The 72,089-nt window shown below is 51.4% G+C and overlaps 3 protein-coding genes and 1 long non-coding RNA gene across 11 annotated transcripts in view; 3 read left to right on the top strand and 1 right to left on the bottom strand.

The window, feature by feature from the left end:
* Positions 1 to 21,715, top strand: part of LOC116952307 (plasma membrane calcium-transporting ATPase 1-like) — a 76,547-nt gene extending 54,832 nt beyond the window's left edge. For 3 of the 6 annotated variants that reach the window (XM_032971532.2, XM_032971531.2, XM_076074214.1), the window contains 14 exons: positions 213 to 335; positions 912 to 1,031; positions 1,244 to 1,563; positions 2,152 to 2,401; positions 2,678 to 2,857; positions 3,480 to 3,567; positions 4,181 to 4,284; positions 5,592 to 5,783; positions 6,399 to 6,612; positions 7,057 to 7,268; positions 7,614 to 7,721; positions 8,558 to 8,740; positions 9,664 to 9,759; positions 15,276 to 21,715. In XM_032971532.2, coding sequence (XP_032827423.1) covers positions 213 to 335; positions 912 to 1,031; positions 1,244 to 1,563; positions 2,152 to 2,401; positions 2,678 to 2,857; positions 3,480 to 3,567; positions 4,181 to 4,284; positions 5,592 to 5,783; positions 6,399 to 6,612; positions 7,057 to 7,268; positions 7,614 to 7,721; positions 8,558 to 8,740; positions 9,664 to 9,759; positions 15,276 to 15,683 — 2,598 coding nt within the window. In that variant the 3' untranslated portion in view covers positions 15,684 to 21,715. Of the gene's footprint in view, positions 1 to 212; positions 336 to 911; positions 1,032 to 1,243; positions 1,564 to 2,151; positions 2,402 to 2,677; positions 2,858 to 3,479; positions 3,568 to 4,180; positions 4,285 to 5,591; positions 5,784 to 6,398; positions 6,613 to 7,056; positions 7,269 to 7,613; positions 7,722 to 8,557; positions 8,741 to 9,663; positions 9,760 to 10,482; positions 12,569 to 15,275 lie in introns of those variants that run through there. The other 3 variants (XM_032971536.2, XM_032971534.2, XM_076074215.1) reach the window with 2 other exon arrangements.
* LOC142930999 (uncharacterized) lies at positions 13,539 to 15,256 on the bottom strand. 2 transcript variants are annotated; one of them, XR_012946997.1, is made up of 3 exons: positions 15,074 to 15,256; positions 13,646 to 15,038; positions 13,539 to 13,610 (listed from the first exon to the last, which is right to left on the bottom strand). It is a non-coding gene; the product is annotated as an uncharacterized LOC142930999 (long non-coding RNA). The 2 variants fall into 2 exon arrangements; XR_012946998.1 differs by lacking the exon at positions 13,539 to 13,610 and having other exon boundaries at positions 13,613 to 14,009; positions 14,108 to 15,038.
* A 27,332-nt stretch (positions 21,716 to 49,047) lies between the features above and the next one.
* Positions 49,048 to 55,674, top strand: LOC142930997 (uncharacterized). Its single transcript, XM_076074213.1, has 4 exons — positions 49,048 to 49,244; positions 50,003 to 50,113; positions 50,963 to 51,259; positions 52,016 to 55,674. The coding sequence occupies exon 4, from the start codon at positions 52,080 to 52,082 to the stop codon at positions 53,040 to 53,042; it is 963 nt and encodes a 320-aa protein (XP_075930328.1). The 5' UTR covers positions 49,048 to 49,244; positions 50,003 to 50,113; positions 50,963 to 51,259; positions 52,016 to 52,079; the 3' UTR covers positions 53,043 to 55,674.
* A 3,994-nt stretch (positions 55,675 to 59,668) lies between these two features.
* LOC116952351 (uncharacterized) lies at positions 59,669 to 69,327 on the top strand. Of its 2 annotated transcripts, XM_032971627.2 has the most exons (5): positions 59,669 to 60,471; positions 62,514 to 62,586; positions 64,343 to 64,531; positions 66,514 to 66,684; positions 67,741 to 69,327. In XM_032971627.2, exons 2-5 carry the CDS (start codon positions 62,523 to 62,525, stop codon positions 68,016 to 68,018), a joined length of 702 nt encoding a protein of 233 aa, XP_032827518.1. In that variant the 5' UTR covers positions 59,669 to 60,471; positions 62,514 to 62,522; the 3' UTR covers positions 68,019 to 69,327. The 2 variants fall into 2 exon arrangements, with proteins under 2 accessions (XP_032827518.1, XP_075930327.1); XM_076074212.1 differs by lacking the exon at positions 66,514 to 66,684.
* Positions 69,328 to 72,089: the final 2,762 nt, after the last annotated feature.

Here is a 72,089-nt window from a genome sequence, read left to right as displayed (position 1 = left end):
GGAGGGGTTTCACCCATCAGTGGATAGATCATAGCTGATGACGACGATGACGCTGATGATGATGACGTAATATTTGTGGCGAGGGTTAGGCAGAGCTTTAATGGCCGCGATGCTTTTCGCCAACGCGTGCGTCATCTTTAAAAGTTGGCGAGAGTTGTACCCGTTCGATGATGACGCCATCGTGACCTCATCACGTCCGCTCCGTGGCGCAGAAAATGATGAAGGACAACAACCTGGTGCGGCACCTGGACGCGTGCGAGACGATGGGCAATGCCACGGCCATCTGCTCCGACAAGACGGGCACGCTCACCACCAACCGCATGACGGTGGTGCAGGTGAACCTCGTGCACCACCAACCACCGACCACCGACCAATCACCACCAACCACAGCAGTCAGCCAATAAACACCAACTACAACTATCGACCAATCACCACCAAACACAGCTGTCAGCCAATAAACACCAACCACAACCACCGACCAATCACCACCAACCACAGGAGTCAGCCAATAAACACCAACCACAACCACCGACCAATCACCACCAACCACAGCAGTCAGCCAATAAACGCCAACCACCGACCAATCGCCACCAACCACAGCAGTCAGCCAATAAACGCAAACCACAACCACCGACCAATCGCCACCAACCATAGGAGTCAGCCAATTAACACCAACCACAACTACCGACCAATCACCACCAACCACAGCAGTCAGCCAACAAACACCAACCACAACCACCGACCAATCACTAAAACCACGAACCAATCACCGCCAACCACAACAACCACCGACCAATCACCTCCGTCCAATTACCACCAACCACAAGTACCGACCAATCACACCAGCAACCACAACCACCGAGCGATAACCGCTGGCGCTGGCGGTGCGTGGTGCTGGTGGTGCGGTGCAGGCGTTTGTGGGCGGGGTTCTGCACCGCACGGTGCCGGGCGCGGAGGCCCTGGCACCGGCCACGCTGGACACGCTCACCACCGGCATCGCCGTCAACTGCGCTTACACCACCAAGATCCTGGTGAGCACTCAACACCAACATCCTGTCAGACACTCACCACCAACATCCTGGTGGGCGCTCACCACCGAGATCCTGGTGAGCAACATCTAGACACTTGGAACTGCCCGCATGCCTGCCCTCTCACCTCCTCACCACCGCCCGCTCTCTCCGTCTCCCCCTCTCCTCCCTCCTGCCATCCTTCCCACCCCACCGCTCCTCCTCGTGGCCGCCAGGCCCCGGAGAAGCCCGGGGGGCTGCCGCGGCACGTGGGCAACAAGACGGAGTGCTCGCTGCTGGGGCTGGCGCTGGCGCTGGGGCGAGACGCGCAGGCGGTGCGGCGGATCGTGCCGGAGGAGTCGCTCTTCAAGGTGTTCACCTTCAACTCGAGCCGCAAGTCCATGAGCACCGTGCTGCGTGCCGAGCACGTGGCCGCCGCCGCCCCCGCCGCAGCCGCCGCCGCCGGGCTCGTGGGGAGCGGCGTCGGTGCCGCGGCGCCGCCGATCTCGGGCTTCCGCGTCTTCACCAAGGGCGCCTCCGAGATCGTCCTGAGAAAGTGAGGGGTGGCCAGTGTGTGACGACGCGGTGTGGCTCGATGCTGCGGTGTTGTGATGGCGCGGTTGTGCGGCGCGTGGTTTTGCTGTGTCTGGTGCGATGTGTGCTGTGTGATGTGATCTGCGCGGTGTGATGTGCGGTGCGTGCTGTGTTGTGCGGTGTGTGGTGTGCTTGTGTGATGAGATGTGCGCGTTGTGATGTGCGATGTGCTGTGTGTGGTGTGATGTGCGGTGTGTGGTGTGCTGTGTGTAGTGTGATGTGCGGTGTGCTGTGTGTGGTGTGATGTGCGGTGTGTGGTGTGCTGTGTGTAGTGTGATGTGCGGTGTGCTGTGTGTGGTGTGCTGCATGGTGTGTGATGTGATGTGCGTGATGATGTGGTGGGATGCTTAGCTGTCAATGGGGGCTAGACCACAAGGCAGCAGCAAAGCAACGCCCCAGGTCACTCCCTCACTCCCATTGCCAGCTAGCCCTAGCGAAGGCCTCGCCCGGTTAAAACCAAACCCGGGCGCAAGCGCTCGGAGTCGGAGTCCCGCTCGGCGGACACGATCGCCGGCTCCACCGCCCCCCCGCACCCCCACGCACTTCCCAGGTGCTCGTGGGTCCTGAACGCGGCGGGGGAGGCGGCGCCGCTGCGCGCCCGCGAGCGCGACGCGCTCGTGCGCTCCGTGGTGGAGCCCATGGCGAGCGAGGGCCTGCGCACCATCTGCCTGGCGTTCCGCGACCTGCCCTCGGGCGGCGGCGGCGGCGGCGCCGACCCCGACTGGGAGGACGAGAGCGCCATCGTCGCCGACCTCACCTGCATCGCCGTCGTCGGCATCGAGGACCCCGTGCGGCCGGAGGTGAGGCGTGGAGGGAGAGGGCGAGGAGATTTAGGGGCGGGGGGGGGGGGAGGATTTGAGACCGTCGGCTCGCAGCGAGACGGGCAGGTGACCGACGGAAGTGGGCGGTGTGGCCTGGACGGTGAGCGGTGCCGGGGGTCTGGTCTCGGCGGATCGGTTGGGGGATCAAAGCAGAGATGGCGAGCAAATTTCATCTCCCCCCCCCCCGCCGCCCGCACCTCGTGCTCCTTCTCTCCATGCCCCCCCCCCTCTCCCCCTGCCCCCCGTCCTCGCCAGGTGCCAGATGCGATCCGGAAGTGCCAGCGCGCAGGCATCACGGTGCGCATGGTGACGGGCGACAACATCAGCACGGCGCGCGCCATCGCCAGCAAGTGCGGCATCCTGATGCCCGGGGAGGATTTCCTGTGCATCGAGGGCAAGGAGTTCAACCGGCGAATCCGCAACGATAAGGGAGAGGCGAGCGCCCGCCCGCCCGCATCCGCTCACCCACTCACTCGCTCACCAGCAAGCCGTCCTCATTGCTTCCGAGCAGAAGGCGATGTCGTAGCTCGACGATCATGACGATGGAGGCGGCGCGCTGCTGCAATTATTCACTGACCCCACGTGATGACGCCGGGCTGGGGGATTTTCTGCACATCGACCGCCTCAACCACCACAGCGAATATCACCACCACCACTACCACCGCCACCACCGCCACCACCGCCACCACCGCCACCATCATCACCACCTCCACCCCCACCACCTCAACCGCCACAACCACCGCCACCACCGCCGCCACCGCCACCACCGCCGCCTCTGCCACCACCGCCACTACCGCTGCCACTGCCACCACCGCCACCACCACCACCGCCACCATCACCACCGCCACCACCGCCCCTACCACCGCCACCACCGCCGCCACCGCCACCACCGCCACCACCACCACCGCCCCTACCACCACCCTCACCACCACCACCGCCACCACCACCACCGCCACCGCGCGGCGTTGCGTCTAGTGACGGGAGCGTCGTGTGCTCCCCCACCCCCGCCCCCCCCCACTCCCCCCACCCCCTACCCTCCCGGTGTGCCATGGGACAGATAGAGCAGGAGAGAATCGACAAGATCTGGCCCAAGCTTCGAGTGCTTGCTCGCTCCTCCCCCACAGACAAACACACGCTCGTCAAAGGTGAGTGTCGCTCGCCCGCTCACCCACTCGCTCATTCACTCGCTCATTCACACGTGCATTCGGCGACATGCTGCGCGTGATCTCCGACCTACGACCTTTGGAGATATTTTGTTCGTCTTTTTTTCTGCTCAATTGAACCGAGCTGCGGATTCGGCGCCCGCATCGCGACGGAGAACCCCCGTCCGGGATCCTCGCTTGAGCGGCGCGCCACTCCCCGTGCGTCAGAGAACGGGCCCGCGGAAGCGGATGTCACAGAGCTACCTCCCGAGTTTCGGTCAGGTGCCCTCTGGTTCAGGCATTAGGGGGCAGCACTGCCCACCCTCGCCCCGCCGCCGAGAGTGGTGACCGTCGCGCGATGGTCGAGCCAACGTTCTCACTCTCACAGCTGGAATTTGGCCAAAGCGAGTGGCGGCACCGGGACGAATGAGACCGGCGATCGGTGGCTCCGGGCCCTCGACCCCACAGCGAACGCTCGACCCCCCGGGCACGCGCGAGGGCTGCGACCCCCCCCGTTAACCTTCGACCCTGCGTGCCCTGTGACCCGACCCCTCCGCGTGACCCCCCCGACGCCCCCCCCCCCACCCGTGCTGACCCCCGTGGCGGCGGGGAACAGGGATCATCGACAGCACGGTGGGGCAGCGCCAGGTGGTGGCGGTGACGGGCGACGGCACCAACGACGGGCCCGCGCTCAAGAAGGCCGACGTCGGCTTCGCCATGGTGATGCCCCGCAGCCGCGCTCACCCACGCTCACCCACGCTCACCCACAATCCCCCACGCTCACCCACGCTCACCCACGTTCAACCACGCTCGCACGTGTTCACCCGCGCTCACCCACACATGCTCGTGGCACAACATGCAAACAAAAATGCTCTGATAATGCGTGCATTGTCGTTGAAACTGATTGGCCTACAGTTTTCTTCATGGCCTCGTCTCACCAGTGTTAGACGAGAGAACGCCTTTTGGCGTCAAAGACAATGCATATATTATTACAGCATGTTTGTTTGCACGTTTTGCCACAAGTACGTGTGGTATCTATTTGGTGGTGTTTGAACATCGGTTTTATTGCCAGAAAGGGTAAAACCTCTTCTTATTTTTCATCATTTTTGATACTGACAAAAAAGAGGTCCCATAGATACCGCGCTCGCCCGCGCTCACCGCCACGTGACCGCGAGTAGCCACGTGGCGGTGACGCGGTGGCCCAGAGGCAGCGGCGATTTGCAGAGGTTCGCGAGGCTCGAATTCGGCGGCCGCCCTGGTTATCCCTGCGGCGGCGGTGGTGACGATTGACCGCGCCACTGCCGGTTCACACGCGCGCGTTAAAAGATGCCGTGAGGTCGTTCGCAAAGCACCCCGTTCGCGCGCCGGCGTCGCGGTCCAATGTTGCCACGATTTTGATAGCGACGCCCCAAGCCACTCAATTGGGATCGCGCACACAGCCGACGAGATCATCGGCGCCTTCCCTTACTGGCAGCAGACTTGTTCCCCCACTCTTGCGACCGAGACTGTATCCCTGGTCTCTTTTAAGTTCTCAGCCGGTCAAACAACGGTCAGCTCGACAGCTCGAACCCGCTACTTACCTGCGGTCGTACATGATGGACCTACCAGGGTCGCCCAGAAAGTAACGGGCCACTTTTTTCCCGTTTCTCTCGGCCAAAATGTTGAAGAGAAGCGACACCTAACCCAACGGAATTAGCAGACGCACTGTTGAACTTCTTTCGCACCGTACGTAGCCAACCGCGCCGTCGGCTTAACGCGCGCATTACTTTTCCACGATGATCCCCAATGGCTTAGCGCCATCGCTATGCATGAGGGTGCATTCCTTGCCACCCGGAATGTCAATGGGGCATTAACATTCCGGGCGGCCCTCGCACGCTCACCTGCACTCACCTGGAGTAAGCCGAGTGAGAGTCGTGGGGGGGGGGGCCAAACGCCGTCCAGAATGGCGCTCCCCGGAGCTCCGTCTACACCGCCGGGGCCTTTGCACCGATGGCCCTGATGCCCCGGTGTGCCCGTCACCCCCGCAGGGCATCGCGGGCACGGACGTGGCCAAGGAGGCGTCGGACATCATCCTGACGGACGACAACTTCAGCTCCATCGTGAAGGCGGTGATGTGGGGGCGCAACGTCTACGACAGCATCTCCAAGTTCCTGCAGTTCCAGCTCACGGTCAACGTGGTGGCCGTCGTCGTCGCCTTCACCGGCGCCTGCTTCACGCAGGTGGCGACGCGGGGCCGCACCTACGTCTCACCCGTGGCCTGGGACTCACCTGTTGCCTGTGACTCACCCGTGACCTGTGGCTCACCTGTTACCTGTGACTCACCTGTGACCTGGGACTCACCTGTTATCTGTATCTCACCTGTTACCTGTGACCCACCTGTTACCTGTGACTGACCCATGACCTGGGACTCACCTATTTTCTGTGACTCACCTGTATCTCACCTACGATTAACCTTTGACCTGTATCTCACCTGTGACCTGTGTCTCACCTGCGATGATCTGTAACTCACCTGGGACACGAATCGGTCCGTCCAGGACCTGCCAACTGCACGAAAAACATAAAACCCAAATTCCAGGCGGTGACGATGATGGCGACGATAACAATGATGACGATCACGAAGATAACGACAATGATGATGGCGACGATGATGACTTTGACGACGACGACGGGAAGTGACGCAACCGCTTGGGCGGGGGGCCACAAATTGCGAAACGCCACCGGAGGAACGCGACCCGGCCCCCGAAATTCACTGCGGCCCGCCCTCGCGTCTCTCCGGCCTCTACCCCCCCCCCCGCAACCTCCCGTCCACCGTCACCGCGGACCGTGCCGTGCAGGACTCCCCGCTCAAGGCCGTGCAGATGCTGTGGGTGAACCTCATCATGGACACGTTCGCGTCGCTTGCGCTCGCCACGGAGCCGCCCACCGAGGAGCTGCTGCTGCGCCGGCCGTACGGACGCAACAAGCCGCTCGTGTCGCTCACCATGACCAAGAACATCCTGGGCCACGCCATCTACCAGCTCACCGTCATCTTCACGCTGCTCTTCGCCGGTGGGCCTCGCGCAGGGAACCCGCGCGTGCGTCCGTGTGCGCGTGGCGTACCCGCCTGGACCGGTTAGCGCGCTGCGCTGCGAATCCGGCGACCCAAGCCACCAACACACGCACGGCAGCGCAGGCGCTGCCGTGCGTGTGTTGGTGGAGCGGACGGTCGCTCGAAGGGGTCTCGCAGCTAGTTCTTTGATGTCCGCTTCCGCGAGCCATTCTCCGAGAGCACGAAGGGCGACTGCCGCTCGAGCGGTTGCCCTGAAATGGACAAATGAGTGCCTGGTGCGACGTGTGAACATCGCCACTGGGGAGACAAAGGCGGCCGTGCGTGGTGCTGGCCACCCCGACCACCTCCTGCGACGTGTCGGCCTTCGTAGGTACCTGCTCGCTAACCGCGCTTGCCCCGACAGTCGGTTAAGGCTCCGCGGGGGATCTCCGTCTTCGGTGCAGGTGAGCGGATTTTCGACGTGGACAGTGGGCGCAACGCTCCGCTGCACGCGCCGCCCTCGGAGCACTACACCATCATCTTCAACGCCTTCGTCATGATGCAGCTCTTCAACGAGATCAACGCGCGCAAGATCCACGGGGAACGCAACGTCTTCGACGGAGTCTTCCGCAACCCCATCTTCTGCTCCATCGTCTTCGGAACCTTCGTCGTGCAGGTTCACTACCCCCCCCCCCCCTCCTCCTCCTCACCGCCTTCTCCTTCTCTTCATCGTCATACGTCGCCGTCTTCATCGGCCTGGTCATCTCCTCCTCCTCCTCCACCTCGCCAGGCCCCACACCGCCAGCCTGACTGACACCACTGGCCCACACCACCCCAAACCCCCCCCCCCACCACCTCCACCACTCCCCCCACCACTCCAACAGCCCCCACCTCAACCACTCCCCCCACCGCCCCCAGCGCCCCCACCTCCACAACTCTCCCCACCGCAAACCACGGCCCCTCGCTCGCCCCCCGCCCCCCCCCCCCCCCCGTAATGTGGGCGGCGCTGCCTGTGCCGCAGGTGGTGATCGTGCAGTTTGGGGGGAAGCCGTTCAGCTGCTCGGGCCTGAGCCCCGAGCACTGGCTGTGGTGCGTCTTCTTGGGCGCTGGCGAGCTCCTGTGGGGCCAGGTGAGAGGGGCCCCGCCGCTACAGCACCCACACACGGCGCCTCCGCACGCGCCCACCTCGCTCGGAGCGCCACGGGCAGCAACGCCACGGGCAGCAACGCGACATGCTCACTCACCGGTGACACACATTCGCTGGTGACACACACACAGGTGACACACACACAGGTGACACACAGTCGCTGGTGACACACACACAGGTGACACACACACAGGTGACACACACACACACAGGTGACACGCACACACAGGTGACACACACACGGGTGACACACACACACACAGGTGACACACACACACACAGGTGACACACACACGGGTGACACACACACACAGGTGACACACACACAGGTGACACACACACGGGTGACACACACACGGGTGACACACACACAGGTGACACACACACACAGGTGACACACACACACGGGTGACACACACACGGGTGACACACACACGGGTGACACACACACAGGTGACACACACACACAGGTGACACACACAGGTGACACACACACACGGGTGACACACACACAGGTGATACACACACACAGGTGACACACACACAGGTGACACACACACACACAGGTGACACACACACACGGGTGACACACACACGGGTGACACACACACACACAGGTGACACACACACAGGTGACACACACAGGTGACACACACACACACAGGTGACACACACACAGGTGACACACACACAGGTGAGGACCGCTGTCACCTGGCTCTAGGAGTGCCCCCCCCCCCTCTGCCCCACTCGCGTGAGGGCGTCCAGGCCCTTAATAGGCGCTCGCTAATGCTGGGGACCGCCATCGCCCTTGTGCTCAGCTGATCTCGGCGGTGCCGACAGCGCGACTGCGGTGCCTGCGGGACGCGGGGGGGGGCCGGGCCCCCCGCTCGCCCCCCCCGGACGAGGGCCCGGACGACGAGGAGGAGATCGACCATGCGGAGAGGGAGATGCGGCACGGGCAGATCCTGTGGTTCCGCGGCCTGCACCGCATCCAGACGCAGGTTTGACACCGTACCGCACACCACACCTTGCCCAAGCGCACCACACCACGGCACGCTGGGCCACCCGCGAAGTCACGCCACGTCCCACCAGCACGCCGCATCGCACCGCTCGCGCAGGCGAGCGCGACCACCCAGCGCCACGTCCACGCGGCATCAACCGCGGCCGCCGGCCACCACCGCCACCAACTTACTCACCGGGGACTACGCAGCAGCGCTCCCCATTGGCAGATTAACACCTCACAAATGAGTCTCATCCTGGTCCCTGGGTTCTCGAGTTCTCACCTGGTCATACGAGATACACCGCACACCACCACCACACACCACCATACACCACCACACACCACCAGACACCACCACACACCACCACCACACCACCACACACCACCACCACCACACACCACCATACACCACCACACACCACCAGACACCACCAGACACCACCACACACCACCACACACCACACCACCACACACCACCACCACCACACACCACCATACACCACCACACACCACCAGACACCACCAGACACCACCACCACACACCACCATACACCACACCACCACCACACACCACCATACACCACCACACACCACCAGACACCACCACAAACCACCACCACACACCACCACACACCACACCACCACACACCACCACCACCACACACCACCATACACCACCACACACCACCAGACACCACCAGACACCACCACCACACACCACCATACACCACACCACCACCACACACCACCATACACCACCACACACCACACCACCACCACACACCACCACACACCACACAACCACCACACCACCACCACACACCACACCACCACCGCACACCGCACCATGCCTCCCCCCGCAGGTGCCGCCCTCCCAATGACCCCTGCCCCCCCTTCCTCCTGACCCCCCCCCCCCGCCCACAGATAAACTCGCTCAACACGTTCCTGACGGGCGGCGCGGCTCCGCGGCGCCCCTCGCTCAAGAAGCAGGGCTCTCTCTCCAGCGCGCAGCCCGACGGAGTAACACCCCCCCCCCACCCCCCCTCCCCACGCACGCACCCCCTGAAGTCCCCGCGGCGCGTCGCGCGTTCCGCCCCCGTCCGCAGGGCGACGCGGAGTCGGCCGCGCCGCAGCGCACGAGGCTCCTCCCGTCGCCTCCTCCGGCGTCTCCTGCGGCTCAGATTCCCGGTCGGCTCTCGGCCCCATTTCCACCTCCCCTCCCCTTTTCCTCCGAGTCGTCGAGCGGGGTCCGTCAGGGTCGCCGCGTCGCGCGGATCGTCCTGCGTGGATGCGCGAGGGTAAAATTTCAACGGGTCGGCGGCGGGGGGCGGTGGCTGGACGCAACGGGTGGGGGGGGGGGGGGTGGCACCCAAGCTGCCGTGCGTGGAGCGGGCGGTCGCTCGAAGGGGTCTCGGAGCGAGTCCTTTGATATCCGCTTCCGTTCTCCGATAGCACGAAGGGTGACTGCCGCTCGAGCGGTTGCCATGAAATCGGGGGAGTAAATGACAAAAATAAACATGTAAATGGACGCGAAATTGCAATTTATGCGCTACTTCGGACCGGTGGCGTCACCTTGACATGCAAGGCATGCTGGGATACTCGGGTACGACGGCCTGTCTGTGTCACCTCCTCGCGGGGTATCTCGTCGCCGTTCAGTGTCGATAGTCCGTGGCGTGAGTGGTCCTCCCCCGATCTTAACCCCTCCGTCCACTCCCACACTGACCACCGTCTTTCTCTTAACAGACGTCTAACCACTCGTCCTGAGTGCCCTCACCACCCCGCTCCCCCCTCTTCCCCATGACGGCGTGAGTACCGTCGACGTTTGCAAGAAGCTCCTTCGCTTTGCCCCCCCCCCCCCCGCCGTGAGTCAGTCCCTACCTCGGTCGCATGGCTCACCGAACCGATTTTGATTCATGGCTCATTCCCACCGCAACAAAGCAGGCAGCTGTGGTATTGATGACGAGTTGTCGTCCAACTTAACCTTTGACCTGGGTCAAATAATACCTTTGAACTAAATCTATTGTTGCACCGTTTTAATTTAATGGGAATTTTGTTTTTATTTTTTAAATTTAATATAAATGCCCAACCTGACAATTTACTTTGGCAAACGAAGAGGCAAGTCCCAGTGATATGGGGGATCAAATGCAGTCTTTTGGGAGGCAGGGACTGAGACTGCGGAATTTCACGGCTGTACACTAATGCTGGTGGCTTGTGTGGCTCTCTCACACGCGTGCGGTGCCCCACGGGGCTCACCCAGCCACTCTCTGGGAGTGGCTGGGCTGGGCGAGGGCTAGGGTTAGGTCTAAGGTTAGGGCTAGGGTTAGGACTATAAGTAGGATGAGGGTTAGGGCTAGAGTTAGGGATAAAGCTAAGGTTAGGGCTAGGGTTAGCACTATCAGTAGGATGAGGGTCAGGGCTAGAGTTAGGGAGATAACTAAGGTTAGAGCTAGGGTTAGGATTATTATCAGTATTATGAGGGTTAGGATTATCAGTATGATGAGGGTTAGGACCAGAGTTAGGGCTAGATTTCGGGCTAAAGTTAAGGTTAGGGCTAGAGTTAGGACTATCAGTAGGATGAGAGCGAGGGTTAGGACTAAGATTATGATTCAGGTTATGACTAAGGTTAACATCGATATCTGGGCTTACGGTTAGGACTAATGTAATGTTTGAGGGCTACTTGGGCTCTGGCTAGGATTAGGGCTTTGGCCAGGTGTGAATTTCTGGCTAGGGTTAGGGTGAGGGCTCAGTCCAAGCGTAGCACGACTACACTGGTTTAACCTTGCCTTGGACTGCTGTTAGAAATCAAGGCTTCGACCAAGACAAACGAGGAGCTGCTGCTCCTGAGGCTCCACCAAGCCGGGTTTGGTTCCAGCTCCGTGGGGAACGTTGAACGCTTGCGGGTCGCCCGAGATGTCAACGCATTGATAGAGGCCTTCATCCACCAGTGGATTGACTGCATCTGATGATGATGATGACGACGATGATCATTTGGCCTCGTTTCAAGGACAGCGTCAGGGTTTACGCGGCCCTAAACCTCGCCGGAATGCTTGGACCTTGCTTTGGGGGGCGGGCAGTGCCAGATTAAGCTCGTGTGGGGCCTGTAGCATTTGTTATAAAGGGGCCCTAAATAAAAAAAAACGTTAATATTAAAACACAATTTTGTACTTGCATTGTAAAGTAATTTTATTTTTTGTCATTTGTAATTAAGCCAGATAACACGACAAATCGCTCACCTTAAACACGCGGTCGTTCATAAAAGTTGAAGGCGGTATAGTACTATAGTCATCGAGCAAGTGCAAAATCACTCAACCGGAATTGACAGCTTGAAAGCATTTAGCGCGGTGCCCTTGAAAGTGCGGGACCCGTAGCCTGTGTAGCTACTTGTGTAGCTACTTGTGCTACTACGATAATCCGGAACTGGGGGGGGGTTATCCTATTCTAGATTTGAAGCTTTCGTGACTGCAAGGATCCATACTCTTTGGTTCTATTCGGTAAAGTCACGTAGGTAAAAAAAATAAAAAACAAAAATCACGACGTTTCGGCCACAACACAAGCGGCCTTCATCAGGTGAAGGGACCAGACTGTCTCGAAGACTGCGCTGGAGTGAAAAAAACAGTATGGGGGTTATCTTAGTTTGCAGCTCAGACCTCGCCGTTCCCGGTTTGCAGTGCGAACCGTCGCGTGTTCTCCTCAGTGATGCCCCCCCTCCTCCCCCACTCCTCCTGTTGCAGCTCCTGCTGCCGTGGGTGCTGACGAGTGCTGCCGTGTCTAACTAACCCTCTTTGTTAAACTCACCCCCTTTGCCTCGCTCGTTTCATCTCCGCTCAGGCCCCCACCACCCCCACCTCGATCGCGCTGCTAACCCGGGCGCGCCCGCCAGCGGTTGCTCTGCTCTAACCCGTGCGTGTGCGTGGGTGTGTGCGTGGATGTGTGCGCGGGTGCGTGGGTGTGTGCGTGGGTGTGTGCGCGGGTGCGTGGGTGTGTGCGTGGGTGTGCGCGGGTGTGTGCGTGTGTGGGTGTGTGCGTGTGTGGGTGTGTGCATGTGCGTGGGTGGTTGTGTGCGTGGGTGTACGGGGGCGTGGGTGTGTGTGGGTGTGTGCGTGGGTGTGTGCGCTCACACGGAAGTGTAGCGGTTCGCGCTACGCTGCACTACGAACCTCGGCAACCCGGGTTCGATTCCTCTTCACGGCCACCAAAACCGGTGACGATTATCTGAACCGGTCCTGGGCCTCCCCTACGTCGGCCAGCCTCAAATGAGTACCTGGTGCGGTGTGTAAACATCGCCACTGGGGAGACAAAGGCGGCCGGGCGTAGTGCTGGCCACCCACCCCCTCGTGTACCGTTCCGGTCTTCATAGGTGCTCGCTAACAGCACTTGCCAGTCTGTCAAGGGATCTTTGTCTTGGGTTTTTTGTGCGCTCACATGAGAGGTTTACGTGGGCTACTGCCCACAAGTCACGCACCACCTACTCCAGTCTACTCGTCACTAGTCACGTGCCACCTACTCCAGTCAACTAGTCACTAGTCACGTGCCACCTACTCCAGTCAACTAGTCACGTGCCACCTACTCCAGTCTACTCTTCACTAGTCACGTGCCACCTACTCCAGTCTACTCGTCACTAGTCACGTGCCACCTACTCCAGTCAACTAGTCACGTGCCACCTACTCCAGTCTACTCGTCACTAGTTACGTGCCACCTACTCCAGTCAACTAGTCACTAGTCACGTGCCACCTACTCCAGTCAACTAGTCACTAGTCACGTGCCACCTACTCCAGTCAACTAGTCACTAGTCACGTGCCACCTACTCCAGTCAACTAGTCACTAGTCACGTGCCACCTACTCCAGTCAACTAGTCACTAGTCACGTGCCACCTACTCCAGTCTACTCGTCACTAATCACGTGCCACCTACTCCAGTCAACTAGTCACGTGCCACCTACTCCAGTCAACTAGTCACTAGTCACGTGCCACCTACTCCAGTCAACTAGTCACGTGCCACCTACTCCAGTCTACTCTTCACTAGTCACGTGCCACCTACTCCAGTCAACTAGTCACTAGTCACGTGCCACCTACTCCAGTCAACTAGTCACTAGTCACGTGCCACCTACTCCAGTCAACTAGTCACTAGTCACGTGCCACCTACTCCAGTCAACTAGTCACTAGTCACGTGCCACCTACTCCAGTCAACTAGTCACTAGTCACGTGCCACCTACTCCAGTCAACTAGTCACGTGCCACCTACTCCAGTCTACTCGTCACTAATCACGTGCCAGCTACTCCAGTCAGCTAGTCACGTGCCACCTACTCCAGTCAACTAGTCACTAGTCACGTGCCAGCTACTCCAGTCAACTAGTCACTAGTCACGTGCCACCTACTCCAGTCAACTAGTCACTAGTCACGTGCCACCTACTCCAGTCTACTCATCACTAATAACCTACTCCAGCTAACTAGTCACTAGTCACGTGCCACCTACTCCAGTCAACTACTCACTAGTCACGTGCCACCTACTCCAGTCAACTAGTCACTAGTCACGTGCCAGCTACTCCAGTCAGCTAGTCACGTGCCACCTACTCCAGTCTACTAGTCACTAGTCACGTGCCACCTACTCCAGTCAACTAGTCACTAGTCACGTGCCACCTACTCCAGTCAACTAGTCACGTGCCACCTACTCCAGTCAACTAGTCACGTGCCACCTACTCCAGTCAACTAGTCACTAGTCACGTGCCACCTACTCCAGTCAACTAGTCACGTGCCACCTACTCCAGTCAACTAGTCACTCGTCACGTGCCACCTACTCCAGTCAACTAGTCACGTGCCACCTACTCCAGTCTACTCGTCACGTGCCACCTACTCCAGTCTACTCGTCACTAGTCACGTGCCACCTACTCCAGTCAACTAGTCACTAGTCACGTGCCACCTACTCCAGTCTACTCATCACTAATCACCTACTCCAGCTAACTAGTCACTAGTCACGTGCCACCTACTCCAGTCAACTACTCACTAATCACGTGCCACCTACTCCAGTCAACTAGTCACGTGCCACCTACTCCAGTCAACTAGTCACGTGCCACCTACTCCAGTCAACTAGTCACTAGTCACGTGCCACCTACTCCAGTCAACTAGTCACGTGCCACCTACTCCAGTCAACTACTCACTAATCACGTGCCAGCTACTCCAGTCAACTAGTCACTAGTCACGTGCCACCTACTCCAGTCAACTAGTCACTAGTCACGTGCCACCTACTCCAGTCTACTCATCACTAATAACCTACTCCAGCTAACTAGTCACTCGTCACGTGCCACCTACTCCAGTCAACTAGTCACTAGTCACGTGCCACCTACTCCAGTCTACTAGCGCACACGCTTGATAGATGCCCACTCTCAGTAAACATTGCCAACGCTGGGCCAATGTTCGCATGTGGTTGAAACCGTCGGGCCAACGTAGGCCCGACTTTCCGCGTTTACCGGTGTAGACGCGGGGACCACTGCTGGCAAATGACGCCGTGTCGCGTTTTCACCTCCCCCCCGCCCTGGGCGCAGATCCGCGTGGTGAACGCGTTCCGGAGCTCGCTGTACGAGGGGCTGGAGAAACCGGACTCGCGAACGTCCATCCACAACTTCATGTCGCAGCCGGACTTCACGGAGGGCGAACACGCCACACCGCAGATCCCGCTCATCGATGACACGGACGCGGACGAGGACGAGGCGCCCACCAAGCGCAACGACGGACTGCGGCCCATCGCGGGCCTCGGCGGGCCTTCGCCCAACCGCAACAACAACCACAACCACCACGACCGCCACCAGCAGCTCAACTTGCAGCCGTACGGCCTCGAGCGCCGCGGCCTCGACAGCGGCATCAGCTTCCTGAGCACGGAGGACGCCAGCAAATCAGCCACCGCCTCCTCCAGCCCCGGCAGCCCCTTCCACAGCTTCGAGACTTCACTCTAGGGGGGGCCGCCGCAGCCGCCGTGTTTCTACCACCGAGTTCTCAGCGCCGCCGCCACGGCCAAATTTTTGTACGGCCGTCATCTTGGTGCCACCCCCTGACGCCGCCATCTTGGGTGTTGCCGCCATGCCGTTGCCGCCATTATTGGTGCTACTGCCATTTCGGGGCCTCCATTTTGTCGCGTACATCTTGGGATTTTCTGACCCTTTTCGTCGATCTGCTGCTGCTGCAGCCGCCGTCGTCCTGGTGTCGTCACCATTTTGTGGCTGCCATATTGGTGCTGCCATCCCGGTTTTGCTTCCCATTTTTGGGGCCGCTAACTTGGTTCTGCCGCCGTATTGGTTTTGACGCCGCCACCTCGGTGCCCGTTTTGCCACTTGGCCTCTTGGGAGAACCAACCGCCAAAATGGCGGCCAAAGGCATCGTCGTCGCGTGCGAACAGCCTTTAACTTTTGTTTCAACCAATGAGGTGTATGGGGGAGGGGTTCTTCTTCTAATTGTCAAACGGAGAGTCTGACGGAAGAAATGTGAGCGGTTAAATGGAAACCGAGGATGTGGATTTATTATTCAGGGCCTTTCCTCTCAGTTAAATCCTTCGTGAGATGCACAAGGCCCGAAGCCTGCCAGGCGACACGACGGAGTTGGGTGTGGGCCAAAAAACAAAAGGCCGATGTTGGGTGGGGAGGGCTGCACTTTGTCCCACTTTGCCACGTAACCTCCCGACCTCACCATGCCGAACTTCGCTCCCCTAGTTCAAGAAGCTCATGCCAAGAGAGGTCCCAAATCCAACCTACCACACCACGTTTTGCCCCCAAAGAAGTGAAATGAAGGTCCTGTTGCCGTTCATGGACTTCACGCGAAATTTAGGAGCTCGGGGCTCTGCAGGGAAACGAAAAAAAACGCGGGGTGGATTTTTTGTTGTGCTCAGGGATTGGATCCGGTCGTTTGTGTGAATTATCCCGAGCCCCGCGGGGCAGCGCTTGAGTAAAACCAGGGATCGACGCGAGAGAAGAGAGGACGTCGGAAATTACATTAATGACACTGGGGGGCCTCCGTTTTCCCTGGGAACGAACCACCTGGGCAGCTTGCGGCGGCACGCGGGTTCACCTCCCACTTACGGGGGCAGCTGTTGACCCATGACCCGTATTGACCTATTGACCTCACGAGGACCCACTTCGTTCCACGGTGTCAGCGATGCAACCGAAGAGCATGCCGTTTCTGGTCTTAAGTTGTCGTTATTTATTTATTGTTCGGACCGCTCACGGAGGCGGCAAAGGTCGGGGCAGAGATGGCGCGAGTCGCGAATCCCGCACGACGCAGGCCCAAGGTGGCGCGAGGAGTACACGCGCGTGTGGGACACTCGGGACGCGCACGCCAACGCACTTGAACACACACACGGACACTTAATGCACGTGTATCTGGTAAATGTGCCGACGTTGGATCGACGTTCCATGTTTACTGGGTAAACACGTACGGCCATGAGCACGCACACGCACACGCACGCACTTACAGTGACACGTGAACACCTGAATACACGCACGTACGCACGCGAACACAGAGGAACATGCGTGCACGGATGAACGTGTACACACGCACACACATTAATACACACTCACTTGTGCAGTGTGGAAACATCATGGACACGTACGCGCACACACATAAGCACTTGATCATGCGCACACATGAACACTGGATCGCACGCACACGAACACTCGAACGCACGCTTAAAGACACGTGAACACTCAATCACGCACACGTGAGCACGTGCACACTTGAGCACACACGTGAACATTTGCGCTTCCATTTTGTACGGTGTGTGGGACACTGAGAGCTGATGACTGTGGATGTTCGTCTCGTAGCACTGCTTCACTTTCACTCTCAACCAAAACGAAAACTGTCAGAGCGTCGATCATCTCCGCCGGCCTATCCCCCCACCCCCTCCACTCCCCACTCCGCCCCCGAGCCAGTGGTTTAAAATTCCACATTCCCATGGCAGGGGCCAGTCCATCCGTGAGACCTATCCCCTCCCACATGTTTCCAGCGGGAACCTTCAGAACGCGTCCAGGAATCTAGCCGGGTCGGGCAGCTACAATTCTTGCCGATTCCAGGCGCTTCCCAGTAGGATTGGTGGATCGCCAAAATGATTGTAGTGCCACTGTGGAGGGACGTGGCAGTACAGAAAGTTGGTTTGTGTTGTGCAACTGCACGCATGCGGGGAGGGGGAGGGGTTTCCAGGCACTCAAGTTTCCTTCCACGTGCGAAATGATCTCTCTGGTGTAACAAACTAAGCTTAATTTTATTGTACCAGGTAAGGCCTACTGAGCTACTATGCAGCTCTTTTTCAGAAGCGACCTGGCCACAAAAAAAGATAGCACAACGAAGTGGCTTATCATGTGAACATTTCTAACAGCCAAATACGCTAAACGCGTGATGTTGATTTTTAAATGTGGAGGGAATAACTGGAGGACCCGGAGAAAAACCCACACGACCACGTGGAGAGAGACATGAAAACTCCAGGTATACAGGCGTCAGGGTAAGAATCGAACCCACGACCTCCTGTATCTCAGGCGAGGGAGTTAACATCTCATAGCCACCGTGGCGCCCCATACATTTAGAGCTGGGACGATTAATCAGTTAGAAAGTCGGCTCCACGGGTGATCAATCAGTTGCATGCAACGTTGGTTGTGCGCAACTGAATCGCTTGCATGCGGAAGTCGCTGCGACGAACTCTTAACTCTCCAGCCTCGATCCGCTCAGAGATGTGTAAGCCACGTGTTTGATCACCTCGCGCTGCGCAATTCGCGAGCCGCGATCGGTCGGTCGTCACGATCCTCGCGGGGGTGGCGCTGACGAGAAGGGGGGGCGGGGCTCGGCTTATGGTGGGCGTGACCAGACACTGAGACCACGCCCTGACACGCCCCTCGTTGCGCAACTGCTTGCTGAGACGAGCGATCTGGTTGCTGCAAGCTCAGATGACCTGTAGAGCCGGCTTAACGTCCGGTGGATGGTCTCCCTCGCCTGACGACCATTAATGAACTCCCTGGCTCCAGCCGCCTCGGGACTCGGTGGTTGGTGGTGGTGGCGGTGGGGAGGTTTTGTCCCGTGGCGTCTAGAATGTAAACCTCGCTCACGATTGTAGAGACATTCTGACAGCAGTTGCTGGAGCGCCCCCCCCCCCCCCGCCGCCAATCTGCCGCTGACCCCGCCGCTACTGTTAGAAGGGCTTCCTCGCGTCTCAGGTGAAGCCGGACCTCCCCCACCCGCCTCCTTGCACACCTTGGGTAAAGGGGGAGGTGGGGGTGGCGCAGGTGGGGAGGGCGGGGTGCAGCCTGCACCGTGCAGGATGGGATGGGGTCAAGGGGGGTAGTAGTAGACTGAGGCTAGGAGATAGGGGTAGGATTCATCTGTAGGGTTAGGATTGTGGCTAGGGTGGGGGATTAGGCTAATGTTAGGCGCTAGGAACTCGGGCTAGGGTGAGGACTAGAGCTAGGGCTATAAGTAGAGGTTATATAATTAGGGGCAGGATTATGGGCACAATGTTAAGGCTGGGGTTTTTAGCTACAGCCAGGGATAGTGTTGGGGCTCGAGCTATGGTTAGGGATAGCGATCCAGGAGAGGGCTAGGGTTAGAGGTAGGATTAGGGGGTAGGGCTACAGGGAGTATATGATGAAGGCTAGAAACTAGAGCGATTATTAGGGCTTAGACTGCATCTTGGTCAGGAACTGGACGAGGGGTATTGTTAGGACTAGGAATAGGAGTACAGCTGTAAATAGGATGGTGTTTGGGGTTAGTCTGAGGATTAGAGCTGGGACTATAGTAAGGACTAGGGTTTGTGGCTTCGGCGAGTATCAGCTCTTGTGTTATGATAAGTTCAGCGTTACAGTCCAGAATAAAGGTTTTTTGGAGGGTTAGATCGTGCAAATATAAATGTGTCGTTAAACCCGCCACTACCCGACACAGCCAATTATTAAGGTTTGTCACGTAAACAGAACGCGCCAATTAGTTACTAGTTCATCACACCGGTGTGTCGGAGAGTATACCTAACCCCAAAAGAAATAACCTTTATGATGGATAATATTGGTTGCAAAAGCCTACGTGTTAAACATGTGTTAGAGGTCGGAGCTAGGGATGGGGATTGGGGGTTCAGGCGTTTGTATCTGGGGCTAATGATTGCGAGGGGGTGGGGGCTCGGGTTAAGATGTTAGAATGTCGGGCTGGGTTGGGGGCTCGAGTCAGAACCCCAACGACGTCCACCCTCACCGCTACGAGGAGGGCTCGGGGCTTGGGGCCAGCCATCAACCATTACCCTCCCTCCCATCTCCCCCCCTCGTTCCCTTCTCCCCCCCCCCGTCCTGCACCACCTCCGCGTGGCTCTGACAGTCTGCATGAGTTTGGCAATAGTTTATATAAGAGTAACTTAAGTATACACAACACGATATAATTTGTATTATTGTTGTTATTATCACTGTCGATATTATTACTGCCGCTGTTATTTGCCGAGTCGGTGCCACGAGGTTCCGTTTCTTCGCGCGTCTTCATTTCGTGACGCGCCCCTCCCCCCCCATGCCAAGGATGATGATGATTATCAATACAGTATTATAGTAATAATAATTATTATTACGAAAATTTGTATTCATTTTTTTGCATTATTCGGGTCCCCCTTCCTCTCTGTTCCTGACTTTGTGCTTTAAAAACGAAGGCGCCATCTCACCGCGCGCGAGGCTCGTGTTTCTTTGTGGTATTTGGCCCCGCTGGGTGCCACGTGACCTTGTGTCTCCCCCACACCCCCGCGTGCATGCCACCGTCTTTCTTCTGCGACCTCCTCGCTCGTCGCGTTCTCAACCCCTACCCCGCCCCGCCCCACGGTCGCTGACGTCATAAAGAACACCCCGCCCCTCGGTCGCTGACGTCATAAAGAAAAACACCGCCCCCTCCCCTACACTCCCTCCTCCTCCATTTTTTTTGTTCCCCCCCCCCCCACCCACGCTGGACGCCCGCGTGCTTCAGCTGGGCTGAATCTGATGGCGTGTGCCACGACTGGCGAGGAACAATTGAAACACAATGGAGGCGTGGGTGGTGGTGATGGTGGTGGCGGTCATGGTGCTGGTGGTGGTTTTCCGTAATCGTCTTTTTTTTGTTCATTTGGTGGGGGAGCGGTGGCGCAGTGGTTAGCGCCGCGCTACTCACCCGGTCACCCGAGTTCGATTCCAACTCACTGCCCACCCCGTCAAATAACGGTTATGAATTTTGGAACAGGTCCTGAGCCCTTCCCTAGGTCGACTCGGCCTTAACATCAGTACCGAGTGCAGCGTGTGAACAGCAACACTCATGGGGAGGCAAAGGCGGCCGGGCGTGGTGTTGGCCACCTAACCCCCTCGTGTGCCATCGGTGCTCGCTGGGAGTCATTTTCATTTTGACCGCACGCGTACGTGCGTGCGTGCGGATGGGACAGAGCCGGGCAGTATAGGTTCGACTGAGACACCGAGTCAAGCCACCGCTCAGCCCCGCCACCCACGATCGGTTTCTTCTTCCACTTCTACCGCCATGGCCCACGGAGGAAACGTTCAGCCGCGCCGAGTCCGTGCCTCGTGATCGTTGGGTGAAGCAAAAAAAACAACACGAAACGCCTCCCACGAAAATTTATTTTCGCGCGGATGGATAGTGAGCCCCCACCTCCGCCCCGCCCCCCTCCCACCTCCGCCCCCCCCGCCCCACGTCGTCGTCGTCCACGCGTGGCGCCCCCCTCTTGCAGTATCGGGGGGTTTGTTTGTTTGTTGCGGAACCGCGCGTTCTTGTGTCAGGGGGCACGAGCAAGCGTGCGGAGAGGGGGGTGTGGGGGGGGGCTCACAGCTGCTCTGCCATCATCGTCGTTGGGTTCTTTGCCGCTTTTTGAGCCCCCCCCCCTGGCTGGAGCGGCGGCGGCAGCGGTGGTCGGGCGCATTTATTTATTTATTTGTTTCTGTCAGGAATAATCGCGAGGTGATTTGCACCTTCGGAGCAATATTAACAAATAAACGTCGTCGTGGTGAAATTACACTGAGGCCCGCGATGCGCCTTGTGGTCGTCTATGGTGCTGGTAGTGGTGGTTGTGGTGGTGGTGCTGGTGATTGTGGTGGTGCTGGTAGTGGTGGTTGTGGTGGTGCTGGTAGTGGTGGTTATTGTGGTGCTGGTGATTGTGGTGCTGGTAGTGGTGGTGGTAGTGGTGATTGTGGTGCTGGTAGTGGTGGTTGTTGTGGTGCTGGTAGTGGTGGTTGTGGTGGTGCTGGTGATTGTGGTGCTGGTAGTGGTGGTTGTGGTGGTGGTAGTGGTGGTTGTGGTGCTGGTAGTGGTGGTTGTGGTGGTGCTGATGATTGTGGTGCTGGTAGTGGTGGTTGTGATAGTGCTGGTGATTGTGGTGTTGACCACCCACTCCCTCGTGTGCCTTGCCGGCCTTCATAGGTGCTCGCTAACAGCACTTGCCCCTACAGTCTGTTGCGGGCTCTACGGGGGAGCTTTGTCTTTTGGTGGTGCTGGTGGTGGTGCCGGTGGTGGTGGTGATGAGATTCACAGAGACACATAGACTCACAGATTCACATAGAGACACACAGACTCACAGATTCACATAGAGACACATAGACTCACAGATTCACATAGAGACACAGAGACTCACAGATTCACATAGAGACACATAGACTCACAGATTCACATAGAGACACAGACTCACAGACTCACATAGAGACACATAGACTCACAGATTCACATAGAGACACATAGACTCACAGACTCACATAGAGACACATAGACTCACAGATTCACGTAGAAACACACAGACTCACATAGAGACACATAGGCTCACAGATTCACATAGAGACACATAGACTCACAGATTCACATAGAGACACACAGACTCACAGATTCACATAGAGACACATAGACTCACAGATTCACATAGAGACACAGAGACTCACAGATTCACATAGAGACACATAGACTCACAGATTCACATAGAGACACAGACTCACAGACTCACATAGAGACACATAGACTCACAGATTCACATAGAGACACATAGACTCACAGACTCACATAGAGACACATAGACTCACAGATTCACGTAGAAACACACAGACTCACATAGAGACACATAGGCTCACAGATTCACATAGAGACACATAGACTCACAGATTCACATAGAGACACACAGACTCACAGATTCACATAGAGACACATAGACTCACAGATTCACATAGAGACACAGAGACTCACAGATTCACATAGAGACACATAGACTCACAGATTCACATAGAGACACAGACTCACAGATTCACATAGACACACATAGACTCACAGATTCACATAGAGACACATAGACTCACAGATTCACAGAGAGACACATAGACTCACAGATTCACATATAAACACATAGACTCACAGATTCACATAGACACACAGACTCACAGACTCACATAGAGACACATAGACTCACAGATTCACATAGAGACACATAGACTCACAGACTCACATAGAGACACATAGACTCACAGATTCAAGTAGAAACACACAGACTCACATAGAGACACATAGGCTCACAGATTCACATAGAGACACATAGACTCACAGATTCACATAGATACACAGACTCACAGACTCACATAGAGACACATAGACTCACAGATTCACATAGAGACACATAGACTCACAGATTCACATAGAGACACATAGACTCACAGATTCGCATAGAGACACATAGACTCACAGATTCACATAGAGACACATGGACTCACAGATTCACATAGAGACACATAGACTCAGATTCACATAAAGACACAGACTCACAGATTCACATAGAGACACAGATTCACATAGAGACACATAGACTCACAGATTCACATAGAGACACATAGACTCACAGATTCACAGAGAGACACATAGACTCACAGATTCACATAGAGACACATAGACTCACAGATTCACATAGAAACACACAGACTCACATAGAGACACATAGGCTCACAGATTCACATAGAGACACATAGACTCACAGATTCACATAGACACACAGACTCACAGACTCACATAGAGACACATAGACTCACAGATTCACATACAGACACATAGACTCACAGACTCACATAGAGACACATAGACTCACAGATTCACGTAGAAACACACAGACTCACATAGAGACACATAGGCTCACAGATTCACATAGAGACACATAGACTCACAGATTCACGTAGATACACAGACTCACAGACTCACATAGAGACACATAGACTCACAGATTCACATAGAGACACATAGACTCACAGATTCACATAGAGACACATAGACTCACAGATTCGCATAGAGACACATAGACTCACAGATTCACATAGAGACACATAGACTCACAGATTCACATAGAGACACATAGACTCAGATTCACGTAAAAACACATAGACTCACAGATTTACATAGAGACACATAGACTCACAGATTCACATGAAGACACATAAACTCACAGATTCACATAGAGACACATAGACTCACAGATTCACATAGAGACACATAGACTCACAGATTCACATAGAGACACATAGGCTCACAGATTCACATAAAGACACAGACTCACAGATTCACATAGAGACACATAGACTCACAGATTCACAGAGACACACAGATTCACATAGAGACACACAGACTCACAGACTCACATAGAGATACAAAGACTCACAGATTCACATAGAGACACATAGACTCACAGACTCACATAGAGATACATAGACTCACAGATTCACATAGAGACACGTAGACTCACAGACTCACATAGAGACACATAGACTCACAGATTCACATAGACACACATAGACTCACAGATTCGCATAGAGACACATAGACTCACAGATTCACATAGAGACACATAGACTCACAGATTCACATAGAGACACATAGACTCAGATTCACATAAAGACACAGACTCACAGATTCACATAGAGACACAGACTCACAGATTCACATAGAGACACATAGACTCACAGATTCACATAGAGACACATAGACTCACAGATTCACAGAGAGACACATAGACTCACAGATTCACATAGAGACACATAGACTCACAGATTCACATAGAAACACACAGACTCACAGACTCACATAGAGACACATAGGCTCACAGATTCACATAGAGACACATAGACTCACAGATTCACATAGACACACAGACTCACAGACTCACATAGAGACACATAGACTCACAGATTCACATAGAGACACATAGACTCACAGACTCACATAGAGACACATAGACTCACAGATTCACATAGAAACACACAGACTCACATAGAGACACATAGGCTCACAGATTCACATAGAGACACATAGGCTCACAGATTCACATAGACACACAGACTCACAGACTCACATAGAGACACATAGACTCACAGATTCACATAGAGACACATAGACTCACAGACTCACATAGAGACACATAGACTCACAGATTCACGTAGAAACACACAGACTCACATAGAGACACATAGGCTCACAGATTCACATAGAGACACATAGACTCACAGATTCACGTAGATACACAGACTCACAGACTCACATAGAGACACATAGACTCACAGATTCACATAGAGACACATAGACTCACAGATTCACATAGAGACACATAGACTCACAGATTCGCATAGAGACACATAGACTCACAGATTCACATAGAGACACATAGACTCACAGATTCACATAGAGACACATAGACTCAGATTCACATAAAAACACATAGACTCACAGATTTACATAGAGACACATAGACTCACAGATTCACATGAAGACACATAAACTCACAGATTCACATAGAGACACATAGACTCACAGATTCACATAGAGACACATAGACTCACAGATTCACATAGAGACACATAGGCTCACAGATTCACATAAAGACACAGACTCACAGATTCACATAGAGACACATAGACTCACAGATTCACAGAGACACACAGATTCACATAGAGACACACAGACTCACAGACTCACATAGAGATACAAAGACTCACAGATTCACATAGAGACACATAGACTCACAGACTCACATAGAGATACATAGACTCACAGATTCACATAGAGACACATAGACTCACAGACTCACATAGAGACACATAGACTCACAGATTCACATAGAGACACATAGACTCACAGATTCGCATAGAGACACACAGACTCACAGATTCGCATAGAGACACATAGACTCACAGATTCACATAGAGACACATAGACTCAGATTCACATAAAGACACAGACTCACAGATTCACATAGAGACACAGACTCACAGATTCAAATAGAGACACATAGACTCACAGATTCACATAGAGACACATAGACTCACAGATTCACAGAGAGACACATAGACTCACAGATTCACATAGAGACACATAGACTCACAGATTCACGTAGAAACACACAGACTCACAGACTCACATAGCGACACATAGGCTCACAGATTCACATAGAGACACATAGACTCACAGATTCACATAGACACACAGACTAACAGACTCACATAGAGACACATAGACTCACAGATTCACATAGAGACACATAGACTCACAGACTCACATAGAGACACATAGACTCACAGATTCACGTAGAAACACACAGACTCACATAGAGACACATAGGCTCACAGATTCACATAGAGACACATAAACTCACAGATTCGCATAGAGACACACAGACTCACAGATTCACATAGAGACACATAGACTCACAGATTCACAGAGACACACAGATTCACATAGAGACACACAGACTCACAGACTCACATAGAGATACAAAGACTCACAGATTCACATAGAGACACATAGACTCACAGACTCACATAGAGATACATAGACTCACAGATTCACATAGAGACACATAGACTCACAGACTCACATAGAGACACATAGACTCACAGATTCACGTAGAAACACACAGACTCACATAGAGACACATAGGCTCACAGATTCACATAGAGACACATAAACTCACAGATTCGCATAGAGACACACAGACTCACAGATTCGCATAGAGACACATAGACTCACAGATTCACATAGAGACACATAGACTCAGATTCACCTAAAGACACAGACTCACAGATTCACATAGAGACACAGACTCACAGATTCAAATAGAGACACATAGACTCACAGATTCACATAGAGACACATAGACTCACAGATTCACAGAGAGACACATAGACTCACAGATTCACATAGAGACACATAGACTCACAGATTCACGTAGAAACACACAGACTCACAGACTCACATAGCGACACATAGGCTCACAGATTCACATAGAGACACATAGACTCACAGATTCACATAGACACACAGACTCACAGACTCACATAGAGACACATAGACTCACAGATTCACATAGAGACACATAGACTCACAGACTCACATAGAGACACATAGACTCACAGATTCACGTAGAAACACACAGACTCACATAGAGACACATAGGCTCACAGATTCACATAGAGACACATAGACTCACAGATTCACGTAGATACACAGACTCACAGACTCACATAGAGACACATAGACTCACAGATTCACATAGAGACACATAGACTCACAGATTCACATAGAGACACATAGACTCACAGATTCGCATAGAGACACATAGACTCACAGATTCACATAGAGACACATAGACTCACAGATTCACATAGAGACACATAGACTCAGATTCACATAAAGACACATAGACTCACAGATTCACATAGAGACACATAGACTCACAGATTCACATAGAGACACATAGACTCACAGATTCACATAAAGACACATAAACTCACAGATTCACATAGAGACACATAGACTCACAGATTCACATAGAGACACATAGACTCACAGATTCACATAGAGACACATAGGCTCACAGATTCACATAAAGACACAGACTCACAGATTCACATAGAGACACATAGACTCACAGATTCACAGAGACACACAGATTCACATAGAGACACACAGACTCACAGACTCACATAGAGATACAAAGACTCACAGATTCACATAGAGACACATAGACTCACAGACTCACATAGAGATACATAGACTCACAGATTCACATAGAGACACGTAGACTCACAGACTCACATAGAGATACATAGACTCACAGATTCACATAGAGACACACAGACTCACAAATTCACATAGAGACACATAGACTCACAGATTCACAGAGACACACAGACTCACAGATTCACATAGAGACACACAAACTCACAGATTCACATAGAGACACACAGACTCACAGATTAACATAGAGACACATAGACTCACAGATTCACAATGAGACACATAGACTCACAGATTCGCATAGAGACACATAGATTCACAGATTCGCATAGAAACACACAGACTCACAGATTCATAGAGACACATAGACTCACAGATTCACACAGAGACACACAGAATCACATAGAGACACATAGGCTCACAGATTCACATAGAGACACATAGACTCAGATTCACATAAAGACACAGACTCACAGATTCACATAGAGACACAGACTCACAGATTCACATAGAGACACATGGACTCACAGATTCACATAGAGACACATAGACTCAGATTCACATAAAGACACAGACTCACAGATTCACATAGAGACACAGACTCACAGATTCACATAGAGACACATAGACTCACAGATTCACATAGAGACACATAGACTCACAGATTCACAGAGAGACACATAGACTCACAGATTCACATAGAGACACATAGACTCACAGATTCACATAGAAACACACAGACTCACATAGAGACACATAGGCTCACAGATTCACATAGAGACACATAGACTCACAGATTCACATAGACACACAGACTCACAGACTCACATAGAGACACATAGACTCACAGATTCACATAGAGACACATAGACTCACAGACTCACATAGAGACACATAGACTCACAGATTCACGTAGAAACACACAGACTCACATAGAGACACATAGGCTCACAGATTCACATAGAGACACATAGACTCACAGATTCACGTAGATACACAGACTCACAGACTCACATAGAGACACATAGACTCACAGATTCACATAGAGACACATAGACTCACAGATTCACATAGAGACACATAGACTCACAGATTCACATAGAGACACATAGACTCAGATTCACATAAAGACACATAGACTCACAGATTCACATAGAGACACATAGACTCACAGATTCACATAGAGACACATAGACTCACAGATTCACATAAAGACACATAAACTCACAGATTCACATAGAGACACATAGACTCACAGATTCACATAGAGACACATAGACTCACAGATTCACATAGAGACACATAGGCTCACAGATTCACATAAAGACACAGACTCACAGATTCACATAGAGACACATAGACTCACAGATTCACAGAGACACACAGATTCACATAGAGACACACAGACTCACAGACTCACATAGAGATACAAAGACTCACAGATTCACATAGAGACACATAGACTCACAGACTCACATAGAGATACATAGACTCACAGATTCACATAGAGACACGTAGACTCACAGATTCACATAGAGATACATAGACTCACAGATTCACATAGAGACACACAGACTCACAAATTCACATAGAGACACATAGACTCACAGATTCACAGAGACACACAGACTCACAGATTCACATAGAGACACACAAACTCACAGATTCACATAGAGACACACAGACTCACAGATTAACATAGAGACACATAGACTCACAGATTCACAATGAGACACATAGACTCACAGATTCGCATAGAGACACATAGATTCACAGATTCACATAGAGACACACAGAATCACATAGAGACACATAAGCTCACAGATTCACATAGAGACACATAGACTCACAGATTCACATAGATACACAGACTCACAGACTCACATAGAGACACATAGACTCACAGATTCACATAGAGACACATAGACTCACAGATTCACATAGAGACACATAGACCCACAGATTCGCATAGAGACACATAGACTCACAGATTCACATAGAGACACATAGACTCACAGATTCACATAGAGACACATAGACTCAGATTCACATAAAGACACAGACTCACAGATTCACATAGAGACACAGACTCACAGATTCACATAGAGACACATAGACTCACAGATTCACATAGAGACACATAGACTCACAGATTCACATAAAGACACATAAACTCACAGATTCACATAGAGACACATAGACTCACAGATTCACATAGAGACACATAGACTCACAGATTCACATAGAGACACATAGGCTCACAGATTCACATAAAGACACAGACTCACAGATTCACATAGAGACACATAGACTCACAGATTCACAGAGACACACAGATTCACATAGAGACACACAGACTCACAGACTCACATAGAGATACGAAGACTCACAGATTCACATAGAGACACATAGACTCACAGACTCACATAGAGATACATAGACTCACAGATTCACATAGAGACACGTAGACTCACAGACTCACATAGAGATACATAGACTCACAGATTCACATAGAGACACACAGACTCACAAATTCACATAGAGACACATAGACTCACAGATTCACAGAGACACACAGACTCACAGATTGACATAGAGACACACAAACTCACAGATTCACATAGAGACACACAGACTCACAGATTAACATAGAGACACATAGACTCACAGATTCACAATGAGACACATAGACTCACAGATTCGCATAGAGACACATAGATTCACAGATTCGCATAGAGACACACAGACTCACAGATTCATAGAGACACATAGACTCACAGATTCACACAGAGACACACAGAATCACATAGAGACACATAGGCTCACAGATTCACATAGAGACACATAGACTCACAGATTCACATAGATACACAGACTCACAGACTCACATAGAGACACATAGACTCACAGATTCACATAGAGACACATAGACTCACAGATTCACATAGAGACACATAGACCCACAGATTCGCATAGAGACACATAGACTCACAGATTCACATAGAGACACATAGACTCACAGATTCACATAGAGACACATAGACTCAGATTCACATAAAGACACAGACTCACAGATTCACATAGAGACACAGACTCACAGATTCACATAGAGACACATAGACTCACAGATTCACATAGAGACACATAGACTCACAGATTCACAGAGAGACACATAGACTCACAGATTCACATAGAGACACATAGACTCACAGATTCACATAGAAACACACAGACTCACAGACTCACATAGAGACACATAGGTTCACAGATTCACATAGAGACACATAGACTCACAGATTCACATAGACACACAGACTCACAGACTCACATAGAGACACATAGACTCACAGATTCACATAGAGACACATAGACTCACAGACTCACATAGAGACACATAGACTCACAGATTCACGTAGAAACACACAGACTCACATAGAGACACATAGACTCACAGATTCACGTAGATACACAGACTCACAGACTCACATAGAGACACATAGACTCACAGATTCACATAGAGACACATAGACTCACATATTCACATAGAGACACATAGACTCATAGATTCGCATAGAGACACATAGACTCACAGATTCACATAGAGACACATAGACTCACAGATTCACATAGAGACACATAGACTCAGATTCACATAAAGACACATAGACTCACAGATTCACATAGACTGACAGATTCACATAGAGACACATAGACTCACAGATTCACATAGAGACACATAGACTCACAGATTCACATAAAGACACATAGACTCACAGATTCACATAGAGACACATAGACTCACAGATTCACATAGAGACACATAGACTTACAGATTCACATAGAGACACATAGGCTCACAGATTCACATAAAGACACAGACTCACAGATTCACATAGAGACACATAGACTCACAGATTCACAGAGACACACAGACTCACAGATTCACATAGAGACACACAGACTCACAGACTCACATAGAGATACAAAGACTCACAGATTCACATAGAGACACATAGACTCACAGACTCACATAGAGATACATAGACTCACAGATTCACATAGAGACACGTAGACTCACAGACTCACATAGAGATACATAGACTCACAGATTCACATAGAGACACACAGACTCACAAATTCACATAGAGACACACAAACTCACAGATTCACATAGAGACACACAGACTCACAGATTAACATAGAGACACATAGACTCACAGATTCACAATGAGACACATAGACTCACAGATTCGCATAGAGACACATAGATTCACAGATTCGCATAGAGACACACAGACTCACAGATTCATAGAGACACACAGAATCACAGATTCACATAGAGACACACAGACTCACAGATTCACATAGAGACACATTGACTCACAGACTCACATAGAGACACGTAGACTCATAGATTAACATAGAGACACACAGACTCACAGATTCACATAGAGGCACACAGACTCAGATAGAGATAAAAAGACTCACATATGGACAAATAGACTCACAGAGTCGGAGACTCACACATAGACTTACATACAGACTCACAAACTCACATAGACTCACATAGACTCACATAGACTCACAGACTCACATACACTCCCATACACTCACATACACTCCCATACACTCACATAGACTCACATACAGACTCACATCGACTCACATAGACTCACACAGACTCACATAGACTCACACAGACTCACATAGACTCACACAGACTCACATACACTCACATACAGACTCACATACCGACTCACATAGACTCACATAGACTCACATACAGACTCACAGACTCACATGCAGACTCACAGACAGACTCACACAGACTCACATAGACTCACATACAGACTCACAGACTCACATAGACTCACACAGACTCACATACAGACTCGCAAACTCACATACAGACTCACAGACTCACATAGACTCACACAGACTCACATACAGACTCACATAGACTTACAAACAGACTCACACAGCCTCACATAGACTTACAGGCAGACTCACATACAGACTCACATAGACTCACATACAGATTCACATACAGACTCACATAGACTCACATAGACTTACATACAGATTCACATAGACTCACATAGACTCGCATACAGACTTACAAACAGACTCACACAGACTCACATATACTCACTTACAGTCTCACATACAGACTCACATAGACTCACATAGACTTACATACAGACTCACATAGACTCACATGAACTCACATACAGACTCACACAGACTCACATACAGACTCACAGACTCACATAGACTCACACAGACTCACATACAGACTCACACAGACTCACATGCAGACTCACAGACTCACATAGACTTACACAAACTCACATAGACTCACATAGACTCACACAGACTCACATAGACTCACATACAGACTCACATATAGACTCACATACAGACTCATGGACTCACATAGACTCACACAGACTCACAAACAGACTCACTGACTCACATACAGACTCACATACAGACTCACATAGACTCACATACAGACTCACAGACTCACATAGACTCACACACAGACACACGGACTCACATAGACTCACATACAGACTCACGGACTCACATAGACTCACATACAGACTCACATATACTCACATAGACTCACATACAGACTCACACAGACTCACATACAGACTCACATAGACTCACATACAGACTCACACAGACTCACATACAGACTCACACAGCCTCACATACAGGCTCACATAGACTCACATACAGACTCACAGACAGACTCACATACAGACTCACATAGACTCACATACAGACTCACAGAGACTCACACAGACTCACACACAGACTCACGGACTCACACAGACTCACATATAGACTCACATAGACTCACACAGACTCACACACAGACTCATGGACTCACATAGACTCACATAAAGACTCACATACAGACTCACATAGACAACAACAACCGTCATTCGCAACTAAGTGGCGGTGACGTCACGACGACACATGTGCACCTTGAGGCCACGTGAAGTGTCGAACGCCCGCGGGCAGGAGGTCACGGGGCAGACCCAGGTGCCACGGGTCGACTGACTGAGATGACTGGCTGGTGCACCACCTGTGCCCCCTACTGTGCCAACCTGCTGTGCTTTAGCCACCCGGCGCTCCGCTCATTGTTGTGAGCGTCGCTCCTCCGCCCTCCGTTGTTGTTGGAGGGCGACTGCCTCCAACTTCCCAATAGCGTCCTTCACGAGCCTCCTCCACAGAGGCCGATCTTGACACCGCTGGTACCAGTCATCGGCAAGTCCACTCAGCTCCACGTCCTCCTGTACCACATCACTCCATCTCTTCTCTAGCCCGTGCCACGCCCGTTTAGCCCCCTCGATCCGGCCGAACAAAAGCTGTTTCGGCATGCGGTGGCTGGGCATGCGGGCTACATGACCCTGCCAACGCAGCCTTGCCTGCCGGAGGAGCTCACCGATGGGACCTTGCCCAGATCTTTCAAGGATTTATGAGCTCCTCACAATCCAGCCTGGTTAAATCCAGGATGGATCGTAGGCAGGCTAGCCTAAATGTTTCCAACCGGCGAAGATGCTCCATTAAGAGGGTCCACGTTTCGCAAGCATAGAGAAGCGAGGGAATGACCGTGGCCGAGAAGACCTGAAGCTTAGTGCGGAGCGACAGACCAGTTAGCTTCCACACAGCGTTACGCAACCGATGAAAAGATATTGCCGCTCGACTGAATCGGAGTGAGACCTTTGCTGTTAAACTGGAGCCAGACTCACACACAGACTCACTGACTCACATAGACTCACACACAGACTCACTCACATAGACTCACACAGACTCACACACAGACTCCCGGATTCACATAGACTCACATATAGACTCACATAGACTCACATACATACTCACATAGACTCACATACAGACTGACACAGACTCACATACAGACTCACATAGACTCACATACAGACTCACACAGACTCACATACAGACTCACACAGACTAACATAGACTCACTGACTCACATAGACTCACACACAGACTCACTTACTCACATAGACTCACACAGACTCACACACAGACTCCCGGACTCACACAGACTCACATACAGACTCACACAGACTCACATAGACTCACATAGACTCACATACAGACTCACATAGACTCACATAGACTCACATAAGACTCACACAGACGCACATAGACACACACAGACTCACATAGACTCACATACAGACTCACACAGACTCACATACAGACTCACACAGACTCACATAGACTCACATAGACTCACATACAGACTCACATAGACTCACATAGACTCACACACAGACTTACGGACTCACGTATAGACTCACATACAGACTCACATAGACTCACATACAGACTCACACAGACTCACATAGACTCACACACAAACTCACATAGACTCACATACAGACTCACAGACTCACATAGACTCACATACAGACTCACAGACTCACATAGACTCACACACAGACTCACACAGAGACTCACGGACTCACATAGACTCACACAGACTCACAGACTTGTATACGAGACTGGCATCGCACCCATCGCCCCCTACTCGCAGGAGTCACCCAAAGGGTGTCCCCAGGTGACTCCTGCGACTGATTTCCGGTCCCTGGTCTCTTGACGTCTCTCCAGCTTCAATTCAATCATCTTGAACAATGGTGACATGCGATTTGTGGCCGTGGCGATGAAGATGCCGGTGGTTTGCCTTGTACAAATAACGATGGTAATGATGATGGTTATCTTAAAGATCGTTTAGCCTTGGCCAGGAAACCCGCGCGGGGGATGTTTATATCTTGATTTGACTTTACCGAAAGAACCAAAGAGTAGGGGGAAGGTTAAACTTTCCTCCGTCCTCTGCCCGACATTCACGGTGAGGAAATATTCAGCGGGCTGTGATAGCGCTCCAGCGCTGAGAGAAGGGTTCACACTGCGATGTAGGGGTGGGGTCACCTTTGAAACCCCCTCCATCCCCGCCACGGTGGCTAGGAGATGTTAACTACCTCGCCTGCTGTAAGGGGAGGTCGTGGGTTCGATCCCGACCTTGACACCTGCTGTTGTATATTTGGAGTTTGCGGTGTCTCTCTCTCATCATCACGGTGGCTAGGAGATGTTAACTACCTCGCCTGGTATACAGGAGGTCGTGGGTTCGATCCCGACCTTGACGCCTGCTGCTGTATATATGGAGTTTGCGTGTCTCTCTCTCTCATCATCATCACGGTGGCTAGGAGATGTTAACTACCTCGCCTGGTATACAGGAGGTCGTGGGTTCGATCCCGACCCTGACGCCTGCTGCTGTATATTTGGAGTTTGCGTGTATCTCTCTCCCCGTGGTCGCGTGGATTCTACTCCGGGTCCCTCCTCCAGGTTCCCCCCCCCCCCTCCACGTTTACAAACACGCGTTGAGAGTATTTGGCTGATACAAAAAAAACTGTTTTCACGCGATAAGCCACTTATCATTTGTAATAACCAGAGTCGCTTCTGAAAAAAAGGGCTATAATAGCTCAGTGAACCTTACCTGGCAAAAAAAAATAGAAACATTTGTAGTTTAGTTTGACCACACGAGAGGCGCTCTTCAGAGTTTGGGGTGCGTGCGGCCGATTGGAATGTTCGCGTGAGTTTCGCTCTAGTGGATTGTTCTTTGTTGTTGTTATTCAGAATTGAAACGGCAGCCTCGGAATTAATCTCGCGCGGTCCGATCGCGCACAAAGAGCGGAAATTAGTCGCGACGCCTTCGCACCCGAGTTATAATCAACGGGGAAAGCGCCGTCGTTGTAATGTATAAATGTATCGTGTGTACTGCATATTTTTTTGCGAATAAAAGTCCAAAGCGAAATTTTCGCAAACGTTCAAATGCACGGCGACACTCAAAAGGCACAACTGGAGAAAGGCGAAAACTAGAAAAAAATAAACTTTTAATTCTTTTTTTTACCAGGTTTTAAAGCCCACTGGGCTCTCTGGCTCTTTTTCAGAAGTGACCTGGCCACAAATGAAAGTTCTACCAAGTGGCCTATCGTGTGGAAATTTATATCAGCAAAATAATCTAAATTTGGATGGGAAAAACACCGTACAACCTAGAGAAAAATCCACGCGACCACGGGGAGAGAGACACGCAAACTCAAAATATACAGCAGCAGCAGGCGTCGTCCGAGTTCTAACCCACGACGTCCTGTACACCAGGCGAGGTAGTAAACATCTCATAGCCACCGTGGCGCCCTATACATTAAGAGCTGGGTCGATTAATCAGTGAGAAAAGCCGGCTCCACGCGTGATCGATCAGTTGCATGCAACGTTGGCTGTGCGCAACTGAGTCGCTTGCATGCGGACGTCGCTGCGACGAACCCTTCATTCTCCAGCGCCACCGTGGCTCCTACCCCCCAGAGGCCAGGCGAGTGGTGCTCCCCCACCCGCCCACCCACCACCCGGCACCCGCCGCACACCTTTCGCCAACAGCGAAGTGAGCGAGCAATAGCAGGGTTGCGCCTTTGTACATTTCAACCGGCAATGGGACGGCAAACGCAACCACGCGGTGACTGAGACCTGCCGCCCTGCGGTTTGTACATCTGCGCACGTGGGGAAAAAAAGAGCTTCGTAGCTGATCGGAAACACCCCCACCCCGTCACCGTCGAAGCTTCGCCTCTTTTGTCAAGGCTGGTTCGGCCAGCGGACAAAAATCGCGACAGCGAACGAGCAACGAATCAATAAATCAACGCGATATCATAAGATCACGGCGTGTATAGATGAAGCGATTAAAACCGTGCGCTCTTACAGAACAATCGAGCACATCCAGAATGGCTTGGGCCGCGATGACATCTGCCAGCCTCCCCCATCTCCTAGCCATCGTTCGGACCGTGCTACGGATGAAAGTGTTGCGGTAGCCCCTGGCCTCTGCGTACCCTCCCCTGCTGATTCTGTGCGGCCAGTCCTCCTGTCAACACCTCTTTCCCGACATTCTAAAAACATCGGCGGCGGCGGCGGGTTCGTCACAGTGGGAAAGTGATGGGCTGGGGTGGTTTAGGGGTGAAGGGGACTGCCCGGTGCTTTCCGAGCAAATTTCCAGAGCGCCGCCGCCCCTCCCCCCACGGACGGGTGCGGGGGGTGGGGAATCAGAGAGTCGTTGTATTTATATCTTAGTGTGTGTGTTGTTTATTTTCGTGTGGCTGTGTGTTGATGTGTGTGGGGGGGAGCGGTAGCGTCACGGCTGGCGCGCTGCGCTCTGAACCCGGCGTCCGGATTTCGATTCTCCCCACCCACTCACGGCCAACAGCAGTGAGGATTATCTGAACCGGTCCTGCGCCTCCTCTAGGTCGACTTCAGCGTAGAATTTGTACCTGGTGCGGTGTAGTAAACATCGCCGCTGGGGAGACAAAGGCGGCCGGGCGTGGTGCTGGCCACTCACCCCATCGTGTGCCGTGCCGGCCTTTATAGGTGCTCGCTAACAGCACTTGCCTCACCCAACAGTCTGTTAAGGTCTATACGGGGAATCTTTGTATTTAGTTGTCTGTTCGTGTGTGTCTATGCCGAAGCTTCGGTGGCCACAGTCGCCTGCCCTCCCTTATCTATGCTTGCAAAACGTGAAGGCCTCTAAATGAACATCTGCGCCGATTTGAAACATTCAGGTTGGCCTGCCTTCGTTCCATCCTGGATTTAACCAGGAGCCCACAGAATCCTTTAAAGGTCTGGACACAGTCCCATCAGTGCGCTGCTCCGGCAGGCGAGGCTACGTTGGCTGGGTCGTGTAGCCCCGCATGCCCAAGCAGCTTCTGTTTGGTCGGACAGAGGGGGCTCAACGGGCGCTGAACGGGGTAGAGATGAGATGGGCTAAATAAGTGGACTTGCAGAAGATTGACACCAGCGGTGTCAAGATCGGCCTTCTTGAGTAGGAGGACGCTCGTGAAGGACGCTTCCGGGCAGTTGGAGGTAGCCGCCTTCCAGCAAACATCGGAGAGCAGAGGAGCGACGCTCACAACAACGCGCGAAGCACCGGGCGATTAAAACGTAGCGAGGTGCTACAGTGGGCAGGACACGGGGTGCATCTGCCAGTCGTTTCGGTCAGTAAACCCGCGGTATCCTGGGTGTGCGAGCAGGGTGGGTGTGTGTGAGTCGGGGTGAGTGGATGGGTGTGTGTGAGTCGGGGCACGTGGGTGTGTGTGTGAGTCGGGGCAAGTGGGTGGGTGTGTGTGAGTCGGGGCGAGTGGGTGGGTGTGTGTGAGTCGGGGTGAGTGGGTGGGTGTGTGTGAGTCGGGGCGAGTGGGTGGGTGTGTGTGAGTCGGGGTGAGTGGATGGGTGTGTGTGAGTCGGGGCACGTGGGTGTGTGTGTGAGTCGGGGCAAGTGGGTGGGTGTGTGTGAGTCGGGGCGAGTGGGTGGGTGTGTGTGAGTCGGGGCGAGTGGGTGGGTGTGTGTGAGTCGAGTGGGTGGGTGTGTGTGAGTCGGGGTGAGTGGGTGGGTGTGTGTGTGAGTCGGGGCGAGGGGGTGGGTGTGTGTGAGTCGAGGCGAGTGGGTGTGTGTGTGAGTCGGGGCACGTGGGTGTGTGTGTGAGTCGGGGCGAGGGGGTGGGTGTGTGTGAGTCGAGTGGGTGGGTGTGTGTGAGTCGGGGCACGTGGGTGTGTGTGTGAGTCGGGGCGAGGGGGTGGGTGTGTGTGAGTCGAGTGGGTGGGTGTGTGTGAGTCGGGGCGAGTGGGTGGGTGTGTGTGAGTCGAGTGGGTGGGTGTGTGTGACTCAGTCGGGGTGAGCGCGGAGGTGAGTGGGCGGCCGAGTGACCCTTGATTTCAAGTGCTCATGTTCATTGTGTTGCGAATGAAAGATAAAGTTCCGAGCAGAGGAAGCTACCCAGCGATACTTACGCGGAATTGGAGTGAAACCGAACTTGGAGGAAGCGGAGGGAGAAATTTATAGCCGTGTTTGGCGAGTAAAGGCGCAGCCCTGCAATTCCTTGCACTCGCCACGGCTTACGGAGCGGTTACAGAGACCCCCCCCCACTCCCACATCAAGAAACGGTATACACTAAAAACTGTTTTTATTTTACCAGGTAGGGCCCACTGAGCGATGTAGCTCTTTGTCAGAAGCGACCTGCCCACAAATGATAGCTCAACGAAGTGGCTTGTCACGTGGAAATGTATTGCAGCCACATACTTTGAACGCGTGCTTGTAAATGTGGAGGAGAAACACCCGAGGAAAAATCCCCGCGACCACAGGGAGAGACACACGCAAACTCCAAATATACAGCAGCAGCAGGCGTCGTCGGGGTGGGGATCGAACCCACGACCTCCTGTATACCAGGCGAGGTAGTTAGCATCTCCTAGCCACCGTGGCTGTTCGGCCTACTCTTCTACAGTGACCCAGACGTCTCGTCATGTGATGTGAGTACTCACGCTTTACCCCTCCAGAACACTCGATCTGCTGATCGGCGATCTTGGATGATGGGTAGCCTCGAGGGGTGGGGGGGATGGGGGATTTGTTAAAGACACCGACTCTTGCTTTAAGTGCCGCGCAGGGAGATTGAAACGAACCGACGATCCGCTGAGATGATGCACGGCGTGTTGAACTTCTTTCGAATTCGCTGTGTGAATCTAAGGTTTTCTATGTGCGTCTATTGGTCTCTATGAGAGTCTATGGACGTCAATGTGAATCTATCGATCTCGTTATGAGTATAAGGGTATCCATGTGAGTCTATGGGTCTCTATGTGAGTGTATGGGTGTATATGTGAGTCTAAGGATCTCCGTGCAAATGTATAAATCTATTTACGAGTATTAAGGGTCTCAATGTGAGTCTATGGGTCTCCGTGTAAATGTATGCATCTATTTACGAGTCTAAGGGTCTCTATGTGAGTCTATGGTTCCCAGTGTGAATCAAGAGATCTCTATCTTCTTTGGACGACCGATGTTGATGGAGACCACTTGGCTGAGCCGGATGATTGGGGAGTAGCGGCGATGGTGACGATGCCTCATCCTCTCTCGTATCTGCGAATCGGGCACCGAGTCCACGTTATACTTCCCACAGTTCTGTAGCGTTTTGGAATTGTCCACATCGGGATCGTGTCCGGGTTATGCCTAATCCAGCTCGGCCAACTGAAGAACGTCAGGCTGCGTCTAGTCCGGGTTCACGTCGGCGTGGGTGTAGAGTTCCCGCAATGGTTCAGCTCATCGCTCCGATAACCGTGGCGCGGCGTCCTTCACTGCAAGGACGCCGCGGGCCACTGGCGGGGCCCCTGGTGGCCTTCAGCGCGGCCGCTGTCCTGCGGCCCAACGACAACACGCAGCACGTGACAACACCCCCCCGCCCCCCCCCATCGTCGTCGTCATCATCGTCGTGCTGCTGTCATTAACGGTGCGGCGGTTCTCACTCACACTCACGATATCTTGTCGGCCAAAGTTCCACCCCCGTCCCCCGCCCGTGAACATTTAGTGGAGAAGCAAGTGCCGTAGACGCGGCGGCGGCGGCGGCGCGCAGGGCCCTGCGAGTTTCCCAGCAGTCAAGGCGACGCTGCGTCGACGTAGCGTCAATCGAGAGCAGCGGCGGTGGCAGCGGCACCCCCAACCAGCCAGCCACCCGCGCACGCGCACAAAGACAAAGATCCCCCGCATAGGCTTTGCGTACTTTTGGGGCAAGTGCTGTTAGCGGAGTAGCACCTATGAAGGCCGGCATGGCACACGAGGGGGTGAGTGGGTGGCCAGCATCACTGCCGGACGCCTTTGTCTCCCCAGTGGCGATGTTTTTACGCACAGCACCAGGTACTCATTTGAGGTTGAGTCGACCTAGGGGAGCCCCAGGACCGGCTCAGATAATCGTCACTGGTGTTGGCCGTGAGCGGGAATCAAACCCGGGTCGCCGGGTTCGTAGCGCAGCGCGCTAACCGCTACACTGCCGCTGCCCCGCACACACACACACACGTACACACCACACACTCACCACACACTCACCACACACACTCACCACACACACACCACACACACTCACCACACACACCGCTCACACACCACACACACTCACCACACACACACCACACACACTCACCACACACACCACACACACACCACACACACTCACCACACACTCACCACACACACCACTCACACACCACACACACACACCACACACACCACTCACACACCGCACACACTCACCACACACTCACCACACACACACCACTCACACACCACACACACTCACCACACACACACCACACACACTCACCACATACACACCACACACACTAACCACACACACCACACACACACCACATACACCATACACATACACACACACACCACACATACACCACACATACATGCACACATACACACACACCACATATACATACACACATACACACACACCACACACACACACCACACACACACCACACACACCCACACACACACCACACACACACACCACATACACCACATACACCACACACACCACACACTCACCACATACACACCACACACACTAACCACACACACCACACACACCACACACACCACATACACCACACACATACACACACACACCACACACACACCACACACACTCACCACACACACACCACACACACCACACACACTCACCACATACACACCACACACACAAACCACACACACCACACACACCACACACACACCACATACACCACACACATACACACACACACCACACACATACATACACACACACACACCACACATACATACACACATACACACAACACCACACACACCACACACACACCACACACACCACACACACACACCACACACACCACTCACACACCACACACACTCACCACACACACACCACAAACACACCACACACACTCACCACACACACACCACACACACCACACACATACACACGACACACACACAACACACACCACACACATACATACACACATACACACACCACACACACACTCACCACACACACTCACCACACACACACCACACACACTCACCACACACACCACACACACCACACACCACACACACACTCACCACACACACACCACACACACTCACCACACACACATCACACACACACCACATACACCACACACATACACACATACACACACACACACCACACACACCACACACATACATACACACATACACACACACCACACATACATACACATACACACACACCACACACACCACACACACACACCACACACACACCACACACACCACACACACACCACACACACCACAAACACCACACACACCACACACACTCACCACATACACACCACACACACACCACATACACCACACACATACACACACACCACACACACGCCACACACACACCACACACACCACACACACTCACCACATACACACCACACACACTAACCACACACACCACACACACACCACACACACACCACATACACCACACACATACACACACACACCACACACACCACCCACATACATACACACATACACACACACCATACATACATACACACATATACACACACCACACACACCACACACACACCACACACCACACACACCACACACACACCACACACACCACACACACATCACACACACACCACACACACACACCACACACGCCACACCACACACACACACCACAGACACCACACACGTACCACACACCACACACACCACACACATACACACCACACACATACCACACACATACATACAGTGAGGGAAAAAAGTATTTTATCCCCTGCTGATTTTGTACGTTTGCCACTGACAAAGAAATGATCAGTCTATAATTTTAATGGTAGGTTTATTTGAAGAGTGAGAGACAGAATAACAACAACAAAATCCAGAAAAACGCATGTCAAAAATGTTATAAATTGATTTGCATTTTAATGAGGGAAATAAGTATTTGACCCCTCTGCAAAACATGACTTAGTACTTGGTGGCAAAACCCTTGTTGGCAATCACAGAGGTCAGACGTTTCTTGTAGTTGGCCACCAGGTTTGCACACATCTCAGGAGGGATTTTGTCCCACTCCTTTTTGCAGATCTTCTCCAAGTCATTAAGGTTTCGAGGCTGACGTTTGGCAACTCGAACCTTCAGCTCCCTCCACAGATTTTCTATGGGATTAAGGTCTGGAGACTGGCTAGGCCACTCCAGGACCTTAATGTGCTTCTTCTCGAACGATTTCCTTTGTTGCCTTGGCCGTGTGTTTTGTGTCATTGTCATGCTGGAATACCCATCCACGACCCATTTTCAATGCCCTGGCTGAGGGAAGGAGGTTCTCACCCAAGATTTGACGGTACATGGCCCCGTCCATCGTCCCTTTGATGCGGTGAAGTTGTCCTGTCCCCTTAGCAGAAAAACACCCCCAAAGCATAATGTTTCCACCTCCATGTTTGACGGTGGGGATAGTGTTCTTGGGGTCATAGGCAGCATTCCTCCTCCTCCAAACACGGCGAGTTGAGTTGATGCCAAAGAGCTCCATTTTGGTCTCATCTGACCACAACACTTTCACCCAGTTGTCCTCTGAATCATTCAGATGTTCACTGGCAAACTTCAGACGGGCATGTATATGTGGTTTCTTGAGCAGGGGGACCTTGCGGGCGCTGCAGGATTTCAGTCATTCACGGCGTAGTGTGTTACCAATTGTTTCCTTGGTGACTATGGTCCCAGCTGCCTTGAGATCATTGACAAGATCCTCCCGTGTAGTTCTGGGCTGACTCCTCACCGTTCTCATGATCATTGCAACTCCACGAGGTGAGATCTTGCATGGAGCCCCAGGCCGAGGGAGATTTACAGTTCTTTTGTGTTTCTTCCATTTGCGAATAATCGCACCAACTGTTGTCACCTTCTCACCAAGCTGCTTGGCAATGGTCTTGTAGCCCATTCCAGCCTTGTGTAGGTCTACAATCTTGTCCCTGACATCCTTGGATAGTTCTTTGGTCTTGGCCATGGTGGAGAGTTTGGAATCTGATTGATTGATTGCTTCTGTGGACAGGTGTCTTTTATACAGGTAACAAGCTGAGATTAGGAGCACTCCCTTTAAGAGTGTGCTCCTAATCTCAACTCGTTACCTGTATAAAAGACACCTGGGAGCCAGAAATCTTTCTGATTGAGAGGGGGTAAAATACTTATTTCCCTCATTAAAATGCAAATCAATTTACAACATTTTTGACATGCGTTTTTCTGGATTTTTTTGTTGTTATTCTGTCTCTCACAATAAACCTGCCATTAAAATTAAAGATTGATCATTTATTTGTCAGTGGGCAAACGTACAAAATCAGCAGGGGATCAAATACTTTTTTCCCTCACTGTACACACATACACACACCACACACACCACACACACACCACACACACACACCACACACACCACACACACCACACACACACCATACACACACCACACACATACACACCACACACATACACACACCACACACACCACACACATACACACCACACACACACCACACACCACACACACACCACACACACCACACACATACACACCACACAGATACACACCACACACACACCACACATATACAAACCACACACACACCACACACCACACATACACACCACACACACACCACACACACACCACACACATACACACCACACATACACACCACACATATACACACCACACACCACACACACACATACACACCACACACATACACACCACACACACCACACACACACACCACACACACCACACACACCACACACACACCACACACACACACCACACACATACACACCACACACATACACACCACACACACACCACACACACACCACACATATACACACCACACACATACACCCCACACACACACCACACACACACCACACATATACACACCACACACACCACATACACACCACACACACACACCACACACATACACACCACACACACACGCGCACTCTTCGGCTGGCGCGAGCTCCTGCAGGAAGGGGGAGGGGTGTGCGGAGTGGATTTCGAGAAGCAGGGCGGGGACCTTCGAGTGGAAGTGACTTTTAAGACAGTGGCTTATTTCCTGAGCCAGTCCCCAGCCCTAACCCCTTACACGGTACCCCTAACCCTCCCCTCCGCCATCCCCTACGCGGTAACCCTTCCCCTATCCCCTACAGGGGTGGGGGTACCGTGCCCCCCCCCCAGTGCCCCTCCCGTGCCCCCCCCCCCCCGTCGCCCCGTGACCCTCCCGTGCCCCTCTCGTGTGAGTGGTAGAGATTTTGTTCAGAAAACCCCCTTCGCGTGGTAATTTTGATTATTTTCTCATTTCGTTGAAATGACGCAACCGGTCCTTGGCACCTTTAACTTATTTTGCAGTCCATGAATTTTTACTGGACGTGTTACCACCCATCCACGGCTGACGGTGGTGGTGATGCTGACGGTGCAACCTTGCGTCTACGCGGTGGTTCGATACAATGAATGCCTCGATCGTGGACCGTGCTTCAGATAAACAAATCGATAATTATTTTTCTTTACAGCATGGACCGGTTTCGACATTCAACGTCTCATCAGCAGTTCGCTCCGCTGCATGATCCGTGAGGCTTTATATGATGTGCACAACATTGGGCACAATAATCAACACGTTGTGTTACGAATTAAAAACTTGGCCCCTTGCCAATCCACTGCTGGATGATGGCCTCTCCTCCCAACACGATGGCATTTAGTGTCATCGTCATTTGTCGGATCATACTTCCCCGCTCTGGACGTTTTTGCGAATTTGTGAAGAGTGGGGGAGGATGGGAGGCAGGGCAAGGACTCGCGGCCGGTTCTGAGATCACTCGCCACTGACGTTAGCCGTTGCTGGGGAATCGAACTCAGGCCAGCCTGGTTCATCATGTGTTCACGTTGAACTTCTTTCGCACCGTACGTGGCCAACCGTGCTAATAATAGCCGAGTCATGCCACAACGATGCACGGATCATTAAACTAAACAGGTAAACCCCGCTGAGGTATACTAAAAGAATTGCAGAACCGACCTGGCTATCACAATTGATTGGTCAACGAAGTGGCTCACGTGGAAATTAATAGCAGCCAAATTACGTTACATTTTCAGAGTTCATTGCAAACAGTCGATCACCACGCGTGGTGGATCATACTCGCATTATCGATTTGCATGCGTGCGCCGTGGTTACATCATCCTCGGCGATGATCGAACCACGAGCTGGATGAAAATCTCTTTCGCAATCCATCGATGGCAATATCTCAACTCGACGCCGTCGGCAGCAGACACTGCGCTAACTGCGAGGTAAAGGCGCGGTCCCTGCAATTTCCCTCGCTCCCGCCCCAGGCGAGCAGGAGGGGGCCTTCCACTGCGGCGAACTCTCGAGGGGGGCATTTCAGTTCAGTTGATTTTGAATTTCTCTGTGAGCCAACGAAGCTCTTAGATCGGGTTTCATGAACAAAGAACACCACCGCCGCTTCTCCGACATACGCAACAAGTCACAGCGAAATTAAGTAATAATACAACAGTAGCAGACGAGCGACATACAAAAAAGTAGTAAATCATAATATAAAAACGTACTTTTTTTAAGGAAAAAATTTAGTGGAAAAATATGGATTATGGAAAAATAATAATAGGTTTCACCCTTTCTGGCAAATAAAACAGGAGTTTGTGTTAAGATGTTCGAACGTCAAATAAGGTACCTTTTCGCAAGGAATCAATTTACTGCATGAACTATACATGGTACTTGTGGTGAAGACGCAAACAAACACGTGCTCTGATAAACAATATGATGATGCATTGTCTTTGAGACTGATTGGGCTACACCAGAAACAGCAGCAGCCTTCTTCTTTAGGGCCTCGTCTTTCACCACCAGCGTCAGACCAGAGAACAACGCCAAAAGGCGAACAGCACGAGGACAATGCCACCATCAGGGACATTTAGAGCTCGCGGCGAGCAGCTAAATATGGATTACTTTCAAAATAGCGCACGCTTTTTTCCTCCGGTCTGTCCGACTCTCCCGCGTTGACGAGTTGAAAGTTGGTGGTCTGACCCACGCTTTACCCCACCACCCATCGCAAGCGGCGTTCCCATCGGGGTTTTGTTTTTTGATAAACTCGCCCCCCCCCCCCCCCCCATTGATTTAACTGCCGCGCCAGGAGATGGGAGTCGAACCGTCGTCCTGTGTGGGTGGAAGGTGCTGTCGCTGCTGTTGCTGCTGCTGCCGCTGCTGCTGCCACTGCCACTGCTGCTGCTGCTGCCCGTTACATCGCCACTGCGTCAGCATCCTTGCACTGTAGAGGTTGCACAAAAAAAAGCACTCGAGTGAAACAGGGTTGATCAGAACTACTCAATACGGTACCCGTGTTAACTAACTCAACACAATCGTCAATAGCACTGTGGCCTTACAAGAAATAAATCCGCACTCGAGTGAAACAGGGTTGATCAGAACTACTCAATACGGTACCCGTGTTAACTAACTCAACACAATCGTCAATAGCACTGTGGCCTTACAAGAAATAAATCCGCACTCGAGTGAAACAGGGTTGATCAGAACTACTCAATACGGTACCCGTGTTAACTAACTCAACACAATCGTCAATAGCACTGTAGCCTTACAAGAAATAAATCCGCATATGATAATTATTCGAATGAGTAGAATGCGCATTCCATCCTCGGATCCCAATGCGTAACGCATGAAAATCGGGGAACAAAAACAGAACCAGGGGAAACGAAGAAAACTATAGAGGGAAGGCCACTTTAAAGAGTTTCGCTTTTCAAAGCAGACTTGGGTATACCTAATATATCTAACAGACAACGATTCGGGCAATAGCCCTTCTTCGTAGCAGAGAGGTGAACTTCCAATGCGTGCCCGCGCGCCTGTGCACTGCATCGTAGTGTGCTGACCACTGCACCACCGCTCCCTGACCTCCACCGAGCAGTCCATTCCACCCACGTGCTTAGGTACCATCACGTGACAATTATGTAACAGGCGACGTTTCGGGCAATGGCCCTTCTTCATAGGGCAGTTAGCTGCCCTATGAATAAGGTTAATTGCCCGAAACGTCGCCTATTATATATTTATTATTGTATTAATTATGCTTTTGCAGTGATGGCAACGCAGCAGCACCACGACCAACTACTATGTGGGGAATTTGGTCCTGGACTTCTGGGAAACTCCACGTGTAAATTCCCAGCATGGATTGAGCCTGGGCCAGGGGAGCGAGGCTCCTGCCATTGGCCAAGAGTGTTCGTGGAATCTCAAGGAAGGGGTGAGGAGAGGGAGGAGGAGGGAGAGGCGGAGGAGTGGAGGTGGGAGGGAGGGAGGGTTTGATAAGGTGTATAAAGAATCGTTGGAGCGCCTGTAGAAGCGCGCAGTCTCTCCGGACTGTACCTAACGATAGCCCGAGGTTGTGCTTGTACTCTGTGAGTGTACTCGGTGTGTGTACTGCGAGTGTACCCTGTGTGTACTCTGTGTTATCAGTTAGCGATACGCGTCGTGTGTGGCTGACAACGGCGCTATGGCCATTCCTGCTACGGCTCTGTTGGTGATGACCGGTAAGCGCTGGTGCGTGCAGGGTGCTAAGTGGAGAGTGCAGGGTGCTGATTGTTGAGTTCTGCTGAGTGCTGAGTACATGGTGCAGGGTGCTGAGTGGAGAGTGCAGGGTGCTGATTGTTGAGTTCTGCTGAGTGCTGAGTACATGGTGCAGGGTGCTGAGTGGAGAGTGCAGGGTGCTGATTGTTGAGTTCTGCTGAGTGCTGAGTATATGGTGCTGGGTGCTGGGTGCTGAGTGGAGAGTGCAGGGTGCTGATTGTTGAGTTTTGCTGAGTGCTGAGTACATGGTGCTGGGTGCTGAGTGGAGAGTGCAGGGTGCTGATTTTTGAGTTCTGCTGAGTACTGAGTAGATGGTACTGGGTGCAGGGTGCTGAGTGCTGGGTGTGATGATGATGATGATAATGCTACTGCTAATGATACTGTGATGATGATAACGATTACTTTACCGCTAAAGATGACAATTGTGATGCCATCGATAATGATGACGATGACATCGGTGCTGTCGATGATGGTGCTGGCAGTTGTGGAGATGACGATGGTGATGCTGTTGATGATTTTGCTGCTGATACTGATGATGACGATGCTGCTGGCCACGTGCTCTGTGTATGTGTGTGCTTGTCACAGTAAAGGCGGCCGGGCGTGGTGCTGACCACCCACCCGCTCGTGTGCCGTGCCGGCCTTCATAGGTGCCACTCGCTTACAGCACTTGCTCAAACGGTCGCTTAAAACCCTATACGGGGGACCTTTGTCTTTGTCACAGTTGTGCACGTGCTGGGATCGTGGCACCACGTGACCGCGCGCTCCTTCCACCAAACCCCAAAGGGATTGTCGTGGCTGGCGGCGATGAACTACTGCAAGAAGCAACACACCGGTACGTCACTGTTAAGGTCATGGCCAAAGGTTACCGGAGGTCATACCAATCGATACATTTAAAACGAGATATATATACAAATTAAGAAACACATGGATTCATGAGATGTGGGTTTAGTGAGTGAACATTACACGTTAGCATGGCAGGGCCGAGTATGGTCTACATGTAAAAATGTCGAGTGGAGTTGAATGAGTTGCCACGTGGTGCAGCGTCTTCATCATCACCACCATCACCAACCTTCTCAACAACATCATCATCACCACCATCACCAACCTTCTCAATAACCATCATCACCATCACAATAATATGCAAACCACAGCTACCAAAAGCACCACCACCATTGTCACCATCAGCATCACCTCCATCATCTTCACTACCACCACCACCACCATCATGACCACCAACAACTACGGCCACCACCACCATCATCACTGTCACCAGCGCCACCGCCACAATCATGACCAAAGATCCCCCGTGTAGCCTTAACAGACTGTTGGGGCAAAGTGCTGTTAGCCGGCACGACACACAAGGGGGTGTTTGTCTAACACCACGCCCGGCAGCCTTTGTCTCCCAAGTGGCGATGTTTGCACATCGCACCAGGTACTCATTGGAGGCCGAGTCGACCTAGGGGAGGCTCAGGACCGGTTCAGATAATCGTCACCGGTGTTGGCCGCGAGCGGCAATCGAGCTGGGGGGGTCCGCAGCGCGAGCGCTGCCCCGCCGCTCCGCTACCCAACAATCCCCATGACCAACCACCACGGCCTTATCTCAACAAACCCTCCATCCACCGCGACCATCAACACGGTAAACCCCGTGGCCGCCGTTCCCGCCCCCCTCTCCTTCCCGCAGAGCTGCTGGTGCTGCGCAGCGTTGAGGAGCTGAACCACCTCAACGCCCTCTACCCGCCGCGCAAGTTCAACTACTGGCTGGGCCTCCGCAAGGTCTCGTCCGGCTGGCAGTGGATATCGTCCGGCGGGGCGCCCCTCGGCCAGGGGGTGGCCCAGTGGGGCCCCGGGGAGCCCAACAATATGGGCGGGCAGCAGGCGTGCGCCGACGTGGCCCTGGGCAAGAGTGCCCCCCGCGGACCGAGGGCCCCCCTCAACGACGCCAACTGCAACATGGCGAAGCTCGGCGTCTGCGCTCAAGGTGAGGGACACGCGCGGCGGCGGCGGCGGTGATGATGATAGCTATGACGGTGATAACGACGATGAGGATGATGACGATGATAGCGGTGACGATGATAACGACGATGACGATAGCGGTGACGATGATAACGACGATGATGATGATAGCGGTGACGCTGATAACGACGATGATGATAGTGGTGATGGTGATAACGACGATGATACAATACACCGCAAAAACCTCGGTATTAACCAGGGCGGCCGGCCGCGTACCAACCGCCAGCCTTGGCAACGGCGGGCGATGAGCGGGTTACCGCCAGGTGCCGCGTCATCCGCCCCGTGGCGGTCACGTGAGCAGTGGTTTCGATGGATAAATGTGGATGGGTGTCGATGCTGATGGATAAACGTTGATGGATGTTGATGGATCGATGGGGGTTGGGGGGAGGGGGGGAGGCAGTGACGTTGATTTCGTTGGGGTCATCGTTAATGTTGTTTTTGTGGTCGTTGATGATGATCGTGGTGGTGATTGTTATCATGGCTGGTGGCGGTGTTGGTGATGATGGTGGTGGTGGTGGTTCGTGTTTATGAGTGTGACGACGATGATGACGATGTCCACAGATTGTGGTTGTAGTGATGACGATGGCGGTATTGATGAACATGACGAAGATGATGATTCTGAGAAAGTAGTCGAATGTATTCCTGCCAATTAACCTCCCTGCGTGCCCCCCTCCCTCTCTCTGTGTGCCCCCCACTCCCGTGCCCCCCCCCCCCCCCACAGACACGTGTGTGCCAGGCGCATGCCCAGAGGAGTCCCGCTGCATGGAGACGGTGGGGGCATTTAAATGCCTGTTCCAGGGAGAGGGGCTCGCAAACAATTCGTATACAGCACCGCCGTCATCACCAACAACATCGTCACCATCATCACCAACAACATTATCAACCTCATCGCCAACAACACCATCACCAACAACATCATCAACATCATCGCCAACAACACCATCACCAACCAAAACATCATCACCAACAACATCATCAACATCATCGCCAACAACACCATCACCATCACCAACAACAACATCATCACCAACAACATCATCAACATCATCGCCAACAACACCATCACCAACCAAAACATCATCACCAACAACATCATCAACATCATCACCAACAACACCATCACCAACAACAACATCATCACCAACAACATCATCCACATCATCGCCAACAACGCCATCACCAACACCATCATCAACATCATCGCCAACAACACCATCACCAACAACACCATCACCAACAACAACATCATCACCAACAACACCATCATCACCAACAATACCATCACCAACAATAACATCACCATCACCAACAACACCATCACCAACAACACCATCACCAACAACACCATCACCAACAACACCATCACCAACAACAACAACAACACAATCACCAACAACACCATCACCAACAACAACATCATCACCAACAACACCATCATCACCAACAACACCATCACCAACAACAACACCATCACCAACAACACCATCGCCAACAACACCATCACCAACAACACCATCACCGACACCATCATCAACACCATCATCACCAACAACAACAACATCATCACCAATAACATCACTACCACCATCATCGTCACCATCATCTGCAATGCCCCCATCATCATCATCACCTTCATTTCTGTCACCCACATCCTCATTGAGGTCGCAACCATCATCAGAATCTCCACCACCACCACCACATCTTCCACCACCACCATCATCACCCAGCGCTGGACCCAAGCGAATTAGACAGCTGCCGCTCAAGCCGAGTCTAGCGGATCTGACGAAGAAAACCTCGGAGCCAGAACCGTCACTCTCCTCCTCCTCCTCCTTCACCTCCTCCTCCTCCTCCTCACCATCCACGTCGTCGCCCGTCGCCGTGGGCTCCGCCCTGGCGGGCCTCTCAGCCGCGGGGGGCTCGGCCCTCTTCTTCCTCTACCGCAGGAGCCGCAAGGTCGGGAAGTTCTCCCTGGTGTGACCGGCAGCCCGGCACACCGCGTCCACCATTCCCTTCTCGCCACGGCTGTACACACAGCGTGCTAACAGCAGCGCAACGAGCCTGGGGGTGGCCAGGGGGGTGCCTTGACCCTGGTGGCTACTCGCTGCGTTGTCGCCTACTCCACACTTTACCAGCGGCCCCGGAGAGCATTTCAGCACCCGGCACACCACGTCGAGGATACATCTTCTCGCCGCGACTGCGGTGGCGACTGCAATGAACCTTCCAAGGCACTGATTGAAGATCAGTGCCCTGCGATGAACCTTCCAAAGACGCCACCGGCCTTCCTTCCCTCTGTGTCTAATACACGCCGCTGTGTATTGTCAAGGATGGGTCTCCATGTGACTCCACGTGTCTCTGTTACAAGTCTATGGGTCTCTATGCGAGTCCATGGGTCTATGTGTCAGGGGTTGGCAAACCGAAATAACAAGAAGAGCGATTTTTTTCTTCGAATTCGCTGGAAAAAATAAATATCCGAAATATTTCAAGAGCCGTAACGCATGGTTATATCGTCACGAAGTAGTCTTTAAAGAGCCGCAGGTTTGCCCGACCCCTGGTCTATCTAAATCAATGGGTGTCTGGAAGTGCTTAGGATCTCTGTGTAGGAATCGAGTGTAATTCACCTCCGATGAGCGAGGTTGGCTACGCGCGGCGCAAAGGGAAGTTCAACACAAACGCGGACAGATGCGTGAATCGCATTTGAACTCTACATCCGCAATGTTAAAAACGTTCACTCGAGAACCACGTGTGAATTAACCATAAGCGTACAAAAAAAACCCCAGCAGGAATCGTACTAAAATAATGAATAATTCGCCAATAGGGAAGATGAGGTTCATGCCCTCTAGCTGGGATCGTGTTATCTCGCAATAATAACGCACATACACAAGGGCATCGCCAGAGCCTCGTCAAATTTCCGCTTGTGTGTGTGTGTGTGTTTTTTCTTAATCTCTTAAGCATTGTGGGTGCCAATTTTTGCCTGAAAACTCTACGCGTGAACATTTTGTGTTGGCGAGCTGTGTGGTGATGTTCGGATGGGTGGTGTTCGTGAGCTGAGTGATGAATTTAGTACTAGTGAGCTGAGTAGTGAGTTTAGTACTGGTAAGCTGAGTGGTGAGTTTAGTATTGGTGCTGGTGAGCTGAGTGGTGAGTTTAGTATTGGTGCTGGGGAGCTGAGTGGTGAGTTTAGTATTGGTGGTGTTGGTGAGCTGAGTGTTGAGTTTAGTATTGGTGAGCTGAGTGGTGAGTTTAGTATTGGTGCTGGTGAGCTGAGTGGTGAGTATAGTATTGGTGCTGGGGAGCTGAGTGGTGAGTTTCATATTGGTGGTGTTGGTGAGCTGAGAGGTGAGTTTAGTATTGGTGAGCTGAGAGGTAAGTTTAGTATTGGTGAGCTGAGAGGTGAGTTTAATATTGGTGAGCTGAGTGGTAAGTCTAGTACTGTTGCTGGTGAGCTGAGCGGTGAGTTTTGTATTGGTGCCAGTGAGCTGAGTGATGAGTTTAATTCTGGTGAGCTTAGTGGTGAGTTTACTAGTGGTTAGCTGAGTAGCGAACTTAATACTGGTGAGCTAAGTGGTGAGTCTAGTACTAGTGAGCTGAGTGGTGAGTTTAGTCCTGGTGATCTGAGTGGTGAGTTTAGTCCTGGTGAGCTGAGTGGTGTGTTTAGTACTGGTGAGCTGAGTGGTGAGTTTAGTACTGGTGAGCTGAGCAGTGAGTTTAGTACTGGTGAACTGAGTGGTGATTTTTGTCCTGGTGAGCTGAGTGATGAGTTTAGTTCTGGTGAGCTGAGTGGTGAGTTTAATCCTGGTGAGCTGATTGGTGAGTTTAGTACTAGTGAGCTGAGTGGTGAGTTTAGTACTGGTGAGCTGAGTGGTGAGTTTAGTTCTGGTGAGCTGAGTGGTGAGTTTAGTACTGGTGAACTGAGTGGTGAGTTTAGTACTGGTGAGCTGAGTGGTGAGTTTAGTACTGGTGAGCTGAGTAGTGAGTTTAGTACTGGTGATCTGAGTGGTGAGTTTAATCCTGGTGAGCTGATTGGTGAGTTTAGTACTGGTGAGCTGAGTGGTGAGTTTAGTCCTGGTGAGCTGAGTGATGAGTTTCGTACTAGTGAGCTGAGTGATGAGTTTAGTACTAGTGAGCTGAGTAGTGAGTTTACTACTGGTGAGCTGAGTGGTGAGTTTAGTCCTGGTGAGCTGAGTGGTGAGTTTAGTCCTGGTGAGCCGAGTGGTGAGTTTGGTACTGGTGAGCTGAGTGTTGATGGAGAGGCCTTCATCCAGCAGTGGATTCACAAAACGATGTAAATTATCATACGTTGTACATAGTCTGTTGTATGCGATGCGTTTAACCACAAGAGTATACATTGCAATTTATAAATAAAATATACATTTAATATCACAGTCGTGTGGTCCTTGTGCTCATAACATTAACGTGCATGACTCATGAGTGATTTTTAAGTTTTGACAAAATTTGTGTCATACATACCTTCACACCACCCGACATCCAAAACGAATACAACAGTGAATGCACGTGTATTTACCCAGGAAAGCCTCCACTGAGTCTCAAGACTTGTATTGTCCTTTCAGGAGGGCCCTACTACATTGGGTTGCTCCGTGGCATTGTCGCCAAGAGTTACCCATTCTGCAGACTAATTGTGGTACAGCGGTGGGCAAAGCATTGGTTGTACGTTCGACATACATACATATATACATACATGCTGGACTTCTTTCGGCACCGTACGTAGCCAACCGCGCTAATCGGAGGTGCGGGGGAAGAACAGCAAACTAAACACAAAAAAATAAGTCCTAAAGAAATGAGTTTTCAATCCTAGATTATTTAAACGTGCCTATAGCTCTAGTGCAGTGGTTCTTAACCTTGTTGGAGGTACCGAACCCCACCAGTTTCATATGCGCATTCACCGAACCCCTCTTTAGTGAAAAATAAAATGTGATTTTTTTCAAATTCAAGACATAGATATGTTTTTTACTGGTACACAAAATGAGCCGTGCATGAACATTACCTTGTTCAAAGAATAAAACCAACACAATGCATAAACTCACAACAAATTACATACCTGGAAATCAATGTGACTTCTGCTGTTGCCTTTGAGAGATCAGTTCAGATATGCGTGGCTTCACCTTGGCAAGTGCCACTCTCATGTCATTTTCACAGCAAAGTCTGTTCCTTTTCTTCATTTTTATGTCCAGCATCCTCGAAAAGGATTGCTCACAAAGATATGTTGTAACAAATGGTATAAAAAAATCCAGGGCTTTCTTAGCAATAACTGGATACTTGTTCATTTGTCGACACCAAAACGTTGAGAGCGTTGTTGTTCTGAAGAGTTGCTGTTGAACCTGGCTCTGCTGAATTTCAATGATTTCGTCGAGGAATTCATCATTGACATCTGCTGTTTCAACAGCAAACGTGAACGGCTGTCTCACCCATGCTGGATATGACTCTCTTGTAGGGAAATATCCGTCGAGAGACTTTGCAAGCTCATCTAAGTGCGTGGCAATTGTTTGCTTCAGTTCCGTGGATACAGAAATATCTCCGATTCCAGACACATCTTCGATCTTACTTGCACAGTCGTCCAGAAGCGGGAAGTTTGCGAAGTTATTGTTCTCTGTTCGTCGTTTCCATAACGGTAGCTTTTTTTGAAAAGCCTTCAGGTGTTCTTCCGCTTCCATGATATTGACTCCACCACCCTGCATCTGCTGATTGAGATGATTGAGAGCTGCGAATATATCAGCCATGTACGCTAAAATGAGAATGAACTCAGGATTTTTGAAGCAATCTGCATGGCAGTGTTGGTGCTCTTGCAAAAACAGGGCTAATTCCACACGCATGGCAAAAACACGATTCAGCACCTGTCCCCGGGATAACCACCGAATATTAGAATGGAGCAGAAGTACCTCAAATTCAGAGCCCATTTCTTTACACAGCTCACTGAAGATGCGGTGCCTCAGAGAACTTTTTCGCACATAGTTCACACATTCCACCACAGTTTTTAATACTTCTGTCATTTTTGGAGGTAAGGTTTTTGTTGCCAACGCATGCCTGTGCAGAATACAATGCGTCACAATGATGTGTGGTGCATCGGCCTTTACTAGCGCACCAAAACCAGACTTTCTTCCCAGCATGACTGGAGCTCCGTCCGTACAAACTGCAGAAACCATATCCCATGAAAGATTGTTGTCTCTGAAGAAGTCATCCACAAGCTTCTTCACATCGGCTGCCTTCGTTGTTGTTGTAAGAGGCTTACAAAATAAAAACTCTTCTTTTATCATGTCGTCTTTCACATAGCGTACAAAAACAGCAAGCTGGCTTAGATCAGAAACGTCTGTGGTTTCGTCGAGTTGAAGGCTGAATTTTGCCGGGCTTGAAATCAGATCCGCGACTACTTGAGCCAAGATGTCTTTACTCATGTCTTCTATTCTGTCACTGACGGTGTCATTTGAAAGGGGAATTTGGGATAATTTACCTTCGGCCGCTGTTCCGAGTATCAGATTCGCCATCTTTAATGCAGCTGGTTTCACAAGTGTTTCACCAATGGTGTGTGGCTTGCCCTGCTTTGCGATCAGGTAAGCAACTTCGTACGATGCTGTCAGGATCGGTTTGTTAACAGGTACAAATCCAAGAGCAGGCAGAGTGGCCCTTTCATCGAATCTGGCTCTCTTCACCCTGTATTCAGCAAGTGTTGTGTTCTTGTATTCCCCGTCTCCATGCAGCTTCAAGAAGTGTTCCTTTAGTTTTGCCGGTGCAAGACTAGAGTTGCTCAACTTGACGTTGCAAATCATGCAGATAGGACGCTCACTCCCATCACGTTCCGTGATACATGAGAATCCATGTTGTACATATTCGTCCGACCACTTTCTTCTTTTGCCCGACATAGTCAGTATGGATAAAATATTAAAGAAATCACACGACGTACGACAACAGTCACACGTTGACTACTGAGTATGCACTAAATTCCCCGCAGCGCTGATTGGCCAAGCAGTGTAGCATGATCATCTGCAGCCAGTGATGGCCAAGCGGGCCGTGTGTGTCATCACAAATTTACACAATAATTCAAGTGTGTCCGGACCTCCGTGGCGGGGGCTCTGCCGAACCCCTGAGATCGACTCACCGAACCCCTGGGGTTCGATCGAACCCAGGTTAAGAACCACTGCTCTAGTGTCTTCCCAAAGTCGGAAGGAAGAGCGTTCCAGACGGCTGCAGAAGCGCATCTGTGACCGCCGGCTATTGTTCGATGGCTCGCCAAAAGGTCGCGGATGAATGCGATTACGAGTTGACACGCGCCTCCTGAGCGTAGTGCACTCGTCACACCGAGACCCTGATCATGAACGACAGCGGCAGAGATAGAGAAATCGCGGATCACTTGGGCCCAGCAGCTGCAGAGGTGCGCGGTTCTAATTCCGGCGGCCGCCCTGGTTAATACCCGCCGGGTGATATCAATCGCAATGAACACGCTCGGACTGCTGCTTCACATCACAGCGGACGTTCAAGATCCCGTGACATCATTCGCAAGAGAGGAGGCCAAGTTTGAAAATTATATCGCAAATGATCCACTTGTGGATTAAACAGCAGTAGCGTTCACACCCCCCCCAACCCCCAGTGCCGGATTCTCCAAGTAGCACAAGTACCTACATATGTAGCTACTTGTATAGGTACTTGTATAGCTACATATGTAGCTACATATGCTACGGGCCCCGCACATTCAAGGACCCCGCGCTAAATGCTTTCAAGCTATCAATTCCGGTTGAGTCATTCTCCACTCGCTCGATGACTATAGTACTATACCGCCTTCAACTTTTATGAACGACTGGGTGTTTAAGGTTAGCGATTTGTCGTATTTTCTGGCTGTGCAGCAAATGAAAAAATACAAATACTTTACTATGCAAGTAAAAAATGTGTTTTAATATTTTTGTGTTTTTTTTTTTTATTTAGGGCCCCTTTATAACATATGCTACAGGTCCCGAACCAGCTCCATCTGGCACTGCCCCCCCCCCCCCCCCCCCCACTACTGCTTGGCAGGACCCTCTTGAAAGAAGGAGTCACGAGACCCTGTGAGGCTTTCCTGCGTAAACAAGCGGTACGATTAGTCAACAGTAACAATAACAGATGTTGGGCTGTGGGCAGGAGGCGAACTCGGGCGGCTGGAGTGTGTTTTTATTATTATAAATAATCCGCCAGAGTTCCGCAACACGTGGCGTGCGGTCTGTGCGAGCGGTCTGTGCGAAGCGGCGATTGGTCGAGGCCGCCGCGGTCCGCGCGTGAAAGTTTGGATCCCTGACCGCGATTCGGGAAGAAACTCGCAAAGATGAATCCACGTGCACCCCGCCACCGCCCCCCCACCCCACCACGACGTCCCGAACTGGCAATTATGTACCCAGCGCACAGAGCCGCGTGAGCAGTCACCCCGCTGGCCGGCTGGCTCGCACTCCACCAAGTCTCTCGTTCCCTACCTCCCAAAGTCTGCCGATTGACTCGTTCTCTCGCGGGCTATCGCGCTTCAACGGAGTCATTCGTCTCGAGTCATTCACTGCGCTCATTCAGTCATCCGTCATAAATCCTCGACGAAGTGTCAGTCGTCCGTAACTAATAATCATCATCATCATCATCATCCGTCAATCAGCATTCCAACAATTATTGTCATCGTTCGTTGCAATGCATAGTTCATCATAATCTCCATCATTATAAACAAAAAATGATCAAATATTATTTTCATCATTAATTACAAATCATTACCATATTTATATATTGCACACGGTTAGCTATTGCCGTGATCGAAGGCGCTCTATAAATATAAAATAATGCAAGGTAATCACCCGTAATTATAAATTAGCGTCAACATCATAATCCATAAATCATACATTTATAAAGCATTATACCATCATCCATACATCATTATCATCCATCAATCACCAATCCATCAATCATTATCAATGCATCATTATCAACACCATCAACATCATCAGTCAGCAATCCATCAATCTTTATCAATTCATCATCAACACCATCATCAATCACCAAATTATCAATCATTATTAGTTTATCATCATCAACACCATCAGTCACCAATCCATCAATCATCAGTTGATCATCATCATCATCATCATCTCTCAATCATCACTTACAAATTATCACTGTGATCGACGTCCTCTGGACGAGAGACAAGCGGACACACGAAGCCAGGTAATGTGTCGATTAAACTTCACTCATCGGTGATGTGGGGTGGAGGGAGCGGTGGTGCAGTGGTTTAGGGAGCCCTGACCCAGCACCGCGCGTTTCCCTAACGCAGGGCTCGGCATGCGGCTCTTTAGGGACTGGCTTCGTGATGCCTTCATTCTTAAGGACCCACCGCGTCTCCTATTCAGCACTCAGTGCATTGGGGATCTTGACAATTTTAGGTTTTTTTCCTATATATACCGAATTCGATTAAAAAAATGCCTCTACTTGTTATTTTGCTTTATCGACCCCTGCCCTAAACGGTGTCCCGGATAATGATAGCACCATCGATTAGAGTTAATTTTTTTGTTTGATTTGTATTCTTCTTTTTAACAGCGCCTGTGTTGTTTGTCTCTAAACTGCGATTCTTAAAATATGCTATTGTTAGTTTTAACGCTCGGTTAGTAACACTCAGCGCGTGCTCTCCAGTTGCCTGGGTCAAAAGTGTGCAAAGTTTTGCCCAATCCTGGCCAGCTGCTGCAACAATCTTGATTTGAAGCTTTCGTGACTGCAGGAATCCATACTCTTTGGTTCTTTCGGTAAAGTCACGTAGGTAGAAAATAAAATAAATCACGACGTTTCGATTGATGGTGGTGTTGATGATGACGTATCGATTGCAACGCATGCTTGTGCTCCGCCTCAATCTTTATTTGAAGCTTTCGTGACTGCAGGAATCCATACTCTTTGGTTCTGTCGGTAAAGTCACGTAACACAAGCGGCCTGATGACGGCCGCTTGTGTTGCGATCGAAACGTCGTGACGTGTTTTATTTTATTTCTAACTACGTGACTTTACCGAAAGAACCAAAGAGGAGGGAGCTCGTGCTAATTAGGTTCGATTCCTCCTCTGTTGGAGGAGCACGGCCCACGGTGATGTCAGTGCCGTGCGGGGTCTGTAGAACATGTTATAAAGGGGCCCTAAATTAATAAAAAAAAACACGTAAATATTTAAAAGACATACATTTTTAACTTGCATAGTAAAGTAATTGTATTTTTTTTTATTTGCTATACGACCAGATAATGCGACAAATCGCTAACCTTAAACACCCGGCCGTTCATAAAAGTTGAAGGCGGTATAGTACTGTAGTGATAGAGCAAGTGCAGAATCACTAAACTTGAAAGCATGGGCCCTTGAAAGTGCATGGCCCGCAACATATGTAGCTACTACACGTGTAGCTACTACACGTGGTGTAGCTACTTGTGCTACGAGGATAATCCGGCACTGGGTGGTGTAGGTCCCCAGATGGACATCTCGTGGCACCGTGGATGCACATTGTTTCCACTTTCAATGCGTTGCTCCATATCGTGTCGATGGCTTCTTCTTTTACGATCGTCGTTTGCGTCGTCGTTGTTCATGGCGACATTTCATCACGCAGCCGCGGTCACCGCTAGTGTTGACTTTTACCAAAACGGTGATCGGGTTTCAACTGGGACTTTGCTGCTTGCCGGACCTACCCCATTCCCCACCCCACCTCCCCCGCCCTACCCCATCATCCCCACCCTCCCCCACCCCACCCCACCCTCCCCAACCCTACCCCACCCTCCCCAACCCCACTCCATCCTCCCCAACCCCACCCCACCCCATCATCCCCACCCTCCCCCCACCCCACCCCACCCTCCCCCACCCCACCCCACCCTCCCCCCACCCCACCCCACCCTCCCCCCACCCCACCCCACCCTCCCCCATCCCACCCCACCCTCCCCAACCCCACCCCACCCTCCCCAACCCCACCCCACCCTCCCCAACCCCACCCTCCCCCCACCCTCTCCCATGCCACCCTCCCCAACTCCCCCACCCCACCCTCCCCCCCACCCCACCCTCCCCCCACCCTCCCTCCACCCTCCCCCCACCTCACCCCACCCTCCCCCACCCCATCCCACCCAAACCCACCGCACCCCACCCTCCCCCCACCCCACCTCACCCTCCTCCACCCCACCCCACCCTCTCCCACCACACCCTCTCCCACCCCACCCCACCCTCCCCCATCCCACCCCCTACCGGGGCGAACAGACCAACGCAATGGGAGCCCCGGGACAGCGACCGCTGATGCTGTTCGCGGCGTCTTTGTGGTGCTTCGTAGCAGGTGAGAGGGGTCGACCCGCCTCTACGTTAGCGAGCGCCCATTGCGTAATGTACGTGGAACTTCTCTCGCAACGGCGCGAAGCCAGCAGAGGTTGCTTTGCCACTGAACCGCGCAAAACAAATGGCTCGGTGACAGGCACGCTGGCCGTCAGGCTGCCCAACCACTCAAGATATTCGTGGTGATTACGATCATGGAGACAGCAATTGGTGGAGTGGTGGCGCAGTGGTTAGCACACTGTGCTAAGAACCCAGCAACATGAGTTGAAGTGTCAGTCACAGTGGCCTGTGGTATATGAACCAGTCCTTAGTCCCTCTCCTACACCTGCCCTTCATCAACTCGCACTGGCCAACGTTGGTGAAGTATGGTTCAAAACACCGCCCATAACTGACACCGCACGGAGAGCCCTTCATCCACATGTTGAACTTCTTTTGCACCGTACGTAGCCTACCGTGCTGAGCGGAGGTGAGGGGTAAGGACAGCAAACTAAACACAACGAGCAGCTCTAAAGAAATACGTTTTCATTCTAGATTTAAAAGTGCATAGCTCCAGTGGCTTCCTAATATCGGAGGGAAGAGCGTTCCAGACGGCCGCAGAAGCGCCTAAACAAAAAGCCGCTGCTGCGAGGATGACGGGAGTGCACGTGATGCTTTCATTCTCCTTGACAAGATCAGCAGAGTATTGTGGTTTCTTTGTGGAAAACACTTTGTGTGTCGTATTTAAGGCCAGGACGGACGCTCGAAAATCTGGTGATGTGGCCGTGAACACGCCCGGACGCCTTTGCCTCCCCATGTGTGATGTTCGCACACCGCAAACATCAGATGTTGTATCACTCGCCACTGTGTGTTAACCGTGGCCGGGAATCCAACTGAGGTGGACGGATCACTGAGCATAGTGCGCTAACTCTGCGAAGACAACGATTTCCCCCCCCCCCGCCCCGCCGTATAGCCTTATCAGGCTGTCTATGCAAGTGTAGAGATGACTTGACACACTTTTCTTGAGATGGTTTCTTTATTGAAGACACGTTCACTTGACACAGACGGAGACCCCCACTGCAACAGCTCCGAGCCTCCTGCGCATCTCTCTTATATATCAACACGAGGCACGCCCTCCTTCCTGAACCTTCTCGCTGACTCTGGACTCTCGCTCCACCGGCAGACTCTACCGGCCTCTTCCGTCGCCTGACCATGCTCCCCTTCTCGATCATTCTTGTAGCCACCAGTCCCTTCGTACTCACAGCTGACTCCTCTGTCATTACCTCCCGGAGCCACTAGTGCATTCGCACTGCAGGCTGACTCCCCTGTCATTACCTCCCGCGGCCACTAGTCCATTCGAACTGCAGACTGACTCCCCTGTCACTACCTCCCGTGGCCACTAGTCCATTCGCACTGCAGACTGACTCCCCTGTCATTACCTCCCGTGGCCACTAGTCATTCGCACTGCAGGCTGACTCCCCTGTCATTACCTCCCGTGGCCACTAGTCCACCCACACCGCAGGTAGACTCTACTGTCATTACACAAGTGCTGTTAGCGAGCACAGATGCAGGTCGGTATGACACACCAGGGAGCGGGTGGCCAGCTACCGACGCCTGGCCACTTTTGTCCCCCACAGCGCATACATATACACACACACACGCGTGTACGCGTGCAGCCCTTTCTTTGCTCAATCCACTGCTGGATGAGGACCGCCCCCCCCCTCTCCCACGCCGGTCTGAAATATGCCCCCCACTCCCCCTCCCCTTACCCCACACCCCCTCAGCGCTACCGACTGCGAGGGCTTTTGACAGGGCTCCCACTTGGAAGTCTGTGGCCCGCGTTCTGCCCTCGAGCCCCTCACTGAGCCCCCCTTTCGACGAGCGGTTTGAGACATGGTTCTTCGAGTGGCACCAGGGCTACTCGCAAGAGGAGGTGGCGGAGATAGCCTGCAACATGCTGCGGTGCCTCAACGGTGAGGAGCGAGTGACCGACTCATTCTCAACGTGCACCCCACAAATTAAACAATCGGCTCGATATAATCACTCAACGCGCGGGGGTGGGGAGGGGGGGGGGCTTTCGCAGCTGATGTTGCACATTTTGGTTAGGGCCACACGTGGTGGGAGTGGTTTTAAATCAACGTTCTTGTCGTTTACCCTCCACCACACGACAACATCGTCACGTTTCCAAACATGTAATCGCTTGTACGTGCCAATTGTATTAATCAGATTCTGACCAATCAAGAGGTCGCCGGTTCGACTCGGGGAATGGTCAACCAGGTTATACCGGTTTCCGACTTTGGAAACCAGTAACGTGTTATGAAAACGGTTACCGGTTCACGACCAGACCATGCAACTTAATCGCCCACAACTGCTTTGTCCGCACCTGAGCTACCAGTTGCGCAACAAAGGAATGAAAAAGCTGTATTCCTGATTTTAACGACCAATCAATTATAATATTATTAAGCTTACCGAGTTTCAAGAGTCTTTTTCTATTTTGAAATATAAAAAAAAATTATTTATTTTTTATTTTACCAGGTAAGGCCTCACTGACCTATATAGCTCATACTCTTTGTTTTTTTCGGTAAAGTCACGTAGGTCAAATTATTTTTTTAAAACAACTAAATTAAATCACGACGTTTCGGAGGCAACACAAGCTTCCGCCTTCAGGTGGAAACCGTCACAGCAATTAATTGCTTGCTGTATCAGCAATTTTGCGGTTTCCACCTGAAGACGGAAGCTTGTGTTTCCTCCGAAACGTCGTGATTAAATGTAGATGTTTTCATTTGTATTTATTTTTATTTTACCTACGTGACTTTACCGAAAAAACCAAAGAGTATGAATCCTTGCAGTCACGAAAGCTTCAAATCTAGATTTCTAAAGCTCCTGTTCAGAAGCGACCTGGCTATCACAAATGAAAGCTCAACGAAGTGGAAATTTAAGGTAGGCCAAATTATCTCAATGCATGTTGATTGTAAACATTGAGATAAAAACCAGAGGACCCGGAGAATAATCCACGCGATCACGGGGAGACCATCCAAAACTCCAAATATACAGGTGTCAGGGTCGGGATCGAACTCACGACCTCCTGTATGCCAGGAGGGGTAGTTAACATTTCGCTGCGATAGGAGGGTCCTGCCAAGTGTTTGAAGGGGCAATGTTGCTGCTACGTGTAATCTCTATGGAGTCATTTGCAGGATCTTTTTTTCAGTATTGGGATGTGATTTTTGGCCAATACCAGCTACATTGTCTCTTTTCGCTGTGGGAGGAAACCGGACAAGCCAATAGGAACCCCATTCAGAACAGGGGGAGAACATACAAACACCACACACATTTAACTCACATGTCCACTCACACTCTCGCTCACTCTGCAGAACAGGGGGGGGGGGGGGGGGAGATAACGCACAGACGCCGCACACAGAAAGGCGCCCGAGTCGGGAAACGAAAACACGGGGCCTTTCTAGCTGTTAGGCTCGTGTGTCACCACTGCGTCGCCACCACCACCGCCGCCGCCACCCACCCGCACCTCCGATTCGCACGGTTGGCTCCGTACGGTGCGAAAGAAGTTCAACATACGCACATACATACCCTGACCCCCCCCCCCTTCACGCCTCGAGAATGCGCAGCACGAGATGACACGCGCCGCTGTCGATCCCGCGTCTCTGCCGTGAGCAACTACTCGCGACTGCTCGCAAATTGGTTGCAGAGACGTGCACACGCGTGAGCGATTCAGTTGCATCGCTCCCCGACTGCGAAAACTTTGCAGCTCTCTTCCGAAAATCAATCGCGAGACTCAGGTTGTTTTATTTTAGGTGCAAAGATGTGAACATGAAATCGAGAGTGCAATCCGGGTACAAGCTTGTGACTTCTCCATGTGATGCCTCATGACCTGAACATGGCCATAATTGTCCACCGTAACTCTTTGAAACCATCTCTCTCTCTCTCTGTCCCTCTGTAGACATGTTTGACCTTGACTCATTCATCGCAGCGATGAACGCCTCTCACAGCCTCCGAACGGACTCTTCCACTGCGTCCACGGGCGCGATCTGGCCGATCGACACCATCAATGGAAAGAGGGTCTCGGGCGCTGACCTCCCAATCGTAATCTCCATTGGGGACCCAGCCTCTGGTACTAACTCCAACGCCCCCCGCTCTTCCGCCAAGCTCTTAGATGTCGATAGAGTGGATAATGTCCCTGCAACTAATGAGGATAGCGCGACTTTGCTTTCTTCAATTAGGAATACGTTAGGTAGTTTATTCAGTAACTCCGCTGATAGAAAAACAGAGGTAGGGGGCGAGAGTACAATGAGTACACCATTATCACCATCATCATCATCACCACCACCACCACCATCAGCAGCACGAACAACATCAGCACCAGAGACATTATCACAACGAACAACGCCATTGCTATTAACCCCACCAACATCACTACCACCATCATCATCAACGTCATCATCAACACCACCACTATTGACTCGCACGTCACCTGAACTACCAACACCATCATTAAGAGCACCACTACCATCATCATCACAATCACCACCACTATCATCACCACCACTATCATCAGCATCATCATCACTATCACTATCATCAGCATCATCATCACTATCACCACCATTATCACCACTACTACTATTATCACCATCATCATCATCACCGATGCTCGCAATATTATCACCACCATCACTATCACAACCGCTAACACCATCATCATCACCATCGTCATCAGAACCACCACCACTGTCATCACAACCACCATTACCAGCAGTACTATTACTATCAACAGCACCACAACCACCACTGGCTCCTCCTCCTCCACCATCATCGTCATCATTACCACCATTGCCACCAAAACTGCCAACACCATCATCACCAGCCCCGCCATCATCATCATCATCAATCTCATTAAAATCATCACCACCATCATCACCAATACTTGCATCATCATCAACACTATTGTTAGCAGCAGCACCATCACTATCAACATCATCACCATTACCACCATTACAATTGCCACCACCACCACCATCGTCACCAACATCTCCATCATCATCATCATCACCATCACCAACACCGAATCGTTCATCAGCATCATCATCCTCGTCATCATCGTCACCAACGTCATCAGTGCACGATGGGCAGAGCGATCCGAACGAAACTTTTCCCACTGCTCGCTCAGACGTGGTGACGGTGAACCAACACGGGAAGGGAACAACTGGCCACGAAGAATTGTTGCAGACCACGGGAATCGCCACCAGCCCGCGTATCGAGTTCAAAGTTCTCCATCCCCGGGGAAGGCCCTGGTCACCCGTGAACGCCGAGGTGTTGGTAGCCCTGAGCGGCATGGCCCTGCTGGTCATGGGAGGGGTGGCTGTGGCGTCGGTCCTGAAGAGAAGGCGGACCCGTGGCCAGTACAAGCTGGTGGCCGGAGTGGCCAAGGTGGAGACGAGGGCCTGACATTGGCGTCTTTTCGTTTGGCCCAGCGTGTTGTTCTGCCGGAGGTTGGCGTCTCATCCGCAGCCTGACTTGACTTGAGTAGCAGGCGTACGTAATGGTAAACATGTCCTTGGGCTGCTGATGTAAAATCACGGCCATTTTACTTCCGACCCGTTGTAATAAGCAGCCAACTTATTCAATTCTGGCTGGGCTGCAGATGAGACGCTAAGGATAGGCGCATGTGTTAAGTTTGGCACCCGTTTTTTGACACTGAAATCCGCGGTGGGCCGGGCTACATTTAGATCCACCCTTCCTTCTATCAATGTATGCCTTGGGATTAGTGGGCCAATGCCATTTTTCCCATTGATTTACCCAGCTGGTCATGATTCGGTTTGGGCTGCGTAGATGCTGAGCGTGCGAACAACAGCAACAATATAATACGACAGGTGAATAAGATGGTAACTTATCGTCAGGTGGCGGTCGTGCCAGGCATTAGCAAAGCAAGCATCAGCTCGAGAATCAAAGATACTCAAGGGGTCACGGATATCATGAAAACATGGGTGGGGCTGTATCAAATATCAGGCGGTGGCTGCGCCTGATGTTGAAATTCTTTTGCACCGTACGTAACCACGGGTAGAAGGGGTTTCACAACATTTGTGTGTGGTGATCGACCAACCCCCGCTGTGGCCTTCATAGTGCTGGCTCACAGACAGCCAGTAGTGTAAATGGGAAACACCACAGGCGATGTGGTGGGGTAAAGCGTTGGGGTATGCACCCACTTCTTCCAAGACGTCTGGCCAACGTCGAGGAGCAGACCAAAATAGCCACTATAATGGCTCTGCTTCAGATATGTGACCCACTTCCTTTTTTTATTTAGTAAATCTTTTGTGGCCTGTTAGGAACCGGCCACACAGCAGGAGGTGAGCGGTGAGTCCACGCGTGGCCCGCCCATTATTTGATTTACCACTTCCATCCGCGCCTCTTTCCCACACTGCGCACTTGTCTCATTCACAGTTTTGGTAAGCCCACAAGCTGACTCTTGCCAAAATGAGTAAAAAACAAACTTCGCTGGAGAGCTTCTTTGAAAAGGGGGAAAAACCCAATGATGAACGCCCCCCCCCCCTCCGTCCGTGAAAAATTTGTCTTCCACGAAACCGGTCCCTGGTGCCAAAAAGGTTGGGGACCGCTGGTCTACAGTATTATTACAGCTGTCGCGATGTTAGGACATGCGTTTGATTTGCTTGATGTTGCTGTGGCGTTTCGTCATTGTTATCCCCTCCGCTTGGTGTGCGCGTGTTTTTCATTTTTATTAAAATATTTAAACATTTAAGATGAGATCTTTTTGCTCTGAAGAAGGGTCATTGCCTGCAATATTGACCGTGATATATATTTTGTTACTTAATTGAGAATGTGTTGAGTGTGTTTTTATATAATAAAGTATTAAAGCTTTCGTGACTGCATAAAATTACTCATTGGTTTTTTTCGGTAAAGTCACGTATGTAGAAATACAATAAAATTATATTAAAACAAAAAACAATCACGACGTTTCGATCACAACGCAAGCGATCTTCATCATGTGTCAAGAACAAATCACGGAGGTAAATACAACAAAAAGATGAGAGACGAGAATTCAACAAACCTGAAAAAACATTATGTGAAGCACATCCAGTCAGGCCAACAACACAGTTAGACACTTCCTGGCGGACCATGAATTTCAGAAGTATTAAATTTCGTGTTCAACCTTTGGATTGCACATACCAGCATAGATACTGACTGTGTACCTCATATTTTTCATTCTATCTATGCTGGTATGTGCAATCCAAAGGTTGAACACGAAATTTAACACTCTTCTGAAATTCGTGGTCTGCCAGGAAGTGTCTAACTGTGTTGTTGGCCTGACTGGATGTGCTTCACATAATGTTTTTTCAGGTTTGTTGAATTCTCGTCTCTCATCTTTTTGTTGTATTTACCTCCGTGATTTGTTCTTGACACATGATGAAGATCGTTTGCGTTGTGATCGAAACGTCGTGCTTTTTTTGTTTCAATATAATTATATTGTATTTATACATACGTGACTTTACCGAAAAAAACAATGAGTGTGTTTTTAGATATATATACTTATGCACCACTGCCAACGCAGCATCACAGAACGAACTCGTTTAACATAGATGTGTATTTGGAATCCTAGTAGTCTCTTAGCTTTGTTCGAAAGTTCTACCCAGACTATGATCTCACGCTATTACCAGTGACCACATGGAGATAAATATTTAAAATACAAACATTCATTGGTTATTATTTTCACCGCTGGCTCAGGGCCGAAAACAGATGAGCAATGATGATGCCTCAATTATCATTGGAGCAGGAAATCACCTCAACCTTTTTTTCACTTGTAGACTGTAGTGTATTGTGGCAACTTGAGCAGACCCGTATGTCCGTAGGTCTCCCTTGCTCCCAAAAGACACTTCTCTTCGTGGCTGAGTGGCCCAGAGGTCAGAGCGCTGAGCCGGCATCATTGAGCACCTGGGTTAAAATCCAGGCAGCCGCCTCTGATTACATCCAAATGCTCAGGTGTGGTAAGTTGATGGTCTCAGCCCGGTCACCAAGTAAAAGTTAATTCAGGCTGGGGATGGAGCGGTAACGCAGTGGTTAGCGTACTGCGTTATGGAATTCAGTGACCTCCATTTGATTCCAGGTCACGACTGACATCAGTAGCGAGTGATATATGAACCGGTTCTGGGTCCCCCTCCCTTCCTTCACCAACTCGCACTGGTGAAGTATGGTCAAACAATCCCCATGGCCAATACAACATGGGAGAGGTCTTCATCAAGCAGTGGATTCACATGGCTGATCATAATGATGATGATGATGAAGATTTGGTGGTTGGGCTGAGACCGTCAACTCCCTACAAATCTTCGATTTAAAGCTTTCGTGACTGCAAGGATTCATCTTCTTTGGTTCTTTCGGTAAAGTCACGTAGAATGAGAATAAAACGTCGTGAGAATATTATTGTGTTATTTTATTTTATCAATTTATTATTTTATTCTCATTCTACGTGACTTTACCGAAATAACCAAAGAAGATGAATCCCTACAAATCATCATTCTTTACAAATCAGACATGGTCAGAATGACTGTTGGGGCAAGTGCTGTTAACGAGGGCCGATGAAGGCCGGCATGGCGCACGAGGGGGTGGGTAGCCAGCACCACGCCCGGCCAGTAGGGACGTGGCCACACACCATGAGATGGGGGACTGATCGACCAACGCTCATGTGCCGTTTGGAGAGCCTCTATGAACCCACGGAAGATGATCATTGGGCCCAGGAATTAACACACATGTTAACACCAAGGGGTTCAGAATGGTTAGACCCCTACTGAAAGACCTTGGAGAAAAGAAAAAAAACACAAAAAACTGAGCTAGAAATTCAATAAACTGACGGGAAACCCCCCAAAAAACGAGGCACAGAAATACTAAACTTGTCACGCATGCAGGCAAGGGCGAGTCCACTTTTGACGAAAAAAGGGGGGGGGGTTACGAAATGCGTTTACAATAGGCAATATGAGGCTAATGTTATCACTTAGGGAACTCCCCCCACTCCATAGTAAATATCTTATCGATATTGATAATGCGCGTGCATACCTGTCAACCCATACGGTTTACTCCGTATTCTTGTGCAGGGAAATTGAGGTTTCAGGTCCTATACAGTAGGGGTCCCCAACCCCCGGGCCACGGACCCGTACCGGTCCGTGGCCTGTTAGGAACCGGGCCGCACAGCAGCAGCAGGAGGTGAGAGCGGTGAGTCCGCACGTGGCCCGCCCCCATTATTTTGTTATTTACCACTTCCGTCCGTGCCTCTTTCCCGCACTGGGCACTTGTCTCAGTCACAGTGTTGGTAAGCCCACAAGCTCTAACCCCTAGTAGCCACAATGAGTAAAAAACAAACGTCGCTGGAGAGCTTCTATGAAAAAGGGGAAAGACCCAATGATGACCCCCCCCCGGTCCGTGAAAAAAAATTGTCTTCCACGAAACCGGCCCCTGGTGCCAAAAAGGTTGGGGACCGCTGCTATACAGGGTACAGCCGTTTCAATACATGCA

This window comes from Petromyzon marinus, chromosome 46 (assembly GCF_048934315.1).
Source record: "Petromyzon marinus isolate PM22_M1 ecotype Great Lakes invasive population chromosome 46, UKy_Petmar_22M1.pri1.0, whole genome shotgun sequence".
NCBI lineage: Eukaryota > Metazoa > Chordata > Hyperoartia > Petromyzontiformes > Petromyzontidae > Petromyzon > Petromyzon marinus.
This window is presented reverse-complemented; position numbering and strand designations above follow the sequence as displayed.

What these genes read in the sequence shown, in the direction of transcription:
- LOC142930997 (XM_076074213.1), top strand. Translation starts at nt 52,080, where the DNA reads ATGCCTGTTCCAGGGAGAGGGGCTCGCAAACAATTCGTATACAGCACC.
- LOC116952351 (XM_032971627.2), top strand. Translation starts at nt 62,523, where the DNA reads ATGGGAGCCCCGGGACAGCGACCGCTGATGCTGTTCGCGGCGTCTTTG. An exon ending in TTTGTGGTGCTTCGTAGCAG is followed by an intron (nt 62,587 to 64,342) that starts GTGAGAGGGGTC and finishes ACACCCCCTCAG; the next exon opens with CGCTACCGACTGCGAGGGCT. An exon ending in CATGCTGCGGTGCCTCAACG is followed by an intron (nt 64,532 to 66,513) that starts GTGAGGAGCGAG and finishes GTCCCTCTGTAG; the next exon opens with ACATGTTTGACCTTGACTCA.